The following is a 61,523-nucleotide window of genomic DNA, read 5'->3' as shown; positions in this document are numbered from 1 at the left end:
ACAATATAATGTTTCCGTTCCATTCTACAACATCTGATATTATTTTGAATAAAGATATGTGTTTATGCAGTTCAAAAACATATATAAGTCATAAGTGAACAAAATGAGTATAAGCGATCGCACTTGTCAAAAATGGATTAATTCATTCGTTGATTTAATGGTGTTGGTTTTAGCTCCTGAAAATGTGATGATGTTCTAGTTTTTTTAATCTTATGTAAACATGAACTAAATAATAGAAATAGGAAATCTATTCTGACATTTTGGAAACCAAATGTTATTACTGAACTTCATTAACCAAACATTGACCATATGAGATTGTTATTTTCAGTCCTAAAACAAATTGTGGTGTTCAATATATCTTTAAATGATTTAGGGACACTTTTGCATTGTAACTTGCACCACAACTACTATGACACTGCGGAAATTTCAGTTTCAGACAGTTCTTAGTGTCAGCTAAATTTTCTGCCTGTGCTCAGTGAACAAACACTACAGCCACCACTTTGTTGTTTTACGTGTAATACCCAAGTTTCACCACGAGGTGATGCCGATGCCTAAGGAAAGTTGACACCTTTGGCTGGTGAGGAAACCTGTGTTTTGGTTTGAACGTCGCTCACAGAGACCACAACAAGCATTTGAAAAGTTTATTTCTACCATACACAAACTGTACAACACAGCGCATATCTGTTTATTATGAAATAGTAAAAGTAATAGGAAGTTTCAATTTACAATCTACGTCAACTGAGAAAAAAAAGAGAGAGAGCATTACATTTTAATGTAAAAGAAAGGAAATACAATACAATTTCATATCATACTAATATCGTTCCACAAAAAAGCATTTCACATTACAAAACATCAAATACTAACAGGGAAAAAATAAATATTATTCACAAAACTTCCTGAGCAAACAATGTATGGTAGAGGAATTAACTTTTAGAAATTATAAATAAAGGATTGTTAGGGGTTTTTTTTATTAAAAGATTGAAATTCTTTCAAACATCGAGTATTTGGATCAAATAGGGCTTTGCTTATTTTTTTTCCTCAGATTTGGCTCTTTTGCTGTTACATTTTTTCTCTTTCCAAATGTCACAGGCTACATGTCTTTGACTTCCCTTTGCAGAAATGGAAAAATGTATTGCTCCAATGCCTTACTTGAATTTTTCCTTGTGTAAAATTAAGACACGTCAACGATACAGTGTCCAGTTTGTCGAAAGTCAAAGTCAGTGTGGCGAACACAAAGGTATGAAATAATCAAAATACAAAAGTGCAATTAATGCAAAACACACAACTGATTAGCTAAGGAATATCATTTGTCTCGGTTTTCATTTCTTTCCCTTCCCTCCCCCCTTTTATTTTTTGCATTTAATGGTTGGAGTTGAAAATGCAAGTTGTGGTTGGTTTTTAAAACTGCTACGATTCAAATCTGTCCCCAAAGCGTTACAAGAATAGTCAAACTGTCAAGAAAAGACTGGCTTGAAATGTTAAGGCTTTTAAGCAGTTTCAGATAAAACAGGAGCAGATGATTTGTTTTGTTTTCTTTTGGAAAAGTCACTCTTTCATATCCCCCTCCCTCCCTCCCTCCCTCTCTCTGTGCTAGCAAAAGTGAAAACAAAACACCAGACTTTTCAGTCATGATTCTGAGATTACAGCTACTGAGACAACAGTGTTTAAACAGTCATCAGGAACGTTTCCTTCTATGAAAATAAGTGTACTGTAGAATAAAGTAGACACCATCCACATAATACTGTCCTACCACAAAACATAGTACTCGTATATTTTTATGGATTCATATACATTTAGGCACATACTATATGCACACTCCAGAGTGTGTGCACAGAAGGCAGTTAAATATTTATATTTTCATAAAAGAAAGACATCTTGACAAAGTGGATTTTTGATTCTTCTTTTTTTTTGTTTTTTGATTCACTCTTCTTGTGGCGCACACAATGCAAAGCATAATTTTGACATTCAGGTCACTGAGTGGTGTTGCATGTTTTGCTCAGTGTCACCTCCGAGTTTGCATTCAACTGTTGTTGGTCGAGAAGAAAAAAAAGGTACAGTACAGTTGCATTGCATTTTCTTTTTAAGTTTTTATCGTAGCGTTTGCTATGTCTCACCATACATTCAGTTTCCAATAAAGAAAGCAAAAACAATGCTTAAAAATACTGATGCTTCATAATTTTGGTAGTTTTTTTTTTGTTTTTACTTTGAAGGGAGATCCAACTCATGGTCTAATAATAATAATAATGATAATAATAATAAATAATAATATACTTTTTTTCAACACTAGATGGCGAAAGTATGCCATAAAATCGGAATGTGCTTCCATGTAATTTACAATGTGCAGAAAGTCAAACAGATATTAAGCAATTTACAATTTCCAGAAAATAAATAAAAAAAAACAAAAAAAAAACAGAGGAAATAAATACACTGATGAACAGATACAACAATAATAATAATAATAACAATAATAATAATTACAATAATAATAATAATAATAATAATAATAATAAATAGTGATAAATATAAGAATGACATGAACACGTACGGATTAAAATCAAGCAAACCATACAAAATAATTAAGTGCCATAGGGGGTAAAAATCTCACCGGGATAAACATATCAAGTGAATGCAGAAACAGTAAAAGCGTTACAAATCCAGCTGGTCATTTTCTCAGTGCAGTGTATCATTCACCAGGAAACAGTGAAAACATTTCCAAAAGCCTTGTCTTATACATGCAGCCAAGCCAGCATTCGTCTGTAAAATAGAGCTATCTAGTGCCATTATTCCAAGTCAAAGAAACCTCTTGGTAGCTCTACAGCTTAAACATGGATGCCCTTAATAGCCTGTTTGATATTATCCAAGAGGGCCTTGCACTCTGGGGAGTATTCATGCTCCGAGTTGTTGTACATATCAGTTAATGTGTTCACATAGGCTTCAAAATTATGCTCACTGATGGGTCCCTGCAACAAAAACATGTTTAACTATTAGTGACAACAGCACAACAGAAAGGGAAAAACAGAAATGACTAAGGTTTCTTCTTTGGTCTGTGGTTGAGGCTTACTGTACCATTTGAGGCAGCTGAATGTCTGTTAGACTGTTAATGAGAGCTTGGCTAAGGCGAGCGAGCTCCTTCAGAAGGCTGTCATTGTGCTGTTCGATCATCTTGTTCTCCTCCTCAATTGTCTTCAGGTTACATTCCATAGACGAGATCTGCTTTCGGGGACAAAAAAAAAACACACATACACATGCACACACACACACACACACACAAACACACACACAAAAACGCACACGTGGAAAAGAAAAAGAAAATAAACTCGTCAAATTGAGCAAGTGGGGAAAAATGCTTGAGCTGCTGTCCCTGAAATGAACTTGTGAGAGTAAAAACTTACCTGGGTTTGGAGTTGCATCATGTCTGCCTCTATCTTCATGTTGGAATCATTCAGTTCTTTTATTTCATGGTCCAAATGTTGAATGTCTTCTTTGTTTTCAACACCTGAATTAAAACAGAGAAGCAACTCCATTATTAACTCCAATACAGAGTAAGGGAAATATCAAATAATAAGACTTTGCATGCACTATTTTTGCTTGCTATCATCAACAGAAAAGAGTCATCATAAATAAGGCTGGCCATCACAACAACACAAATCCATTGATTTGTTTCACTGCTAAATGATGTGTAAAGCCATGAAGAAGTCACTTCCACACATGTTACAAGAGTTATTTTTAAGAGAGGAGAGATATAAGTCAATGTTTCCCTACATGTACACCAGTGTGTTTCATTTCTTTAATATAAGACAAGCATGTTAAAGCGCTTAGCTTCTGTCTCTATTCTGTGTGACTGAATACAGCGCTAATACTACTACAAAATAAACGATTGATATTTTTTTTTCGGTGCCAATGCTCGTGTAGATGTCGCTCAAGTATATTCAAGTCTGAGTGTCTTACCACTGCTGGCTTTCAGTTTGATAGTCATCATTTCTTCTTCCAAATGTTTTTTCTTGATGTTCTGTGCGTTCAGTGGGCAACCTGACAGGCTATTGCAGCAGGACATAAATTAAAAGAAATTGAGGTGCAAAAAAAAAAAAATCACCAAAAACTTCATTATCAGTAGGAAATGGGAGTAAAAAAAAACGGCGCCACATGCAGTGACCACCGGTATTATTTACAGATAAAACGGAGGACAAGGCCACCTCACCTTCTGTGAGTGGCAAACACATTATTGGCATGTCCAAGGCCATTGCAGCCAGGCAAGGGACAATGGGGCAGTTCCTGTTTATTGGCCTTCCAGGCAAAGGGCAGCCCGTTGATGGACGACTCCTTCTGTCTTTTGGCAGCAAGTGGACAACTGCCTGCACTGCGGTGGGATGTGTATTTTCCCGATATATGGCCCTGTCCGTCACATCCAATCACTGGACACCTACCAAAGAAATCAACAGTTGTATGTGAGGTAGAAAGAAGGAAAGGAAGAAAGAAAGAAAGAAAGAAAGAAAGCCAGCAAAACCAGAGATTATTAAAAATCTCTCTTTCAATAACTAGACCGGAAGATTTGTTCCCCATTACGCTGATTAATCCAGCCAAATGCTGATTAAAAATGAAGTCGCCAAAACTAGACATGGACTCAAATAATCGCATTAGCCGCAAGTTACTAATCCACTACAACTTGAGGTAGAGCGAACAGCGCTGACTGATGTTGTCTGTGCGTTCAAAACAAAACAAAACAAGACGGCGCATAAGCAAAAAAACTAACGCTGAATATCATTGAGTTTGTCAGTTGTGTTTTCACGCCTGTTTTGTGCAGGTCAGTAATGGAGTGACATGAATTACAGATAATTGTCATGTATCCCCTCATGCGAAAGAATGTAATTTAGAGGTGGCTAACCCTTTCCCTTATTGATAAAAGTGAAAGGTCACCTGAGATGATACAAATGGTACACATGCTGTAGAGTGCTGCCGGGGAAAAAAAAAAAAAAGAGCCTGTTTCAGCATTTTGTTACTCGACAGCACAGCAGCACTTAGAGGACAAAACAACACCAGTCCCATTACTTACATCTACCACAGGTAGGTAGCTTGATGCATGGCACCAGGACAATAGAGGCATGCCATATGGCCCACTATTTACAATAATCTAGGGTCTACCCTCCCCCTGTCTCTCCCTTTCACTCTTAATGTGTATGAGATCTGTTCTAGTCTAATTCCTAAGCTCATGCCCTTTGCATTAGTAATTAAAAAGAAAAAAAAATCAGTGTCCAGATGTATAAGTACACAAGGGCTCATATATCTGACTTTGGATTTAAACTGCAAATCAATTACATTATATTTTTTCCAATCACACTTTCACAGGGAACAATGATTAAGCATGAAAAGAGTGCAATGCCACGGGAGCAGGCAATTCAACATTTTCTTCATCAGCTATAATTATAAAGAAAGCACTCAGTGAGGAGTGAAAAGCCAGATATTCCATTCAGAAAATGGGAGGGGGGGGGGGAATAATACAGCATCCTGGAAAAAAACACTGCTAATCCTTAGAAAATAATTCACTAATGTTATGACAGGAGAAGTATTATTTTCTTTGTTTAACGCGATGGCCTCCAGGTAAAATGCCCCAGGCACAAAAGCATGACACATGTTCACAGTGTTTTCATGTGTTTTTAATTTTGAAACAAAAACATGACAGCGTTGGATGAGGGCATAAAAAATCTCTTACTTAAGCTCTGGCTCATCTTTGTCATCCTTGTTTGGTGCGAGCTTCAAACCTCCCTTTCTGGCACGTGGACACCCTGACAAGCTAGAATTGGTTGGGAAAAAAAAATTTGGGGTTAACATCAAGGAAATCAAAGACAAAAGCTATCAATAATACAGGCAGCTACGAGGATTATAGGGGTTTTAATTGCACACGTTTAAGCAAATCTATATGCGCTGTATGAATCTAAGTTGAGCTATAAAAATGCATGAACTGGCAGCCGACTGAATCTGTAAGAACAAGAGCTCAAAAAGTGCAGCATGTTTGCGGCATAAAGTGAGAATTTCACCATCTGTTTGGATGTCATACATCTGACAAATTTTATTTCATGCTCAGTTGCATTGGGGTTTTTCTCCGCTACCTTCTGTGTGAAGCATAGTTGCCAGTCACATGTCCAGATCCATCACAACCAGGTGTTGGGCACCTGCAGGTTGAGAGACACAGAGACCAGGTGCTTTTTACAGCAAAAAGACTGTGAGCAGAGCAAAGGAGTCAGGTTAATGTGCTGGGAGGGGAAAATAGTAAACAACTTGATGTGGAGAGGAGAGGAGAGGGAAGGAGAGGAGAGGGGAGGAAAGGAAAGGGAAGTCGTTACATTTGTATAACACATTTATATGTAGTGGGGCAATTCAAAGTGCTTGAGAGTAAACAAGGAAAACCGTTTTAAAAACTGATTAAATTGGAATTAAATCTATTTTAAGTCTCTCAGTTTCAAAGTAGAAAAGACAAAGCAGGATAAACATCAAAATCACAAATACGGAAACGAATGGAATACATTGGAAAGGTAAGGAAAGGAAAAGAAAGGAAAGGAAAGGGTAAACAAGTTGCCTACTTAATGGTGAAAAATCCTTAAGCAACAAAAGCAGTTTTCAAAACACATACTTAAGTTCCTGAGAGTTGGCTGCCATCAGTGATTTGAGTGTTTTGTCAGCCAAGGGACATCCAGACACACTAGAGAGGATAAAGAGCTAACAGTCATTTTAATGCACTCTTTGATCACTGCAGGTTTATATAATCTTAATACAATGTCTCAATGCATATTTATAACAAAATTATTTGAAAACACAATTCCACTTTTTTTCCCTGTTCCTGTCACTAGTGTGTGAGAAAAAAAAAAAAAAGAGGATCTACAAGCTGCGTGACAAAATTTCAACTGTATTTGTCTTCAACTAATTAAGCACTGTTTTCCTTATCTGCTACATCTGTTAGCTGGTGCTAACGAAGAGCGTAATTAATTTCAGTACCTCCGATGTGATGCATAATTCCCCGTCACATGACCGCTGCCGTCACAGCCTGGGGTCGGACAGCTGCACAAGAGCACAAAGCATTTAATACACAGATTACTCCATTTCCCACAGACGTCTGCAAAGCTTGCACTGAATCTTTTGCACTGAGAACCTTTTCATGGTCATTAAAGGGGGGAAAAAATGAGTTAGTACAGCGGGAAGTTTAGTAGAAAATTATTATTTTATATGGCAGGGTGTGCTGTGCTGTGGAAACTATAGAGCGGCCTACTTTTCCTGTGGTGTGATTCTCAAGAAGAGACCCAGCAGAGCATGCACTCTAACTACAAGAGTCAAGAGTTGTAAGCTTGTACAGGACGTGTACAGGGTAGAAAACTCACTTTTCTTTTTTAATTAGATACATTTCTTCTCCACATGAACCTGTAGACATACCAGTTACAGTCATATGTAACACGGAGGGTTTCATTTGTGTGCTTTGACTCACTCATAACAAGCTGCACTACTCAAACAAAAGCTACGGTTTGGAGTTACACATGTTTAATCTTTGATTCCGACCATCTGTCAACTACATGGGAAGCTCACATTACGCACAGCTGACTGAATAAATGTGTCTGGAGAAGTTTCAGCCGTTCACACGACATACCTCAGAAGCTCTTTCTTTGAATCCCGTAATAGCAGCTTCGTTTTGGGGCTCATCATGCCGCCGTCGCCTTGATAGTGCTGGTCTTCCAAGGAAACTTGGTCATAATCCTCCTGCAGAAGAGAATGACATGAAAACACAACGTAGGCTGTCCAAAATATCAAACCTGAAAACAATCTGCAATGACCTAAAAGTGAATAATTAATGAAAAGCCCTGTGTAATGCTCTTAAAACACAAGCCGCGAGGGTTAGGGAGCAAGGCAAAGAGATTATGCTTAAGGATACTAGTAGTAAATCATACATCCATTTAAAGTCACACTTAATCCACATAATATTTATGATGCATGGCATGACGTATGGATTTCCTCTTCTTTTTTCTCTCCCACAAACGAGACAGTGTGCAGTCACCAGATGTTGTGTATGATTTAAAAGCAGGTCAAAATGTGCTAACTCCTTATGACAACTTCAAACGAATAGCACTTGTGATGTAAAGAAAAGAAAAAACCTTTGCAGCACAGATTAAGCCTCACTCAGGCCTCGGGGCAAAAGTGTTACATGGAGACTGAAATAGCGCCGTACAGACCTCACTGTTGATGTTTGTATTATATACGTGTTGTATGCATTCACAGATCTGACTGGAGCTTAGAAAATGTCACGATGAATGTTCTTAGCAAACAAATGACAAAACCTTTGGTATTTCGATACAATACAACAGTTAAACTATGTGCACACTAAGTTTGATTGTAATTTATGTTTTAAAGTAAATAAATAAAATAGCAAAAGACTGTTTTGGTCATCAAATTTTATTTGTTGGTGGTCTGTTGTTATTGTAAGTCGAACCAATCTTCAGAGTACTGATGCAAAGTGAAGGCTACACAAGTTCTCCAACACACTTGGAAGGGAAGGCTGAGGTGAGAGATATTGAGCTCCAACAGGAAATTTTACAAATTAATGTTGATAAATTGTACACACTGTACTCTCCATTCTAAATCTAAGCATTTCTAAACTTCTGAAGCAGGCAACCTATGAAGTCTTTGAGACTCTATTGCGCTCAATTCAAATAATATGGGTTTTGTTTAACATTAATTGTGTTATTTTCCCTCTTTTTTTTTTACCTCATTCTCCTGTAAAATGTGCACTTTGCTGAAGTTGACAGGGATGGCGCTCTCCCAGCTGTCTCTCTCGCACAGTGGCTGGTAGAAGGCGGGGCTAATGAGCATGCTCCCGCCTTTGGCCACAGTGGACTCAGGAGGACACAGCAGTTCGTCCGAGGGTGCTTTCACCTGGGCTGTCATGTTTTCCTTACATTTCTTCATGCTCAAGTCCAAGGTGCCGTTTTCATCCACTTCTATTAACATGTCCTGAAGGCAAAAAAAAAAAAAGAAAAACAAAGTTTACTCGTTTACACAATTACCACATGTCACAACATGATTCAGGAGAAAACAATAAATTAAAATAGGCCTTTGATAGCATTAGACTGAGCACTGGAGAATTACCTTTCATTAATATGATGGTGGTAATGAATTTGAACCCAGCAACGTTGTCTTTTCATTTTCCTAACAATGCATTTAAATAATACATACAGTGGTTATCTCACACTAGACAAAGTACCACACTGAGCCAGTGTTAATTCTTCTGAAAACACACACACACACACACACAAAATAATAATAATGACTGGTGTGTAGTTTTTCAGTGACAGCTGTGTCATCTGTTTTCTAGGACACACAACCAAGATGGCAGCTGGGAGGAGGAGGGGGGAGGCTGAGGTGGGGCTGCTGGTTTTAGGTCATCATTATTAAAGCAAAAATTAAAAAAGCTTAATGTGGCGTAAGTTTCCCTCGCTGACAGATGTATTTGTCGTTTTTTTTTGTGCTGAAACGGAATAGTATAATGACTTATGGCTGCTTTATGATATTAAAAGTTTCACCTCGTTAAATGGAGAAATCCTTTTCTCCAATTATTAAATGCATATGTTTCATTAAACCTGATATAATGTATTTTTTTCTTTTCATTTTCTCCCTTGGAACAAAGGGGAACCTTTCAGATGAATTCAAAGGGATAATTTACACGGACACTGGATGTGGCTTTAATTATCCAGCCATTGTGTGTACATAATAATAAAAAATAACCAGTGTAATATAATAGGATGGTTTGGTGCTTTATTTTGATTTTAATCTTGTTTTTAGCCCTGACATAGATTTTTTTTTTTAAACTAAAATCTAAAACTACATTTTTGATTTGTTTAATTCAATAAATTCTATAATTTTAAAACCACCTTAATTTCCATAATATACATAATTATGCCGATAAGTTAAAGTATGCAATGCCATATAACACTCTAAATATGGACCCCTTTTTCAGACTTGAAAGCTGTTCTTTAAACGTCTCTCCAAGACAACTAAGCTGTAAATGAGAACAGATGATTAACTTGCTAACACTGTTTTATTCATTCAGTGGGCTGGTACCTGGTACAGGGCCACATTCTCAGCTCAACAAGCTGGGAGACAGGGATCTGTGCTGTGTAGGTGTGGAAACCTTGAATCATCTACAGTACAGTGTGCACGTATGTAACCCACAGAATGCGATCAGTATTAATCATGAAGTGAGTTTGAACACAATGCCGGCTCAGAGATAAAGGCAGCTGAGGAGATTTTGGATCGGCATTCATTTCCAAGATGAGTTTGGATTCTGTGCGAATTAAACTTTTCAGATGTTAACTCCTTTTGCTGATTGGCTTAATCCCATAAATGCTTTTAAAGACTCTCTGGTGTAGTCACACAGCCTATTCTGGATCATATAACTAAGCAAAATATCCTCTGCCATCTGCAGTGGGCAAGATGCATATCCAGACAACAGTTCAGGGTTTTACATGCCAGCTGATGTCAAAACTTAATACAATACCACATGTTGTATATAAAAAAGGAGAAAAAAAAACAAGTATTTGTAATTAGGAAGGAAGGCTGATTGTATTTCTTCTTTTGATGTGATTACACAAATGTTCACTTGTGTACATTAATGCTGCGTAGAGAGAAACCCTCCTTGTTTTGCTGCCACAGAACACCAAGCTCGTCGCCAAATGCCGTCTTTTGATGTCTTCCCTTTTTATACACAAATCAGAGTTCCTTTAAAATGACCACATTAAATACCTTTCCAAGTGGTCTAATTTGATTACCTTTGTGGAGGTTGCCAAGGGCCGGCCAGCGACAGCCTCCATGTCCTTCCTGTAGCGAGTGGAGAGGTTAAGGATGGCAGCAGTCGCTGCTTCGGCTTGGAGACTCTCTTCTTTTTTGAATTGACTCGGCGGGCTGTGCTGACCAGAGGTGGTCAGGCGGCCACCTGGAGCCCCGAGGAAGCCAGGATACTGCTGAGGTGCTAAACAACAAATAATTAGCGAATAATTTAGTTGCTGAGACCCAGGTGTTTTAGGCAAACTTAATAATAAAGTTGTAAGCTGATATTTGATGGTTTTGGCAGCGAAATATTGAGGGGAAAAAAAAAATGAAGGCAACCCTGGAACAAAAACAAACTGACAAGCGTGATACACGGAAACAGATTATTGTTATTTTGGCAGCTGAAAACACAACACTGTCTTTATGATACATACATAGACACATAAAAACACATACATAAAAAAATATAGAGCTTACAATCAGGGAAGTGTGACATTTCCTGGTCCTGGCTGGTCCCCATCAGAGGCTGTTTGCCGAAGACCTGTGCATCAAAGCTGGCGTAATCAAAGCGGATTCTGCTGTACTTGTCCATGTCCTTTGTGAGGCTAGTTTGCAAGGCTGCTACTGGATGAGAGAGCCTGTAGTTCAAATGGTTCATCTCAAACTTTTTAATCAGGCCGATGGCTCTACAAAAACAAAGACAATGACACACACACACACACACACACAAAAAGATTTGATTTTATTGAGGGGAATTTGTAGGATATGATGCCTCATATTAGGCAGTTAAGTACAGACATGGTTTGAAAGCATTGAGGCATGCCAGTACTTTTTTACACATAGAGTCTGGGATCTGATGTGTGTTGTAGATCCAAAGCCAGGTTGCCAGACTAATTAATATAGTAGGAGTGGGCATTCTGCCCATGATATATCCACAGGGAACAAAGAGTTCTGCTCTTTTATCATCTCTAATAGAGAGGAACTCACAGGACCAGCAACCATTGCTTATGTCTGCTTGGAAAGATTAAAATAGACTGTGTGTTCTGCAGGGATCAGTAAAATAAAAATATCCCACACTCTCCACAACAATAATGGTTTTTATCACTTTTCTGCATTGCCTCATTTAGGGCTTTTACAACTTCTCTCCATCTACAGAATTGAATACAATTTGTGGATGCATGCTGTCATTGTTTTTCTGCACACACACGACCACAGTGAGAGCGAGCGGCGAACATCCCCGGCGTTATCGGGGCATTATACCTCGGTGAGCGGTCAGGTGTTTGTCTGCATTTCAGGCTGTCATCCTGAGGTTTGGAAACTTTCACTGCAGCAGCGATGGGGCAGCCTGAGAGACTGGACAGGGGAGGAAATCAAACACATTAGCCTCGCAGTGTAACTCATCTATGAACAGGGTACAGAATTTCTAATGGCTCTCTCCTGTGGATGTACCTCCGGTGGGTGCTACGGTTGCTGTTGACATGGCCTCTTCCTGTGCACCCGGGTGTGGGGCACTTGAGGACGTTCTCATGCATGGCCAGGACTGAAAGTGAGAGAGAAGAGATGGACAATGGTTAAACAATATTCAACATGTGAGACAAGATGAAGCTGGAAAAGTGTAATAAGGTAAAGGCAAAAAAATATGGATATACGCATATTTGTTGCGCAATTTGGATGTAAAAAAATGTTCATGTATTAAAGGATGATTTATGTAATTGGCTGGTACATTAGAGCCTATAGAGCAAAAGATCCCACAGCGACAGAAAGAGGAAAAAAAGCAAAAGGCTTTCTCACTATGAGGAATGCTGTAATGTGGCTGAAATGTAAATAGCTTAGTGCAAAGAGGAGCGTAACAAGACTGCTGATTATATTCTTCAAAACAAACGCGTCGTTAAAGGTCCGCTCTGTATCCTTAGAAACTTCTTTTCTGTACATATTCTCCAATTAGTTTGTTGGAGTTGTCTATTTATTTTTGAATACTGCGTTAGCTAGCCCTTTGATTTGCAAATACTGCCTCCAGACTAAGAGCATGCGCTTTTTTGAAAAAGTTAATTACTTTTTCTGTTCCTTTTGTAACATTACTGTTTAATGTTGGATGTTTGTTGAGTTATATTGAAATGACTTAACAATCGCCAATGTGGGGGGAAAAAAACGAATTCAATATTCACACATTACAACACATTACGAGAAAGAGAAAGAGAGAGAGGGGGAGAGAAAGCCTTTACGTTTGTTTAAAAAGTTACATGCACATCTTTGAATTGAACTAAGCAGGTTCTTCTTGTCTTTCGGCTTGTGCTAAGAGGATTTTCAGTAATGTGTGGCTGATTGTAAATCCTAAAACAGGCTTTTTAGTCATCAGCATTAATCAGTCACTGTACTGTGTGTGCACAGAACTTACTTTCAGGCGGAACTCGGACTTTATGAGGACACCCAGACAAACTCCTGTGATGTGGGTAAAGGCCAGTCACATGACCGGTGCCATCGCAGCCAGGAGTTGGACACTTAATGTCCTTTTTATCTGTCCGTGGAGAATCTGTAGACACATTAAAACAAGATTTCATAATAAACCAACATATACAATCCATGTACAGATTTGTTTTAAATATGTAATCTATCTAATAAGGAAAAAAAATGAAATATTTAGTGCATATAATTGTGTCAATATTGTACATAGATAAGGAGATTGAAACATCATGCAAAGCCAGACTTTTTTCCCCACAAAATGCATCTATTAATCTGTCATTTTAGTTAAGGCTCCAGTTCAGCACAGTGCATGCATACTTCTTAATTCCCATCCATCGAAAGATTACATCTAGGATTACACATTTAGCTGCAGTCATTTGAAGAATCAGAGGGAAACATGAGAGGTACTTTAGGAGGATTTAAGACTTATGGTCATGGTTAACTATCCGGTCGTCTCCTTTCAAAATCCAATACTCTGAGTCACAGCAATTCCATCAGAAAATTTTGTTTTTCCCTATTTTAGGCATACATTTTTTTTGTTACTTCTCTCATTTCATTTATTTTTTTCATTGCTCCAATCATCCAAATCACAAGTGGTCGATCTGATGAAATGAAGGTACAGTTGAAAAAAATTACAGATACTGTTTTTTCCATTACCTTTTCCTCCATGGTAGTTGAGTCTGCTCTCCATGTCCATCATCCTGTGGTGCCTCCTCTCATTGGTCATCTGCTCCATGAGGAACCGATCCATTTCCCTGTAGGCATGATGTAAAACCTGTCTCTGCTCAGTCTGCAAAGCTATGGCCTGCTCCAACAGACTGAAGTTCACCCTCCCTCTGCCCATTTCAAGGCCTCGCTCATGGAGGCCCAGCACCCAGTTGTCCAGTCGAGGTGGCCTCTCTACCTCTGTCTCCCCTTCGCTGTCCTCCTCCGCAGGGGGCGGCCTGTATCTTAAAGCCTCGGCCTGAAAAATGCTCGCTCTACCCATCAGCCCCCCTGGATTTAAATGAGGCTCTTCTTTAAAATGGCCGTTCCTGCCTGAAAGGTCTTCGGAGGCTCTTGAGGGACTGCAGCCTGAGCCATTCACCTTAGCAGACAGAGACAAAGGCTCCCATTCAGCTTCCCTCATGTCTCCTACTGGACTCTGTGGAGATGATCTATCGCTCCTCCTGTCTTGCCTTTGGTCTTCTTCTTCGTTATTAAGGAGCTCCTCCTCATCTTCATCCATCGCAGGTTCAGCTGTGTCCGGCTCACACTGTGCAGAGCTTTCAGACGTAACTTCTGACCAGCCCAGCGGATCACTGGACTTCGCTGCTGCTGCTGCCTCATGGAAACCATTTCTGTTGACCATCCCATTGATTGCAATTAGGTTCCCATCTAGAAACAACAAGGGAACAGTTATTACTGTGTGTGTTTTAAAAACAAATATGTTCTTTTTGACCCCTTCAGCCACACACACGATAAGATGTCAATGTCTTCAGTAATCTTCTTTAAATCCTTTAAGGTTTTAGATTTTATATTACTTTTCAGCGGAAACCATCTTCAGGAAAAACATGTTTTTGCGAACATGTAGAGGATTTATAAGAACACATGTTGTAATCATAAGGTTGTGAGATTTCCAAGCAAGTCGAGTATTTTAGAAAAAATATGACCCATCTATCTGCTAGTTTTCCTCTTCCTCTGTCTTCAATTGGAGCGACAACGAAGCATAGATTTAGAATAAGATTACGGGAGGGATTTGTGGCGCACTGGACAGTGGACATCGGTATTTAATTAGTAATGTGTATTTTCAAAACAACAACATGTTTATCGTCTGCACCAAAATATTTTAAATACACCAAAATTGTTGTTTCTTGTGATGAGAACTCGGGGAGTGAAGGGGATTCTTAAAAACACAGATGTAGGAAACTGCAAATACTAAGATAAATGAGAGGCATGTCTGTGAGCTGCTGGTGTCTGTGTGGCAGAGAACGGTTTCACAGAAGCCAATAATACACCGGCCGCCTGACGACTAAACTGACAATAAATTTGTTGGATGAAAGTGGCAAAAGCAAATCATCCAGCAATCATGTGAATAATATTATAACACAGCAGAATATCGACAAAAATTAAGTTACATTTTCTTTGTTAAATAAATATATTCAAGGTATTAATTAGTTTGACTGAAATATCAGAGAATTAAACTAATCATTCACATTATTTATGCTTATCTAAAATATTTCCTGGACAGAATATTGTATTAGACCCGACAGTGGAACATTTAAATGTTTTGGAAAATGATAAGAGCTTTTCCTACAATATATTTTTATTATTTCACATAAATCACAACGGTTTTAGCTTTTAGAGCTTTTAAAAATCCCTGTAGTGTGATAAGATACCATATTATTGCATGTTATTAAAAATATGTTTACTGTACATTTGTTCTTAAATGTTACACTCATTTTGTATAATCTCTTTCCTCCAGCTGCTTTTACTGAGTGCTCTCAACAATTTAATTAGCATTGACCTTTGGCCCTCTATCCTGTTTTTTTTAATTCAGAAATCCACGGTCACATGCGTCGACAGCCAAAAGATTGTGTGAAGCCACAGACGTAGTGAAATTCTGATCAGACGAGCAGACAAAGAGGGTTCTTTTTTTTATCCCTTTAAAATGCATCTGAATCAACACTTTAATAAGACAACTGGTGACGTTAAGTCGTGGTCAGTGATTAACAATGGAGTGCCATCATCTGGATTGACTCCACAAAATCTCCCTTGATCCTCCAAAACCGGGCAAACTTATGCTCGATTAAGGCTCTTTGGACTGGGAGGGTTTTTACTTTCAGCAGGCTAGACTGAATATCCTCTTAAGTGGCCAGACATTAGAGACCAAAGCAAAAGTAGGATTCGAGAGGTTGAGACGATAGCTAGAGTCGGATTGTGACAATCAGATCACACTGCGGTAAGGGCGATATGATCTGACAGCAACTGCAGAAATCAACAACAAAAAAAAAAGGTAACATTTATATTCATTAGTAATTGTTTGCAATGGATTTTAACATCTGGTTTCATGTGGATTTTGACTGCCCTATTTGGGAGGGGTGGGAAAAGGTGTTTAAAGACAAACCCTAAAATGAAAGCCAGTTACACATATTTACATTCACGAGGAAAGCAACAAGGGTTCTGTATTTTCATCCAGATGGACTCTGCCAGGCCTGACACAGCCCCACACGGTCACAAAAGCGCACACACACACACACACACGCACACATAAGTGTGTCGGGAAAAAAAAAAAAAAGAAGAAGAGAGATTGAGGAAAAAAACTTGGATCCCTCCAGTGGTTTGTGTGTTGGAACAGGTGAACAGTTTGTACTCCAGAATAGCCATTACCAGCACTCTGCAGCAGAGCTGCAGTTGGCTGGAGTTGAACACAGAGTGGCTCGACCAAACGAGAGGCTTATTTTTCTCCCTTTTTTGTTAAAATGCAGATATGACCAGCTTACCACTGCAAAAACATTCTTACTGCCTGCAGCTCAATTTTTTTTTTAATTTTCCCACAGAAAATAGGCCCCAAATCTGATAACAACCAAATATGGTCTTAATATATTTATCAATATCCATGTTTGTTTGACATCCATTACGTTTTTTCCGTATGTTTTGTTTTAAAGCTCTGTTTTTTACTAAATTTCAGAGTCAAAAAAAATAATAAAAGAAAGAATACAGCTGTCAGTCGGTGCACAGTGGTCAAAGGAAAACCTATCTAGAATACATAACAACAAAAGGAAACACTGATAATGCACAGTGTAGTTCTTAGATAATTATATTGTAGCGTGAACTCAGGGAAACAAATAAATTCCATTTCCAATGAATCCACACAATTCAGTGAGCTACTCTCCTGGTCCATTTAACTACACACATGTGTACTATAATGAGCTGTAGACATTATGCCTAATTATGTATTAGACTGTGTTAGAGGGCCTAACAAAAGCTTTTGAAAGGGACAATTATGTTTGTTGCTTAGTTACATCGTTAAAAATATACCAAATCAGTGCAGATTATAGTGGGTGAGAATGCACATGTACACCGCAAGCTTTGTTGCCAAATGCACAAAATTCAATTCATTAGGAGGAAAGAAAAATATTTTTACTCCTGAAAAGGACAGTGGCATAAGTGAAAATAAACAGTTTGAACTGCTGTTGATGAAATTCTGTGGTGGAGTGAAAAAAAAAACAAAAAAAACAGAGCATCAGCCAAGCAGTGTTTACAACTCATTTGTTTTCCACAATAGGCAACTTCGACAATCATTCTATATAAAGGGATGGAGGAAGTATCATTTAAATCAAAGTGGACTGGTGCACTCCCCTATTCAGTTTTTCATTCTATGGATTCAATGGGATTGGACTGGCTATTGAATAAAGACAAATGAGGGGTCTGAAATCTGGCCTCATCAAAAGAGGGTAAGGCCACGCCAAAAATATCACGGCAGATCAGCTGTCAAAACTTCAATTTGTGGACGTGAGACACAACTAATGTGGACCCAGCAGTGTAGTCTTTCACTTCCACTGCACAATGACTGCGGCTGCTGGCTGATGGCAGAGGGAGGGAAATATGAATGCAACAGATGGGATTTTAAAATTCAGCGTCAATTGTTCATCAAAACAGACAAAACAACAGGACATCTGTTTACCTGCTGGAGTGTCAATGTTCCTCAGCTCTTCTTTGTCCTGTGGCGGTGCCAGGTCCTCGCTCTCCTCTTCACATGCCTCGCTGGGGCTGTAGTGGCGGGGCTTCATCAGCAGGGACTTTCTCTTGTTGACGGGGGCGCCCTGCACCCCTTCCTGAGCACTTCTCTTCCTCGCCATGGACCCATATGGGCTGAAGGGAAGAGGGGAGCGGACAAAAAAAGCACAGCAGGGTCAACGGAGGATTCAGCTGGTTCATTTGTTTTGAATGTGTAACTATTAAAACTTGAGATTTAAAATATGTGAGAAAACCCAACGTGTTAGTGTCATAACATTGTACCTGTTTGTCTCAGTAATGCAGCCAGTCAACCCTGTGGAATAAAGCACAAGAAATAACAGATAAAAAGTCGTGTTTACATTTCCACTGTAATAGCACAGCATCTGTCCATATATTCTTCATCAAAGGTTCAAGGTGACTCACTACTTTTGGGTTATTGCTAATGAAATTTTACAACGCTCTGTAAATATTTGTTCTGCAGATAATGTTTTAGGGGTGATACCAGCAGGTCTAATACTGCTTCATCCAGCCTTTTACCATAGATTTTATTCTCTTTTACAATGCCATCGGGTACAATCAGCATAAGGACAGAGAAGTGGTCTCCTCATTGATCTGAAAAGCTTTTCATTCAGGGCTGCTCATTCTCTGGGAGACTGACGCTAGCTCATCTTTTGACAGCGTTGACAGCATGATCTAAAAGGGTAAATCAATTTCCCCAGAGGCTTGCATCAATCTCACTCCGAAGTTGGGCCCATACTCCTATGAAGCACAACCAATAATAACACTTTTCATGAATTTCCCCAAATGTAGTAATAGCTCTAACGTGAGCAGGCAGAGCCTCAGAGAACCTGAACACGTGCATAATGACATATCCAGTCTAGGGTTTTCAATCACACAATATATACACACTCCTTAACTAATTTCAGTCAGTGTTTCAATTTAATGAAGTTATTCCCCTCTGAATAATGAAATGGCAGTGCAGTGCTCTTAACACCAGCAAGATAATACATAAAATTGACAGTTATAAAGTTGAATTGTTGAACTGATACCCCTAACCCATGGTGGTAAGTGGCGTGTGTATATGTGTGTGTGTGCGTGTGTGTGTAAAAACTAAAAGCTGCACTCACCTGTGCTACACGTTTTCAGAGTTTGCTCCTCACTATCAGAATCCATCTGTAAAAATGAAGACAAACGTGATCCATTAATAGACAAGATTTTCATCTATACGTGTTTATTTAATTACATTTATTTTACATCAAATGTAAAAACAAAGAAAAAAAAGAAAAAATAGAAAGAAGTTAAACCTTCTAAAGATAATTGTGTATTTTTGTTGGTCACCAAAAGCCAGTAAGCCTTCAAATGTGTGTGTGCACGACAGCGTCACAAAAAGCTCCTAAAACACCAATAATATGCAAACACATAAAGTATAATGTTCGGGGGGAGGAAAGTTTCAGAGGTGAGTAAAAATGTAATGACAGTAAATAATGACATTAAAGCACCGGCTGCAGCTCGCTGTGTGTGTTTAGATAAAAATAGTTGCTAAAACCTATCCACTCTCACTGGCTGTTGCTTGTGGGTCCCAAATAAAACCTATTAAACATAATTATTCCAGGCTGATGGTGGCGGATAGTGGTCACAGGCCAGTGAAATCTGTGAGTCATAGGATATGCTGTTACTTTTCCCTGGTAATGGGAAACATGACTCCTCTCTCTCGTTTGCTGTTGTGATTGAAGGCACTGACCTGTCATACATTTATAATAGGGGAGCAGGTGTGGCAGTGATGGACCTTAATTTCCTTTAATAAACCTTTTATGTGCCACACTCTTAATGCCACGCCGGGCCCTCAGAGGTCCTGCTCATAATAGGTTCATTACTTTTGATTACTACAGCCTATTGAGACAAACAACTCCCAAACACTATAGATTACACTCTGTAGAAACGAATGTACCTCATTAGTTCGTAACACTTTTCCACACAGGCATGTTTCAGTGTGCCTCAGTATAAATGCGTGGTTTTCCTGTGCAAAATGTTATATATCTTATACATTTTGATCTGAAACAGCAACGTGGACATGTATCAAAGTTCAAATCACGTTATCAGTTTAACTAAATATCACCAACACACGTTTATTACCAAGGGGTTTTTTTTTCCGCTTCCTGACATTTTAGATCTGCTCACATGTAAAATAATTTTAATCACTTACGCTAATATACTTTTTATTTTATATTATTCAAAGGTTCTCGGGTTAATCTTGAATGCTATTACTGTGATAAAAATAATAGACTGCTAATTTGATTTAAGGCGGGGGGCTACACGAATCAGCTAAAAGTGTGCTGAAGGTCCCTAATTTGAAACATTTAGTACACATTCATTTTAGGCTGTAACATTTCTGTTTCTGACACTGTGCCGTGTACAGTATTACGTTTCACACATTGCTTAAGTTTTTCCCTTTTTTCTTAAAGGGTGACACATAACAAACATTAACAGTGATTATAACAATGCTGAGTTTCATAACTAATTCACATAACAAAGAGTGACACAGGACAGGCTCTGGTTACTAACGGGTAGTCCAGGCTTGGCAACAGCATGGACACACGTGACACTGAGCACAACAAACACACAGAGGGACAAACCAGAGATTTTATTCAATTCACCTTTTCATTGCTATTGTGTAAAATAAAGATAAGATAGGCACAGTACACAAGACTTAAATGTTTGTGTATCCACTATTACTGCTACAACATGATAGTTTAGAGTTAATAATATGAAGATTATTATGAGGTGTACAGTCATTTTTAAGTAAATAGCCTAATAGATCATGTTGTTTTTTTAAAAACTTGTTTTCCTACAAAGCGTATTCACTTTATATTTATATTTTCTAAATATTTAGGTTTCTTTTTGGTGTGAAATTCAACCGAGAAAGAACCTAATGGTAAGTAAACCATCACAGCTCACAGCAAACTTTCCTAAAAATGACGTATGTACAGCATAAACCTCTCTTCAAACGATCTGTTAAGTTTTAAATAAAGTTTTATCAGGAATAAATTCAGCAGAAACGTACTGACACGTAAGGAAACCTTCACTTGAGAAAAGGCAAACTCAGTGACACTTGTTTTTGAGGATATTGTCTGCGAGCCTTCCACATCTTTCCATGGTGTCAAATCTCAGTTTGTGACTACTGTGGTCAAAGTAACAGCGACACTTCACCACTGAGCATGTCATGTATCCTCAGTCAGATTTGTTGCTACCCAACAAAAACTGTACTTTTAGATTGTATTGAGAATCTGAATCTCTGAGTCCTGTGTGTGTGTGTGTGTGTGTGTGTGTGTGTGTTTCATTCTTTACCTTTGACTGTTTTCCAAGCGCTTTGAAGGATAAGATGCCAGATCCACACTGTCCACTCTGGTCGATGCTTTCACACTTTTTATCTCTCAGGAGGCGATCGTGTAATTCATTATCTGTAACAAAACATACAGAAAACACAAATAAAATGTAAACTTTAGCTGTTTTTTTTAGTATTATATGTTTCCATTACTGGGACAATATGCTGTGAGGAAAAAGGTGGAAAGATCACATTAATACTTTGCTTGTAATAAGGGGCACGATGTAAATTGATTGCTCGACAGAGATCAAATTGCTTGCTTCTAATTAATACAAAATATCCAAGAGGGAAAACAAGGATGCAACACAATGAGTGTGTTAAGCCTCTTCACTTCATAGATCTTATTATGAAATTATTTATTTCTGTTCGCTTTGAAAAAAAAAAACAACAACAACATCTTGTTAATTATATCTCACAGAGCATTTTCCCCGGGAAAACAAAAACGGGGAAAGAAGAGAGAGTTAGGGAGGGAGGGAGTCAGGGTTATTCAGTCAGTTACATTAGCATATGAAAAAAAAAGAGTCACTATTTGAGCTGGTTCGTCATCTGCTGAATCATATATTTATGTACTCAACCCTCCACATAAACACACAAATAATGCCTCTCTCCGTGGACTGTTTCCCCTTCGTCTGGGGCAGATTTCTCAGGGGGAAAGAAGGCAGTCTGATGCTGAGGGTCTATGAGATTTTCTATGTGTTAATCTGGCTGCTAGGTGTCCTTGAGCCCAGCCCGTTCCCCCCTAACCCCATCTGCTAGCATTCCCACCACAGAGGAGAGAATGGGCTGCAACTGGGAGTAGCAAAAGAGGGAGACCTTCCCAGTCCAGCAATCATGAATAACCATTGCCTCGCACCATTATTGGGAAGCCTGCATCCAAGCAGAGTTGGAGGGGAAATATCTGTAAAACACCCCAATGCTCGTACTCTAAACCACACCCTCCCATTTTGTTGTGGATGATGCTGTTATTATTATTTTCATATAATGCCTTATTAATACAGTGCAGCTGCTGTGGATATTCATCACTGACCTTGAGTCTTTGTGTCCCCTTGTTCCCAGCTTATCCATGCACTTGGGACGCTCTCATGTAATTAACACAGACATTATTGTGATGGAGTAACAAAAAAAGAAAAAAAAAAACTCTGATACCTCATCTTGAAACCAATAAACTGGACCCGAGTCGCAAAGTAAGATTCTGGAGACCATAAAATTAATTACATTATTTACATTTCCTTTAGATAGAGGGTACAGGCGAGATGATAGAGGCAAATGAGATTACACAAAATAAGATTTCAAAATGTCAGTGCTGCACACTCAACCAACCAACTGTTATGATTAGATTACTCTTTTAATATAATTACTGTCCAAGGCTGTGTGGAAACAATGCATACATAAAATAAAATTTAAAAAAACTGGAGCTGCATGCGTCTTAACTGATTCCCATCCTTTTCTCTATGAGCCTTTTTCTCTTAACCTTTCTTCAACAGTATCATTTTGAATTATAGGGAACGGATGGGTGCTCTGTGCAAGGTCACTGTCTGGTGTGTAGCCCCCCTCCTCCTCCTTGTTTTTGTTTCCTCTTCCAGAAGCACACTGAGTGAAGGGTTAAAACTGGAATGGATTTAATTATGGAATGAATGGAATTATAATGCGCCTGCAGCAAGTTTTCCTCCTTATTTATTAAAGCAGCTGATGGGCCAGGTTTGATGAGCCACTTCTGGCATAATTGAGTCATCACACAAAGAGGGTTCCTCGCATTCAGAGTGGTTTTATCAGCAGCAAACAGACCTGATTACTGGCAATTACACTCTGATCTAGGGGAAGGAGAGAAAAAAAGGGTAAATGTGCGGGGTAACTTCTGTGTTTATAGTTTACCCCGGGAATAATTTTCACATTAATTTTACATGCTAAGTGTTTTCTGTTTATGTATAATAAAGAGCAAACGGCAGGAGATTGCACCTTTTACTTTCATATTTCCTTGTAATGAATGTGTGAGGATACAGCAAACTGATCACATTTTATACTTTACTCCATAGGAGGAATCAGCCACGTATGGCCTGGATGTGGGGCTGCAAAGGAAAAGGTGAGCAAGCAGCAAAAATATATACCTGCTTTGAAAGTGATCACACCTGCTCTGTGGCAAGCAGGAGAAATTGTATACAGAGTGCAGGTGATTGATTTAGCAATTTTTCATTGAAATGCAAATGTCTTTGTGGTGAGAACATTAAGCTCTGCTCAGAGATTAAAATCAACTTCTGTAGAGAGATAATTTAGATTAAGAACTTTTCCTTTTTTCTTTTTTTTTTTTGACAGGGAGAGGTCAGACGTCCTGTCCCTAAACACCAGCTGGACATCAGAATAATGGCTCAGGCGTATATGAGCGGGGGAAGGGGACATAAAAAGAGGTCTAGGGTGTTAAATTTATAGAAAAAGCACAGCTTGGCCTAAATTGTCAATTCTTGTTAAATGTGACAGTTAAATAACAGGACTGGATATTTTGCTGAGTTATGAAAACAAAAAAAAATAACTGTCTTAATAATAATATCATAAATAATAAATCAATGATATTGTGTTTATTTAGAACTGGGAAAAAACGCGGCCTTTTCAGATTAAAGAAAATATATATTGTATGTGAAAACGATTCTGCCAGCATTTTATGAGCATTCCTCTGTCTGATGGAGATTTCTGGATTCATGCAGACACCCTCAGAAATCTTGAAGTCAACTGCGATTGCAGATATAACAGCCTCACAGCTACCCTGACGGCCAAGCAAAGTGTTTGTGTCTTTTGCCAAAGAGTACTTTTATAGAGAAGCGTATTGGCATCTTATCACTTCTCCAAGACAGAAATGCTTCAATAAAAGAACACAGCTAACAGAATTCTTAACAGACAATTAGAAGCCTGGCTAGCTACTATCGCTTCAATGATTTGTTATGATGGCATACCTACAGGGGAAACTTGTTATTGGACGTAGTTAGCAAGAGGCCCATAAAAGAGTCAGATGGTGACACCTTTGCCGAGGTGATTTATGAATCTTGTAATCGCTTTCCAAAGTCATCCCAAAGCCTTCCCTCTAAATTGAGTTCATCTGGAGCTGGACCACACAAAGGCACCAAGACCAGACTGTTTCTTCTGACATCAAAGAGCCAATTTTGGGTTTTTGACCAAATTTCTGGTGCTCTTGGTTCTCTCGTCATATGAAAGGGGCCATGATGATTTGCTATTTTATTCATGAATTTCAATCCAATTATGGACACTTAAATATTGAGACAAATAAAAATCTTATTGCAATCCACCCTGCATCAAAAACAGAGACAATGGAGCTGCAGACAAGTCTCCAATCCACTGGCAAGTCTCCAATCTGCTAAACCACTCTCGTGTTAGTTTCAATCTTTGAATTTTGTATGAAAATGGTTTTTCAAACCTGTCTAATTTGGGGACAGGTGTTTGGGGGGAAAAGAAGTTCCAGACCGGGTGTAACAAAGAGCAGAGTAATCCTGCTCATTGTTCCTGCCCAAGGAGGGCCTTTCATGTAGGAGGTCGTATGAATGCAACCAGGTGGTCTGCAATTTGGAGAAAAACGTAGTAACCGTTCCAGCTAATCCCCCGTCACAAAAGGCAGGTCTCCAGTGCTCTGGGGCTCTCAGGGGCAAAGGGAAAAGTTTACCTCGAACACACAGTGTCTGAAAGGAGTCAGGGACTCGAGCAGTGATTCCTAATCAGATTGCGCTGAAGTGAACAGCTCGCATGGCAGCTGTAGTTTTCCCAGGGTTAATTACCTTTCACTGCTCTCTCTAAATGAGTCAGCTGTTCCTGTCATTAAACAACTCCACTCTATCTCTGCTCCTCTGTCCTCCACACACATGTGCACGTGTACACACACATGCAGACCTCTGTATACCGCCCAGCATTCTAAATATTTTTTGAAAGGGGTTCCAACAATAGTTTCCTGAAACGTTAATTATTTCGATATTAGAGCGACTCAGATCAATTTACTTCTAAGTCAGTGGCGACTGAAATTGAGGTCTTCTTATTTACACCACTGAAGGCAGTATTCCCAATGCACTTCCCCTACAATGTTAAAGGAAAATAATACCAATCTGTCAAGGTCATATTCTAAACAGCCCCTTTGGTACTAATTGAGAATATATATAGGAAGCAAACATGTTCACATATGCACACAAACGCAGGCAAAAGCCTGAACACACAGACACGCGCATCACGTACACACACACATACAAACACAGAGTCCAGCTCTGATATAGTCGTGCTGTCATCAATTCTGAACAATCTGTCTGCTTACTGAGCTCAGTGGCTCGGGATTGTTGGGGGAGTTTTAAGTGATTTTTGCCACTGTATGGTAAAATCCCTTGGCCACCTGGATTACAAACTCTAGTCCTTTAACTCATGCCAGTATAAATCCGTGTTAACTCGGATTTACCTCTGGCATATGAATTCTCAATCTGCGTAAGCTTTGTTTGGAATGAGCCGAACATAAGTATTTCATGCACTAAGGATGCCCAGTGGTGAATTCCTAATTCTGTGAAACACTCAGTGGGAGACACTTCAGGACTAAATCACTTATTAGGATAACTAGAAAAGCCTTAAGCAGTGTTTTAGTACACTGAAGAGGTGAGATGCACATTTGCCGATCACAATCAGGCGGAAGTGTGCAACGCTGCGCTGCAAAATCCATGTAACCATGGCAACGGATGTAAACTCAGAGCTGTGCACTGTGGTCAAGAGTTTAATCAGATTCCTTATACTAAGATTTTTGCTTTGCTTATTGTCAGACAAACATGATTTGCTCAGTTGTTCAAACATGAGCCCTGGTCTGCCTCCAAAGCGATCATGATAAAATATAATATGGTGTGAGCAGCCTGGAGGATCTAAATTAAGTATTATCCAATATCCATACGATCTCTTACACTCAACACACAGAGAGAGAGAGAGAGAGAGAGAGAGAATTCTGGGCTAGCAGAGTTAAGCCAGACTATTTTGTACTTAAAAGGTTAGCAGGGCTGTTTTGTGAGTTTGATCCATGCTTGCCAAATCAGCAGATGGTCCATGAATATGATTATATGCATCAATAAAAGAAGTAATCTTTAACAAAATGTAAATGTATATTAAGTCCAGGGTTTAATATACGCAATGGAGTTTAACCCAGTTTAAAGTCTGACAGTAGAGCATGATAAGCTAATGCACTTACATTTTTTTTTGAGAGAGAGAGAGAGAGATAGAGAGATTCAAGCACTGTGTAAAAAAAATATCCATTCACTTTTAAGTTAGTATCTGAACAGTAGCCATCTATACAAACTGAATAAAAGTGCCCTTCTCTTGTGCTTTCATTCTCTTCTCTGCTATGAATTTTAGTACTTCTTCATTTAATTTCTTATACGATTCAAGCTCGACTCAAGGATCGACAACAGACTGAGTAGCCACACTTTTAACAGATACAGGCACTGACCGAAAAAACAACATCAACAACAACAAACCGTAACCCTTTAATGAAAGAAAAGCAGTTTGGCTCCATTACAAACTGATATTAACTTCAAGTCCAAGTACGAGGCAGGAAAGTGGCTCGAGGATAGGAATGGAGCGACAACTTTTGGCAGCTATTTTAAAGTTAAGAATTGGTCAAGTAAACTGCGATGATCTTCATCTGAGTCACGCGTGGAAAAAAGCATCGGTGTTATTGACCCTTCTCTGAATCTATTTATGTGGGTCTGAGCGTTACACAGCACAGCACATCTTCACCACACTGACAAACACAATCACTTGTCTCCTCCATCTAAATGCACTGCTAACATGTCTGACAGGGCAGAATGGCGAGCTCGACTTACCATGCCCCCCTTTAGCCTTTGTTTTTCATCTCATAGTGACATCGGGGAGGAGACGGAGCAGAAGAATATCGAGGTGGGGTACAGGGTAGTCCAGAGTCTCGCTGCTGAGAGAGTGTGTTTGGTTGGTATGTTGTGTGTGTGTGTGTGTGTGTGTGTGCGTGTGTGTGTGCAGGGACACTGTGATATTCACCCCAAACGCTAAGCTTTTTTTCCTTTTTTTGTAGCCTTTGTGTCATTCACTTAACAACCAATCTCATTAGCTGCTGGGCTACAATGGGCTGAATTATTTTCTGTGTAAATACACCACATGGTGATCTTCAAGGTAAGATCTCACAGGGTCTTTTTTTAGTCACAAAGAAGATAGATAGATGCACCCAGAAAATAAATTAGAGTTGACTATTGGAGAGAACCACATGATATCTTATTTATTAGTTAATAATTGAATTATAGATATACATATGTTGAGGTAAATTATATGACAAGAAGTCATTTATGCAATTGAAACTTCACGTTCAAAATTGTGCTCGAATTTGTTTTTATTTTATTTTTAATTTTAATTATCTTCTCCTGCTGTGCTTACTGGTGCAGAACCATGAAAGCATGTAAAATGTAACTATTGTAAGCACTTGAAGTCATGACAGCTGTCTATAAGCATCAGGGACATGTCTATTGGCCAACTTGACCCTTGTTAGAAAACAAAACAAATACAAAAAGAGAATACTGCAGCCTGGGACTGACGAGCCGGGTCACTGGAGATTTTCCAGACAAACGCCACACAGGGGAAGGGAGGGGAGGGGAGGAAGAATAAAAAGGACAGGCTCAGAATCTCATTTTAACAGACCGCACACAATCTGGGCTCCCACAGAACTATCTCTGCCTGACCGCTTTCTATTTATCCCTTATCAGTGTTTACCAACCGCTAGTTTTCTTTCATTCACACTGTGAGGCAGTTCTCTTACTATCAGTCAACAGCTGACACTGTGGAACAGCCTCAAAGGCAAGAGGAAGGGATCAAAACTAAACCAAAGCTGTTTAAACAATACAACAGAGGAAATAAATTCATAAATCCTAATTCTTCCCAACCCACAAGGGTATAAGCAGATCCTTTATAGTTAGGCCAACAAACAAAACCACAGCCAATGAGGTACATTACAATCAAGGTAAATTCTGAAATATATTTAGAAAAAAAAGAAAGGCGGAAAAAAATCCCATGTAATATTAATTGGGAACATTTCACAGTCTCGCCCTGTCAAACGAATATAAGAATTAACTAAAAGGTTTTGTTGTTGTTTTTTTTCCTGTTATGAATCCCACCTTATTCACATTTTACATATTGTTTTCTTTTAAGTAATACCAGGAAAATATGAGTAACATAACACAATCCTAATTTTTAATTTTCTCATAATCATCACCAATTATCATCAGTCATCATCATAATTACTATTAGGATCAGTCCACTAACAAAGAAAGATTCTATTCAAATGAAAAGTATCAGGCTATATATACTGTAATTATTTTTAAAGAATTATGTTAACTAGAATTTCACATACTGAGTCCTCTATTACAATATTTAATTTATAATAGGACCAATTTCAATTAGTAGTTCCTGACATTATATTGATATACAAGTTAAATTCCAAAAGCTACTTCATGTAACTGGAAGAAAAATATAATAATTAAATGTGAAAGCTATTGTTCGCAATGTTGCTTTACATTTTTGGATTCATAAACAGCACAGCTTTTCTGGAATACTGTTCAAAAGTTAAGTAATTAATTACATTTATCCTTTCACCAGCTGGTCGGCAGCAGATGGATCATTTCTGAGACCTTGTTGAATTAAATCCACATAATTCATTTTCCTGGATTAACTAACCGAAGTTTGGAAAAACAGGTAACATGGTGCTGACGTGTACGCAGAGACTTTTCTATTTATTTATTTTTGTGTGTGTGTGTGTGTTATTTTGTTGTTTACATTGTGTGCACCCGACGGCAATTTGCTTCAAATTAAATCAAGCAATTTCATTATTTTTTTTAACAATAAGATCTCTGAGCTTGAATAACTTTATTTTTTTAATGTATGTTTTGTAAATAAATAGAAGTAAATAGAAATCAAATTTTCCATCGCAGACATTTACGGTGCATTGCAACAACGCAAACAAGTTTGTGAATCCGGTTTTGTAGGGCAGCAGGTACCATGGACAGTTCCTGGAGGTGAACAGCAGTGACATTCATGTGTTGTGTAGCAACTAACATCCGTGTCCTTTGAAGAGGAGGGTGTGGAGCAGGGAGGAATAAAGCCTTTTACTTATCACTACTTTACCACACATCCCTGTCTGCACCGCTATTGTGAGGAGCACAAAGTGCAGAAGAGTAACTTTGTGACCTCATGTCTCCTATACCTTCATGCGTAAACGTATCTAAATAGCTTATAAACTTTTCAAAGGATTATCATCGTGTGACACCGTTACACAGTGCTGCGTTATCTAATGTCCTTTGTTGCTCTTTTCATGTTTATTAAGAGATGGGAGCTGACTGAAATAAGCTGATGGGGTTGTGATTAAATGGAGGCTAACGGGCAGAGTGACAACTGGCATTTCAGTTTATTTCCACACACGTTTTTGTTTTTTTACGGAAATTCTTCGACCCATAAGATTTACCAGCTCAATCACAGAGTATAATGTCTGTGAAAGACATGGCGAAAGATATATCACAATGGCATATGCTGTTAGTTTACATTAATATTAAACGACATAAACTACGACATCTGCAGCATCCTCTAACATAAAAAATCTTACCTTTGTTTCAGAATGATTAACTTAAAGTTGGGTCATACACACAGAGAGATTCTGAGCCATTAGTGAGCTGCAAGTTACTGGTAAATGATGAACTTTTCTGACTAGCATCCATCCTCCTAAATCAATAGTTGCCCTGGAGACTGTCGAGTGCTTTGGCCCCATAGAATTTGTTCAAAGCTGAGACTGGCTCACATATAACACAAAAGTTCACGCTTGACTGTATTACTGTCACACACCACATTCAGCGTTAGCTGACTTAGCTTCAGTAACTTGAATCACTTTACCACACTTATGATGTAAAGAATTATAGAAAAGAAAAAAAAGAAAAAAGGCATGTACCGCTTAGTAGTTCAGATGTAATTAATTTGTACAAATATAAGATTTAGTCAAGGGTTAAAACACAAAAGATGATTTGATTTTTTTTTTTTGCTGTCATACTACATTCAAATATAGCATGTAGTTTTTCAAACTTTAACAGTGTTACAATGCAAATTACAGACAGCCACAACAGACAGGATGCAATAAAATACTTGACTTACTGTTCAAATATATTATTGGAGCACAGAGTCAATGTTTAAGTGCATTAGGCTCAGTGGTCTTGTATGTACAGCTGTTACTGTCAAAGCCACAGGCAACCTGACAATGCTTTGTCTCTGCATACAATACAAACATGTGTTCTTCTAAGACGGGCTTGTACCACACACAGTACTGTGGATTTAATTTAGGTAGACGGTATCACATGCTGTCGAAAATAGGTCATATATCTAGAGAAAAGATGTTATTTAATCCTCTCAAACTGTCTAAAACCTGGACAGAAGCTAGACGCACTTCCCAGCAAAGGTTTTAAGAACACTTTATCAGTCAAACCATGATCATCCCTGGGACACAATTTTTTAAATGCCCCCCTTGACATAGTTTAAAACAAATAGCAGCAAAAATCAGAACAGAATCATGAACACAAAGTTTAACAGCTGAGCAGAATCTAAGTAAAAAAAAACTAACACACATTTCAGCTCCTGTTTCCAGTTGAATATGACAGCATCTAACAGGACAAGCTCAAAGGCTTATCGTTCACAACTGCGATGCAGAGTATCAGTGATGATAAATGCTGACCAAACTGACAGTATATTAAATATAAAGAACTTTGACACCAACCTAATGCTGTGATCCAAAAAGTTTGATTTTCTCCCAGTGTCTTGATAGCTGAGCCGGTGCTGTGCCTTTGAAAGGTAGTCCCCAGGAATATGACATACTGTGCCTTTGACAGCCTCGAGATAAGCACCTGCGTTCGGCTCCCTTTTTACGTCACACCTCCCCATTCACAGCCCTTCAACATGATGCACATTTGCACATCAACAGCCACCAACCCCCCTCCTCGCTCTACTCCCACATCCGCAAAACACACAAACAGGCACACAAGAAGGCAGATGCGCACTAGCCTCCACTCATGAGCATGTACACTCGTACAGACACATGCACCACAGATTTGTGTGCTCTTAGTGGGAGACACAACATGCACACACGCACAGACACATACACTCACAGGTGATTTATTTCTTTTTTCTACTCCTTAATCCATCCCTTTTCACATATTGATCCGTTTTCCGTGCATTTATAAAGAAAACTTTCACTTGCTTTGTCATAGGACCAGGGCATATACCCTCCCAAGCTCCTCATACATCACTCATCATGCAAATGAGAGGGAATGTCACTCCTCAGCAGCAGATGGCCAGGGATGATAACAATGGCTCAACAGACCAGTTTCAATGTCTGCGACTTTATCGCTACGGCAACAACAAAAATAGATGATATGAAATCCTTGGCTGTTAATTTGATTTCCCCCCTTTTTTTTACTGTTTGTACCTGTCAGCCTGTTTCATTTCTCATGGACAATTTGAATGTAAAAGCTTTTGTCCGAGGCTTCCTGTCACTACAATTCTGGCTATCAGTAAAACGCAGAGACCTGGAAATGATTTTTGGTGACTACGGAAGCCTGCTGCCTAACAGTTATTCAAGTAATTAGGTGTAATTCCTCCCTGTAGGCCATGTTAGCCTCCTGGGTTAGCTCATGCGTTCGACAGGCCTGGATAGAGACAGGGAAGAATAAAAGAAGAAAGGGGCCCCAAGAAATCACAAATGCAGATTTTCAAAGACCATCACCCCCCCAGCCCCCAGCCAAAGTGATGTCACCCTGCGTCCTGATGACTCCTGTTCATACAAGCCCCCATAGCAGAGAGTAAACAGTGGAAGCGTTTAGCAAACAGGGCCAGATTACAATGACAAAGGCAACCACACTTCTGGGTGGAGCCTGGGGCGAGAGGGGCAAAAGAGGGGAGGGTGAGATGGTGTGGCTCAGGATTTAAAATAAGTGATACCCATGAGGGGGGCCCCCCTCAATATCTAAGCATAGCCCTTTCCCAGCTGATGGTAGGGGCCACCCAAACACGCTTATCTCTTGGTGATGTCCCCCCAGGTCCCCGGAGACTGACGTGTGAACACAATATGTAATAATAATGTATTTTCAGTTCTTTTTTAGTGTGATTTGTGCATTTGATTATGCAAGGCTAGGGACTTGAGGATGGAGAATATCATTACTTAAGGTTTGGCAGTTGACCATCACCTTGTTTAATGCCTCATTTGAAAGTCTAATTTCTAACTGTCTTCAAGAGCCAATTCATGGCACACAGTGAAAGAGACATACAAAGAGAGTAGACCTGCTCTCCTTCCCCTCTTTTCAGCATTTGTGCCTGATAATCACACACACACACCCTTACACAGAGACACACACACACATATGAAAGTAAAGACTCCTCTATCTAAGCGTCTTATCAAATAACATGTTCTTTGTTTGCTGAAGCAGACAATCTTGCTGGGAGGACACAGCAGCTTGTTATATGGATGATTATTTCATGTCCTGAACTAGACATCAGCGGCAAAAAAAAACGCGCACACACAAAAAGAATCAACTCATGTTAACGCAGTCTTGACAAATTGTGGGGAAAAAAGCAGCATATTGAATACTACACAACGCCACTCTTCTAAAATGTGACATTTTTTTGGCTCTAACATCTGCTGAAATCCATAAAAAATAAACAGAGAGACCTCATTCAGAGTCGGCATAGGACATAAACTAGTTTTTTTTGTCAAGCTATTTCATCAAATGAAAATGTGGGCATAACTGGAGAGAGCTGATGGAGAAATGAAAGAGGAGTGGGTTGGACAAAATTACATGTCAAACAAAGGTTCACATTTAAAAAGTCCTGCTCATATTTGTAGAAAGTGTTTGATTGCATTTAGAAAGGTATTACAATGGGTCACATCTGTGTCTAAAAGCTTTTTGCATCCTGCCACAAATTATGTAAGCAAAGTGAAGTGTCACAGCACCCTGTTGTTTTTGAGCACTATACCTTCCTCGTGTAAAACCTACATAAATATGTTGAACTGAATTCTTCTAATGCACTGCAAGATCAAAATGTCAGCAGTATAACTTCAACAAACCCTATCACTCAACACCCCGCCCCACGATTTCAACAAAGCAACGTGACTAATTCCACATGGCAGCCTGTAAAGCCACAACAACAATGCATATTCATACTGTGCCACCGAATGTGATAGATGTGTAAAAATCTATATTAAACTGTGGTTAATTTCAGCGATGAAGCTTTAAGCTCGGTCTAAAATGGCACAAATGTGTCTTTTGGTGGTAGTGAAGCCGTATTGTGCAACCACTTGATGCCGCTTGTTCATCACAGAAAGTCACATAAAAGGAATGAATAAAAAGAAATAAAATAAATTATTTGCATATGCAAATAGCAGGCAGAAAACATATAAGTACATGTTGCTGATATGGCCCCAGGATGTATAAGTAGCTTTATGTTAATGTCAGCAGACAGGAACTATTCTTTTGAAAATACAGTGCATTTTTCATGGGGATCATTATCTACACTGCATGTCACTGCGTCTCAGTTAAAAGGAATGATTAGATTACTTCACAGCAATCCCATTTGGGGCGATTCGTGTGTCACTGTGGGCAACCTTACAACATGTTTATTCACTGTCCTTTGAAGAGACTTCAATAACATTTCGAAATGTTTTATGGACAAATATAGGTTATTTATTTTATATCTTTTCTTACAACAGATATCCTTGGAAATAGGAACCCTGGACACACTTATTTGATTTTCTTATGCAAAACTAGTACCTTCAGGTATACCGTAGTCCTTGTGAACTAAGAGGCCAAATGTGCAAGTTTACCACATGTGACAAAGAACCAAACACGGCCATCTGTGGTGTAAATATCACCCTTAAACGCACAGCGTGTAAAAACAATTATTTTCATTTGGCAAAAATAAATATGACAAAATTATTGTGTACAACCACCTGATTGTATGAATGTGTTGCTTTTCATTCCATTATGGACCAATATGGACAAATTAAACATCTTTTGATGCTAACTGGAGGCCAGTGCATGAGGTGGAACAAAATAAGTGCCAGTACTCCCCTTAGCATTAAGTGTGTATGTCAGTGTGTGTATTATTAAATCATTAGACACTAAATTATGAAAATCACTGGTAAATAAAACATACCAGAAGATGTTAGTGATGTTCACAACATATATTTATTTAAATATTTAATCCATACTTTAAAAAAAACAACAGCTAAAAACTGGTCTTCTGTTACACATTTTGCCAACTTCAGATTATCCTTTCTTTAATTTTAATTTATAATAGATATTCTTGTTCTTCTTTCGGCTTCTCCCTGTAGGGGTCGCCACAGCGGATCATCTGTCTGCCTTGTTCTTGTTTAACAATAGAAAATGAAAATTCTAGACACTAGAAACAAACACTAGACTCTAAACCAGAACGTCACGTCGTGTACTGTGAGAAATCTGGGCCATAATGAATTGGACAGATAGTAGTAAAGTACCGGCATCTCATAATAATAAAATTAAGAAGTGCCGGTACTGCGTAGCAGACAGTACCGGCCTACTTCAAACACTGCTTAAGGCATGACTGCAACATGTAACTTCAACAACAAATGTTGCTAAAGTTCAATAATAAATTGTGTATATGTAAACAATAGTTAAGGTAATCCCGAAAAACACATGGATGAATTAAAATGTTGATTAAAATGACTGAATTTGATAATTACTGAAGGTCTAGATCAATACTGTTCACTTTTATACACCCAGGAAATCAACGTTTGACTGGTCAGTCAATGTCTAAGCATGTATCTGCCTGCAGGTTTAAATGATCCACTTCAACAGTAAAATGAAAAACACATCATTCATTTGTGGTCAATGCTTGTTCTCCGCTGCCCTCAAATGAGAGAATCTGATTGCTTACATCTAAGAAATCAATGCTTGACTGCTCAGTCGATGTCTGACTTTTGTAGTTCATGGGCCGTGGACTCATTGTGTTGTGTCATTGAGAGGTTAGGTCCAGATCTGGGTGTCACTGGGGGTTCCCTGCCCATCTTTTCTCCTCAGGCAGGCAGTGAACAATGAAGCAGACACGCCTATAAATGGCAAGATAGGAGCTTGGATGTTAAGCCAAAAATGGGCATCTAAACAATGGTAACAGGTGTGTATAATGCATGCTTTGATAATGACCTTGGTGGCCATAATAGTATGTCTAGACACAACTAACAGGAGGCATTTCAGTCTGGTCTCAGAAGTCCCGTGGGTGCTCAACAGAAAGATTCTGGTATTGGTTGTAGTTTTGTCATTAAAACTAATAGAAAAATGTCTGACCTGATGTAACCTGATGTTCAACTGAGACATTGGAATGAATGAGCAGTATTTTAAAAAAGTCCCAATTGTAATTATCGTTCTGTTTTTACGATACGTATGGGGTTGTATAGTTAACATAATACACCAAAATCATCTTAAGAATTCAGAGACATGCACTTGAAGAAACAGAAGGGGGGAAAAAAAACTTAATTAATAAGTAGATAGCTGGCAAATTTTGATTGTGCCAGATACAGGAAGCTTGCTGACATGAACTAAAATGCAAATGCCCTTTGAGCAAAACAAAGAAATTGATTATGAAGTAAGTTTCTCCAGCACAAGTAGCTGGCTTTGAGTGATTAATGGGGTGGGTCATTGATTTCCTTTTGTTTAGATCTTGGTTAACTTTGTGGAGACACAATTATAATTTGTTTCCAAACAATAAATTCAATCTAACTTGAGTAAATTACATTTCCCTATGGCCTCTTCTGCGTCACTTTACATCAGAAATGGGTTGTTATGAAAAGGCTTTGCGTGTGAGTGTCTGCTTTTCTGTTTATTTTTATTTATATTTCTGATTAGATATTGTGTTTTTCTGTATTCGGGAAGGTGAGCACCTCCTAAGATCAGCGAGAGCTGCTGTGACTTGTCAACTACAGTGCAGAGAATTAATCTTGCAGTTCTCACATCAAGGCTGCACATACAAATATTTCTTGTTGTGACCCATCTATCAAAGGTACGAGATTAATACTGTCAAAGTTTGTCTGAGACATGACAAAATGCTGTTGAATAAGCACATGTTGTCAGTCTTAAAGGCAGGTCAATTGTAACGCTATCAGAGCAAAATGTACTTTATATTTCTCTATATTTGCAAGTCAAATTGCAGTTTTGCAGACTACTTCATTGAAAGGCTGTTGCCTTACTCTTCAGCTTTACAACTTTGAAAACTTCAACAGATCCAGACATTTATACTTGACGATTTCTCGCATCATCTCTCCAAGATAGTGATAATACGATTTCTGTGTTTTTCGCTGTTGAGAAACAAACTGGATTATGAACAGATCACTACATAAACAGCTTTCTAAAAGGAGGCAGCTATTTTAAAAAGGGCTGAAGAAATGCAAAGAGGGATTTAAATTTTAATTTGAATTTATTCCAGCAAGTGAAAGGTTCTTTTGAGAGGGGATTTCAGCAAAGATGATGGTATTTAAAAGTGATAAACAAGCATCTAAACCTCCAGTGGAAAACAGTCATTTTGCTTCTTTTTAGTGTGGGAGAGGAAATGGGCTTGCTATGGTCACATCCAAAAAATAAGAATAAGTAATAGTAGTAATTAAAATGTAAATAAGCAAGATCCACGGAGATATTTCAACTGATTTCTGTCGTAAATTGTGTAATTAACATTTTGTCTTGACATACCTTGTGATTCTGGATGTATAACTATATGTCCTCAGGTGCAAATTCATGTTCTCGGTGTACTTGGCATCGCATACTTTACACTGTATATGGATGCTTAAAAAATCTTTCACACTTATCACATGCGATTTACATCCTGTGCCTCGACACCAAAAATTAGGACTTATGTTGATTAAGGATTGTGGTTGTGCAGTTTGAGTTTGTCCCTCAAAAAATGAGTGAATACGTGGCTGAGTGACTCACTGTGGGCAGTCATGTGTCACATTTGTGTGACAAAGGCTGTGATTAACCAAGGATGTCATCTATGTTATTTGTAACATATGGATTGTGAGGATGTGAACAGATTCATAATGTTTCCATTCTGCCATGGATGACCAGTAAACTTAAGCAGAGAAACCTATGCCACACAAGAAAGACAAAGAGTTACATCATTTTGTTGAAGAGTTAATCCGATCATGGACAGTGTTTGAGCATTAGCTATCTTCGGGAAATGCCAGCAAAGGCGCTAAGTAAACCTATTTTACAAGACTCCCTCACAAGGATACAGTGCCAGTATTGGGATAAAATTTCACACAGCAGCATGGCACAGTCACATAACCTAAGCAGGCTTAGGAAAATACAACACCACAAACTATTGCACTTTCTTTCTGTATGTTTGTTGTCATACACACAATGTTCAGATGAGTGAGGTGAGTTTGGACATAAAAGCCAAAGTGAACTAATGGCTGAAAAGCACACACTCGATACTGCTGTAAATGCTCTGACTTGTTTAAAATGGTAGATTATGGCAGTGTGCACCTGGCATTCTGCAGGCTAGCCTGGCAACACTCCTCCCTTATAATTATAATGAACACACAGTAATTCAGGGTTGAGGCTGAAATACGAACGATGTCCTCTGAGACAGCTTGTTTTAATGGTTATGCAGAAGAGTTCCTAGAAGTGCAGATGGCAGATGCTGTGCCTTTGAAGCTATGTACAACTGTACACTACAAGGTATGGAAAGACCATAGTGTGAGGCCGCGTTGCTCTTGTGTGCTGCTGAATTAGACATTAAGCTTGTTCATCATCAACACTAATGAAAGATATATACATTTACTCCAATAATGATAGCCCATTATACAAAGCAGTTAGATAGGAGGACTGCATGGACTTCAAACACTGGACTTCCTTCAAAACCCCCACTGTTCTTAGTTTGTCCACATAGGGGTGCATTTGCTCACAACTTGGGTCCCTTATGTGTAGTCTTTATTAGTCTGACATGCCTCATTTTAGTTTTTTCGAGGGTTTAAAAAAATTTCCACCGTAAGATACAAAAGAGTAGTCAAGGTTTTATGCAACAGGAAGCATAAAAAATATAAGAGCCAAACGCTACATGACATAAAACGATCATAAAACGTATGTGTTGGAGCATTTTGCTTTGTTACATCACTCATACTGTATGTATGTGTGTCCACCTAAACACAGCACCACTTTAAATGTATCATACTTGGTCTGGTTTATGAACATAAAAGGTATATATTTGTAGCTGGTCACAATGAATAGAGACAGCACAGTCAATACATAGTACCATACGTCAAGGCTAAGTATATAAAAGAGTGTCGAGCCTTTTGAATTGCAACAACAACAAAAAAATGTTAACTCTGAGAAAAAGTTTTGCCGCATTAAAGTCACATAGGAGCCACATTAGCATGTGAAAAGAATAAACAGGAGCATTCTCAGTTACACACTCCACCTGGCTGCTCACCAACGTCCTTGTCAGAAGTCCACCCACCGCACTGGCTAACACTGAAAGACCTCCTGGGGACCACAGTGACCATTCACTCGGTTCTCTCTTTTTCCCATGCACCTGTGACTGTTTTTGTGTTTGCTATTTTTTGCTTTGTCTTTTTCTGGCAACACTGTATCATTGGAGACACACTTTCCCTCAAAAGGAATTCTCCTGCCCAACAATGTGGTTTGTTTGTTCACTGGATATGGCAGGCCAGAGAGTCAAATGGAAAAAAAAACAAGTCACCACTGTAATAATTAAAATTGCCACAAGAAAAAAAAAGCTGGGAGACTGAGTGGTATGAATGTTCTCGATATAAGAAAATAAGGTACTGTTACCAAGTGGTTTTTTGGCGTGCTGGGGGGCTTCACAGGTGCAGTTGGAAAGGCTCTCCTCCTTACTCTTCTCGGATGGCTCATCCGGCTTCTCCATGGTTCTGGACCTTAGAGAGCTGCTTTTCCATTTTCCAAAGGACTTTGCCACAATCGCTTTGTCCGCTCCTTTCATTGTTTTCTGTAAAACACATTTACAGCATGACTTCCCAGGTTTATCCCTCTTGTGAGCCATCTGCCCCCTTTTTTGGCTCTCAATAAACCTGGGCTCATCTTCCCCAAACCCAAAGTAAGAGAGAATTAGGGCATTGTGTGCATATGCATTCTCTTAAGCATTCCAGAAAATTTCCTGATTGCCCTGGCATCTTTTTTAGAGAGCACTTGGACATTGTTTTTTTCTCCTGACATTTTGCAGCTCTGTGTGGAGAGAGTGGCGCTGATTGAAACACTGTAAAACAATACTTTGCAAAGTACCCACATAGTAATGAGAAAAAGGAAACTGATAAAAAAAAAAACAAATAAACATGTTTTCATATTTAATCCAACTTAAAGGAAATAAAAATAGCACATTATGCCCTAATTGAGTGCTGTACAGTCCACAAATACTATTACAAGGCCGATCAGGATTAGCAGTGAACATACCTAGTTATCTATTTCTGAGTGCCAAGACAGCTAGCAGTGGGCAACTAAATTTCAAAAGCTGGCAAATCCAGTTGTCTCCTAAATACAGAAAGTACTTAAATCCAGAGCTAACAGAAGAAAAAGACGGATAAAGGGTGCTCTGCATATCACCGAAAAGCTTGTGCACTTTTCAGAATCACTGGCTAGGTTAAACAAATATGCTAAGTAGAGATCAAAACAATCCTTTGATCTGCAGCCTAGTTTCCAGAGGAATGGTTTGGCTGTTGTTGTAAATAACTTGTATAAATCTATACACCATTTGCCTTCAGGTAATATCAAAAGTGCCAGGGATTCACAGGCAAATACCTTGTGGTTAGGAAATAGATCAGATAAGCACACATAAATAATTCAACAACCCTGCACTCTGACATAGTGTGTGTTAAAGCTGAGTTTTTAACCCCATATGGCCATTTTACTAGTTTAGTAAATCACACAAACATCAATAAGGGACATAATAATAGACGTAGAAGTTTTTGGATAAAAGAATTCCTACCTCCAGCATGCCATTCAGGTCAAACACAGAGTAAAACATTGTGCTAAACTTCATACACAAGAGGCTCGAAGAATCAGAATGCAGAAGCTATGCAACTTGCTGACTAACTTTGCCCTCTGTTTTGATCAAGCACACAAAGAAAAACGCTGTCTATTCAAAACAGACAGCATAACTCTTTTCAGAGAGGGGGGGACTGTGAACAAACAAGGCCATGTCCTGAGCTGCAGTCAGTTTCCCGTCAGGCGTCCACAGTGCACGGTGAGGGCCACAGGGACTGGGACAGGCTGACACCACACTCACAGGCAACAGAACAACTTTTGTGCACACTAACATCCTCTGGAGCGTTTTTATTTTCTTTCTACTCAAATTTGAATAAGTGTGCCGCTTCACCTCAACCCCTTAGGTTGTACTTCAAAAATGAGTGAGCAAAATTAGTAAAGATAACACTTTAAACAACAGTAAGTGCTTTACATTCCCCTCTGAGTAGTTAACATCACATTATCATGCAGACAAATAATCAGCAGCAGCAAACAAAATGATGGAACAATAATTAACACTGATACTCACAACACAAAACTGTTTTGAAATATAACCTCTAACTTGTTATTCTACCTCAAGACACATGTATTAAAACTACATCAACATGTTAAGTATTGAGCTTTAGCAATAATGAGTCATTTAACTAAAGCTTGTTAAACACAACTTACAACAAGACATGATGCTACACTCAGGCTTTACCCTCTATCTATACTAAGAACTACATTATTTTAAACTCAATTTGTCAACTTAGGAGTTGTTGTAGCCAAACCAACCACATTTGTCAAGTAAAGCCTAAAACAAACAGGCCGAGTCAGGGTGCTATGCTTGTTAGCACCAGCTAAACTAGTTATCAGCAAGTCATGTTTCAAAAAGATGAAGAAAAGATTTTTGAAGAAGTTTGAACTGACCTATTTCTCATTCAAGCACAGGTAGAACTTTGTGTGGCCTGTTGAAATTAGAGACCTTTGGTAATAGCTTTTTTGAAAATGACATTATTCATACTCACTTCATTTGTGAAGAGGCTACACTAGCTAACGTAGCGGCTAGTCCTGCTCAAATCAGTAACAGACCAAACACTGGTCTAGGTCCATGTGGTCTATCTTGGCTGTTTACAAACTTTTTCATTGTATGTAGAAGAAAAACAACAGAATTAGATTTTCTTGCTTCTGTAACTAGAACTTGACTGTAATTAAATTATGTTTCACAAAGTAAGTTCCAGTTAAAATATAACATTTCTTTCACACAACTCATGACCTTTCTGTCTGTTTTATTTAAATTAGTTACTAATATATATATATATATGTATATATATATATATATATATATATATATATATATATATACATATATATATAATTATTATTATTATTTATTTTTTTTTACTTGAACTTATTATTACCAACATTATTTAGTTTTGTCTGACTTGAGGAAGTTTTCTGGGGATGTAGGATATGGCCCAAGGAAGAAATTATTAAATGTTGGTGGTGATGCGAACATGAATGTGGATAAAAAATGTTTAACAAAAATTGGAAACCTTATGTGATGAGGAATGGGAAGATTATGAAAATGAGTGATGGGGAACTTATTGACCTTGGCTTGTGCCCTCTGAGCTCCTTCTGTAGTCTGAAAACGTAAACATAACTAGTTTTGATTGTTGATTGAGTTGAACCTTCATGACAAATGAAGAGAATGAGAAAATGGCTGTTAATAAATGATGACAGAGTCAAAGTAGGGACCATGGGAAGTAGATAGGTATGAATCTAAAAGAAGGATGCATACATTCATTTATACAAGCGATTTAAATCCTACATGCTCATCTTAGGTGTTAAGAATATCACAGGAGCTTTATCTACCTTCTCGTGAGTCCCGGAAAAGCAGGTTTGAGACAGAACAGACTGTGCCATATTCTTGACCTGTCTGCTTCAGATGCTCGCTGTATATGGAACTGAATACTGGATGTGAATTGTATCATTCCCTGTGTCAACTTGTTAGATGGCAGTTGCTGTAGTGGAGTGGTGAGAGCGGCACATATGCATTATAGGAGAAAATTGTGAAATGACAGATTCCGGGTGTGATACTGAGGGAATGACTAACTAATAGGAGGGGTGCTCCAGGCTGTTAGCTTTGAAAAGCAGTTTGCACATTACTTTATCTTGTCAATCAGATTCCTGGAATGGAAGAGGTGACTGATAACTTGAATTAATTATTTTCTTATTGCATGCATGTGTTAATTCATGTTAATTTATGTCCCTTACAGGCCCAAGCCAGAATATCCAGAGTAAAGCGCCACCTCTGGCACCCAGATCACCACACTACTCTCTTTGCATATATTTATATCAAATGAAGAGGTTTTTTTTTCTTTTTTCTAATCCTGTTGGAACAAGGACAGACTGCCAAATTAGATTTTTAAATGTACTTTTAATCTGTTCTTGGTTTACGTTTTCATTTTTTTCCCCCCCTAACAACTGAACAACATGGAGCAGTGTTTACGGCTATGATGGGATTTTAAAGTTACAGATTATTTTTTATAAGCAAATCACACCCTTTTAAACCATACCCACTTTGATTTAACGGGATGCTAAATAATATAAAGTCAACAGTTAACATGCAGACCCCCTTCGATCATTAATTCTTCATGTAGTAAATCTAAATTAATTAAATAGCCCATCATCCAAAGCGGGGCTTATGTTCATAAATGGGGCTTCTTCTTTCTTCCTTTTTTTTCTTTTTCTTTTTTTTTTGAAGTGAATTTGAGCCGCTGAAATTGTGTGGCACGCACAGAGCACACTTTAAACAATTGCATTTCACTAAACGTCTTTAAACATTTTGACAAATTTAACTTCCCCTGAACACACAGGATAAGAGGAAAACATTTCTCTGATGAGAACAGAAACAGCAAGAAGTTCTAACAAGGAAAAGCCTGCCAGGTGGCGAACTGGCTGCACCAACAGAACGCACAATCTGTCTGCTTCTCCTTCCAAACCATTGACAGCTGCCATCACCAGCCTTGCACACTCGCACTCAGTGGCTCCTCAGCTCCCTGCCCATCCCTCTTTAGTGTTTCCTGCTAACCTCCGAGACAGGGTCACCTGGCCCCCTAGTTGCCCGTCTGTGGGGCCCTGCTGGCCCCCTGGAGACCTGCCTGCATGGGGGTGCATGGCTAACAGAGGTCTAGTAAAGTCTCTTTAATATGCAAACCAAGGGGCTATTCCTTTGACCTGGGACCATAGCTTTTCTAACAGTGAAATCCAAAAATATTCTAGTGATGTACAACCATTAGATGTGATTAACAGTTTCTGATCTGCTGGTTATTTGATATCTCATATGATAACTGACAACAGTTTATTTGGGTATTTTCTTCAAGCGGGTAAGTCATTTTCAGTCGCGTTTGCGTGATTGAATGAGATTATACTCTCTTTATTTGAAAAACAATTAATAGATTGTGCACTTTTAACATTTCTGCTAAAGTGTTTCTCTTCCGTGTGAAACCCCAGCACACTGATGCACAGAGGCTAAACTGACGAGAGCTCCACAAAGCTAGCATTGCAACTGGGCTAAAAATAAAAACCTGGCAAAGTTATTCTGATCCCTTATTGGTCCCATAGTTTGATTTCACATTTAGCATTTGCATTCCCCTCCGCATAAACATTTCATTCTTCCTCTCCTGCAGTACAATGAGACTTGAGTGACTTTGGCAGCAGATTTTGGATCGGTGCTCCTGAATCCACCAGTGTATGTTATCAGCAGGTAAACAAGCTTTCGAACAAAGCCATAATGGAACTGCAAGCAGCATAAAGAGGCTCATCTCAAAAGCTATACAACCCATCAAAGCTGGTGTCATTTCCCCAACACTGCACTGCAGCTGGAAAATGCATGGCTGTTAGTTACAGTTTAAATCGCCTGTCTATTTTCAGACACTTCAGAACTATTTGTATTGATTATTTACTTGTCAGTGAGCAGCCAGATTACCAAAATAAGACAACAGATTTTAACGTTTGCTTGATTCCTCTGTTTTGTTTTGTCGTAGGGAAATCAAAAAAAAAAAACTGTGTCATGCACTAAATTAATGGGATTTGCACTATAGGGTATTTGAATAATTATTTTCTGCGGAGAATGAAATACTTCAGTCTATATTTGGAAGGATTACTGATGGCATTGAACTTAATGTGAAAATAATTTGCCCTCTGTAGCTATAGCCTACACTTTCCTCTCACAGATGCAATCTTGTTAACCACACGCATGAATGTCTGTCACCAAAGTTTCCACATATTTGCCTTTTGGGCCTCGATCATGCACAAGTAAACCTACGCACTCTCCTCCCAGTGAGTGGAGAAGCCTCAAAGCTTTCCTTTCATATGCTGCATTATTTCTATGGCAGTAATTATCCATAAAACTGTGCCATCAGATGTTGATGATTCCCAATATGAACCCAATAAATGTATTTAAAATGTGAAATTATCATTTTTATGTGGATATGTGTTACTAATAGTGATTATGTTTGTCATGTGGGTAGAAAATCAAGCATCCTTGTATCGCGCGCATCCTCACATATTTCGCAGACATTTCATCACACGTTTAATCTGCCCCTGTCGAAGATTTCCCTCTGAACCTGTCGTCAAGGCAGAGAAGGGGACAATGAGGGATGAGATTATGAAGCATGTCTGTTAAAGCATGTCTGTTTGATCATCATTCTGTTTAGGTGAAGTTCTCTTCTTGGTCTCTTCAGTCCTTGACAGCAGATATATAACCTAATCTCTTTCCCTAACCCTTTTCTTCGGCATGAATAGGGTGGAAATGTGATGGCATTAAGTCGATTTACACCTTGGTTTGCAGTTTCAGCCTTAATGCCTCTTGGCTCTTCTTCAACACACTCGTCCCATTTAGAATTTGAAGATATAAATGTTATGTTGCGGCTTTTCCCATTTATTTTCATTTATCCATCATTTGAAGTTCATCCATATATTTACTCCACAATAAAGGCTTGTTTATTTGCAGCTCCATCTATCGAGTGCAGAGTCAGAGATGCTGGGAAATAAAATACAACTTGTGCATTATCTTGAAACGCAGGCGATATCAGTGACAAAGGGCAAGATCTGAGACTGTATGACATTCTTTGTGAGTCGTCTCTGACACCGTTTTGATATTTCCCATTTACTCATCTAAACCTTAATTTAGTGCCTCCAGCACATGTTGACATGCGAAGAAAAGCTATTATAATGCGCCTTTGAATTTCAGCTGATGGCATTTGAAAGCTGCATTAATAAACCTGTCCTCGTACAATTACTGCAGTACACAATGTAATGTCAACAAAAAAAAAAGTTCAAGTTGGTTTTAGACCTGACACCAAATAAAAAAATCTGAATCTGAATGTGCTTCCCATATTGTCAATAAAGACTGTAATATAAAATTAAAATTCAAAGACTTATTTTGCATGAAAATGTTTATTCCAAAAAGGTGCGGCGATATCAATTCATTAAGAACTGATACATTTTCCAAAATAAACATCAAATCATGAATTTATTTACATTGTCAGCAATACATCTGCGAATGTGTGTGTGTGTGTGTGTGTGTGTGTGTGTGTGTGTGTGTGGCCCAGGCTCTTAGGGTAAAATTGTGCTGTTCCTGTAAAGTGATCATCATTTTATTTGAGTAAAATCTGTGAATTTCTGTGGATACACAATGTGCACTGTATGTTTATATGAGTAGATATTAACTGTTCTTGTATTTCTTCATACTAATAAAAAATGTCAAATCCTTCACTCATGAAATCTTGACTTATAACGTAGCTTTATCTAATAACACAACGGTTCCTTTTGAATATATACAAGTCTGTTAAATTAAATACATTAAAAAAAAACACAAAAACGCAGACCATGCTTTGCTTAACAATAGAAATGATTATTTATGAAACGTATACAGCTAAAGAGAATTCCTTGCGTGTTTTAAATCTAAAGTTTGACAGCAAGTCAATGGCTGTTTTAATGATGGAAATAGCAAGAGACTACACATGGCACTGGTAAATCCCATTCAGCCTGATGAGAGCGACTCCCAGCAGCACTGAGCTCAGTGGGGGGTGGTAAACATTTACACTAAGAGTCTGTCCAGTGCACATGGTTGGTGCTTGCCAGCCACCTCGGTATTGAATGTTGTGTTGCATATTTTGTCATTCAGGCCTGTCCCGAAATTGTAGGAATCACACCATCAATTTATGAAGGAGCCATCCAAATGTGACAACAGGCTTATGCTAAACGGAGAAAATAGAGCTAAACATTGTTAAAACACCCCTAGACCCACATGGTAGAGAGCGCTCGGCAGCGAGCTGCTATGCTCCCCGCTGTGAACTGGGAAAGTGATGTTGGTGGGCTTCCTTCTCCATAGGGCCGCATCGTTCTTGGGCCCCGATTTGAAGCCTTTTTGAAGTCTGTTTCCTGCAGTAGCGTGCCAACATTAATGTTTCCACGAAAGCAAAAGTGCGAAATCAAGTGAATACACTACACTGTGCTATTCCACACTGACTCCTGAATCCCCCGGAATTAAAAAGCCATTTACCAGAGATACCCCCAGCTAACTAATGTGTATTTTATACTCTTTGTTTTAGATCAATAAGCTGTAATAAAAAGCAGTTTTCATTAGTTTGTAAAATAGTAATTTTTTTTAAATATATTTATTAAAGACAGAAACGTTTCAAGGCTGAATCCACTTTTTTTTTAGCATGAAAAATAATTCTTGAATTAAAAAAAGAACAATAACTGTCAGAAACGGGGCCAAATATGTTTGGGATCAATCCTTTATTGTTTCAAAACTTTATCTTTTACAATACAGTCATTTATTGTTACATGTGTGATTCAATGGGTAATGTACAATGTCTTCTGATAATGAAACACAGTCACAAAGTATTCCTTTCTACATATCAATATTTTACGATAGTGAGAAGTGCTTGGGCTGATATATTTACTTGGTTCTAACAGCTCAATGACTTCCCTTTTTCAGTTCAACAAAAGCATGGTTTTTGAAAGTGCATTTCAAGGATTGCAAAGGCGACCGTATTATCAGTCGGCCATAATTTACATCTCAGTATTGACGGAGGGCCATACTCCTTCGTGAGTAACAAACAGCGTTAACTATATTTCCAACTACGACATTTATCTGGATAAGTAAATCAAAGAAAATATATCAATATGCATGCCATGAACATTCCTCCATAAACATTTATAATAAATGGATTTTTTTTTATCTTAATTGTGTTGATAATGACAGTATTTTCCACAAAAGGACAAATGCTGAAAATGAGAACTAATATTTAACATCCAAATCTTGTTCAATTTTACACACAGGTCAGATGGCACAGAGCCACAGTGTTGATAGGGCGATGCCCTAATAAGGTTGATAGCATTTGGTCCACAATAATAAATCTGGGTTTCGAAGAAAAGCAAAACTAAGAAAAGAAAAGTGGTAGCAGGTGGGATTCTGAACTGAAAACCAAAGCCGTATGATGACAATCTTGATTCGCTCCATATTTCAATTCAAGTTATGAATTATATGATGACATGTTTCTGATCAGAAAAATTATGCAATATAAATATACATTTTAGCTCATTACTTAGCTACTATACTTTTCTGTTCCACGGAACAGCTTTCACTCTGTAGAACTTGGTTCCTAAAGGAACCTTGAACCTGTTCTGGGCCTGGGGACGGAAAAGAGACAAAGAGAAGACCTTTGTGAAGACAAACTTCACGTATTATTATTATTTGCTTTACATTTCTACGTTTTCCTTGACAACACCGCCACATCTCAAGTTCCAAAACTGACTCTTAAATGTGAATTCAAACATTTAATCAATAAATGAATTAAGTACCTTTTTTGCCTGGCAATATTCCTTCTCCATCACTTTCCCAAGTACCCACGGCCGTCTTGAAGCCCCTGATGCTTAAAAAAAAACAAAAAAACAAAAAACAAATTGACAACAAACACTCGGTGAACCACACAAACACAAAGCTAACAAATCAAAGCCGCATTCATTATTTGAACAAACTCGTACACATTTATATTTGACATGTGCAACTCAATTAACAACTTCAACGCTAAAACAGTGGAATCACGAGACACCATTCCTCATGAAAAGGTGTGGATAAAGCTGACCTGGTTTGAGGTCCAGGGCGGTGAGAGACTCTGAGTGGAGGAAGTAGAGAGTGGGACCGACCGTGAACAGCACATAGTTATCGTGCCTTTCATCCAGGATGATCAGAACCAAATCGCCTACCTGGAAGCTTAAAAACATTGAGGAGGACAAAAAACATAAAAATGCTTACATAAAAGAACAGCACATTGTTATTCATGTAAAGCTTGTGTTTAATTTTACTGTATATAACGATGTTCAAAGTTTTAGTATATTCTAAAACAACCACAACCATATGTTTCATTTTTTTCCCCACTTACTCTCTGATGGCTATTTTGTCTGAATGCCGTGACGACACAGACGACATGCTTTGAGACATCTACAAAGAAAAGGATTAGAGCAACATTACACATGTTATAGAAAAGCGGTAACAATGCTGACAACAAATTGCTTCCAAGAGGACTTAGTTGTTGGACATGTGTCCATCAAGAGATTTGCTAGAAATAGGCTTAGTATTTAGTATTTGTACTTATACCCTACTGACAGAATCACAGTACAACTAATGTGTTCTTTTTGAATAAGGCAGTAACCGGGCTACTAAATAAACAAAAGTGTGAATTTTCTTACAGATAGTTAAAGTTAAGATTAGTCTTAAATTCCTCCCTGTACATATTCTAACATGTCAGTCTTCTAAAATGTGTATCTGTCTTCGCTGAGCTCTGTGGTCCTCTGTGTCAGGATTTTTACTCTTTGATGCTACTGCCACCTAGTGGAGCAGGTGTTACACAGCCCGTGGTATTTGGTGATCAACATACCAGTCTCTGACTGAGGCGTTTGTTTTCTTCTTCCTTCATATGTAAAGTCTGCAATGGAAATTAAACTCAGAACAGACTCCAACAGACGTGTGCACAAACACTTTTTGCTTCAAAAGGCAAAGATTGAGGTGTACACTCACCCTCTCAAGCAGCAGAATCCGCTGCTTCTCCTCTGACATTAGGATGTTGTCGCTATGAGAGAGAAAAACATCAGTTTGCTGAGAATCATCGTCTGAAAGGATTCTTTTGATTCTGGCAGTTTACACATAGTAACACTTCCATTTTGATTCTGTCTCATGTAAGAGCAAAGTGCACAAGACTGTATAAATGATGCGGAAAACAGTGAATGGGTTTCCTCAACAATATTAACTAGTGCTGGGAAGATATGCTTCTGTCACAGTTTGACTGTGTCATGTAATTGTCATTTTCTTCATCTCCTTGAGCCAAAATGTAATGATACATTTCTTCACACGATAACCGACAAGTCATTTTTTCCGAAAATCAATGCAGATGGCATGTCAGTCTGACATTTATGTAAATTGAATGGGACATTGGTACACAACATGTACACTGCTACATTTAGCTGCCCTGGCTAATCATAAAATAATACAATGAATGATAAAACCTGAATGACAAAAATAAAATAAATATAAAATATCATGTTACACAGATTTTTCTATTTCCCCCCCCATTCACAATAATAACCGAATGAAAAATGCTTACTGGACAGTCACCATGCTGGCCTCCACTGCTGAATCAACATGTTCGTCATCTTGAATGGTTGCTACAGAAGCCAGTCTGTCGCTGTCACCCGTGGACTCAGAGGAACAAGCCCCAGCAACAGGCAGAGCTCTGGCTGTGGCTCCTCCAGCCTCTGTGATCTCCAGAGCTGACAGGTGGGGAGAGAAGAAGGCAGAGGAGACCAGCGCTGTGCTGCGCAGACGATTAAGCTCTTCTTCCAAGTATTTCTTCTCCTGCATGACACTCGCCCGGTCCTCAGACAGACTCTCTATCAGAGCTGCAATAAGTGAAGATACATAAAGAACACGGATAAGCACAAAATGCCAACCTCCAAATTAAAACTCCATAAAATTGTAGGTGTATTTATTAAGTATGGCACAATTTAAATTTAAAAAAGGATTTGGCACAAAGACAAAAAACCAAATAGTACCCCCCCAAAGCACCTACCTTTGTCCTTTTCCTGCTGTTGAGTAACTTTCTGCAACTTTTCAGTAATATCATTGATGATCTGCTCCTTCTTCAGCTTCTCTCGGGTTAGAACGGTGTTAAAGTTAGTCTAGAAAAAACAAAACAAAAGACATAACCATTTCTGCCTGTTATGTCTTATTTAAGTGTTAAGTCTTTCGTTATTTTTGCTATTTTATTGTGTGCCTTAAGCCGGGAGTCACTGCAAAATGTCATTATGTCCTCATAGTGACAATAAAAAAAATTCTTCTTTTAAGGACAAAAAGATTTTTGTAGAATATCAATGTGTACTGTAGAGAGGCCTTTTACTTGCTAAAGTCTAAGGATTCTGACTTTGGTGATCTCTCCTTTACAAACCTGTTGCGTGTCTGTGATGTTCTGTTTTATCATATTAAGAAAAATGAATTTGAATTCTGACACGATATAAAAAGGTAACAACAGAATGGGGCCCTATTTTGTACAAAAGCACTGCTGTGAAACTCTCTATAACAGAAATATTTTTATGAGACAGTACTTTCTCAGTTTCACAGTTGCACATTGCAACACACACTGTTAACAATGCTCATAGCAGCCACATAGCAGCACACCCATACGTTTCAGTTTCATGTGCTTGAAAAATCCCCAGCCAGGTGTAAATGAAGCATAGCATAAGTGATGCAAAACTAAAATACAGCCAATGAGTTTAATATCTCAGGGCATCTCAGAGTGAATAGAATTAACTGTCTGTGATTATTCAGAACAAAATACATTCGGTTAAATGAGGAGAAATTGGATTCAGAGAGGTGAAGTTGCCATTTCATTACACAAAAGAAGACACAGCACAGTTACAGCCCTAATACAAACCTGCTGCTCGGCAATCAGCGATGTCTTGAGGTTCTGCATTTCCTCATTCTTCTTCTTCTCCAGGAGCTCCATCTGGGACTGCAGGGAGGCCCTCTCCTGCTGTAGCCGCTCCTCCAGCGCTGAGTCCAGAGACAGAGGTGCCGCGCTATCTGTATGTCCCTCGTCGTGCAGGGGCAGGCCTTCGTCACTGAAAGGCACAGGAGAAACTTAGTTCCTGATAGGATTCAACAATTTGCTTTTCTTAATGTCATGTAAACAAGTTAGTCCAACTAAAGTCGGCCTAACATAACTGTGAGTCTGATTACCCCTGCATGTATACGCTTAGTCGGACTTCGCATGTAAACATACTGACTGTAATCAATGCTTTAATAATGTAAAAAACACACAAATAAAAGCCCATTTGAAGCATATGTGTAATTTAATTGTATATTCATATATGTATGTGTCTTGTCATGGTAAAACATTTACCTTTTGGAGGACTGGAGCTCATGAAGCTCAGTCTCAAGTTGTTGAATTTTCTCTAACAGTCGCTTTTCCATCTCCTCTTTCTGCTGCTCCAACTCTTTAAAGGCATCTGGTGGCGGAACCTTGGCTGACTGTTTTTCTTCATCTTTCTCTCTTGCTTCTCTGTCCTGTTCTACTTTTTTCGAGAGCAGGTCATTTTCTGCCTGTACTTTGTTGATGACAGTCCTCAGCTCTTGCTCCAGTTCTTGGAAACTCCTCAACTCCTTGTCTTTTTCTTCTTTTAGAGCAAGCTGCAGGTCTACAGCCTGTTTAAGTTGCTCTTGCAGCTCAGCATGGTTCCTCTCTGTGTCCTGGGCTTGCTGCTGCATAGAGAAGATCTCATTGCGCAACAAAACTGTTTCTTCCTCGTGTCTGTCCACCAGTTCTGAGATGCAGTGGTCCTTCTCAATCCTCATGAGAGTCCTCAGTTCTGCTAGGTCAACTTCATACTCCTCATTTTTAGCCTGAAGCTGTTGTTTTACATTTTCTAACTCGAGGCTAAGGGCTTTGGTCTCAGCTTCTACCTGAGACTTCACAGCCTCAGACTGCTGAATCTTGGCCTCCTCAAATAAGAGCCTCACTGCTTCCGTCTCCGACTCTCTGAAGGCAAGCTCCACTTCCACTTTGCAGCGGAGTTCTGCAAGCTCTGTAACGCGTGCTTCCAAGTCCTTGATTTGGTTGTCCTTCTCTCCGAGAACAGTGGCATGGTGATCTGCAGCCTCACTTAACTTTGCACTATTTTCAGCAGCCAGATGTTCCAAAGCCTCCTGATTGTTCCCGGTAAGAGTCTCCAGTTCTTCCTTGTGTTCCTGCTCCATTTTGACTTCCAGCTCCTTTAAGTTAGATTGCATAACTTCTTCCATCTCCTGTCGAATCCTCTGCTGGCTACGTTCAATCTCAAAGTGCAGATTCTCAATCTGACTGGTCAGGGAGTCTCTAGCAGCTGAGACCACTTTGATCTCTTCAGCTTGATCACTGATCACCTGCTCCAGATTTGTGATCCGATCTGTGAGGTTGCTCTCCATTTCAAGCCATCGCTCTTTCTCATTCTCAAGCTGAGTGAGTTCTTTTTCTTTGCGCTCCATGAGCCCCTCTAAATCAAGCATTGCACGCTGGACATCTCTAACAATATTCTGATTCACTTGGTTTTCCTTCGTTAGTGTTTCAATCTGCTTCTCCAGGTCTTGCCGAACAGAGAGAAGCTCACTTTGATGCTGCTCCTTAAACTTAAGTTCATGAGTGTGGCAGAAGTTGTCCACAATTTTGCACACCTGTGTGGTCGTATACTTCAGGACGAAGCAAAAGTCATGCTGCTCTTTTAACGCAAGACCTCGTAAGTGATGGAGGTCATCCTTCACACTCTTCAAGTTGGATTGTGACTCCTCTACAGCGGACTGGTACTTATCAATGACTTGTTTAAGGACAGTGATCCTTAAATTCTCCCTCTCTAGTGTTGTGGTGTCCTGCATGCGCTTATGGTCGATAGCATTGATCACTGAAGAGTACAGTGACTCTACCATCATATCAGGGCTAGTGGGGTCACTGATAGGGTTCGGGGAGGTCAGGTTCTCTTCAATCACAAACTCATTGACAGCTGACATGAAGTCAGATTCAGGGCTCTCTGCTAGAGAATCCAGGTCAAGGGAGCCCTGTTGCAGGACTGGATCCATGTTTGGATGACCAATGGTTTCAAAATCAAATGTTTGTGCATCGATGCTGTCTGGGGACAAGTCCTCTAGAGGAGCTGGGACTGGGACATGAAGAGGTTGGCAGCTGGGTCCATGAAGGCTAAGGGAGGCAGGAGTTTTGGAGGACACCAGGCTCCCTGGTATACTTTCAGACTGTGGGGTGCTCTGACAACAGGATGCCTTGAAAACAAAAACAAGTGAAGGGAGAACTTATTATAGGGACAAAAAAGATACAACTGAAACATCAAAAATCTAATATATTCTGTTTGTCATACGGAGTATTTTTTAAACTATCTTTTTATTAACCCCCACATCAGTTTTATAAAAAAACAGAGCCGAGTTAAAAATATGTATTTTCTGATTCATACTGATCTTCATCCCCCACGACCCTCATCGAGGATAAAGCGGTAGAAAATGGATGGATGGTTGGATATTGAACGTCATTTCAAATATGAATTCATAAAATCTTTTGATCAATCTTTTAATATATGCTATTTCTTGTATCCTCTGCACAAGTCTGACTGCAAGCTGTTAGCTCTAAGCTAACAACTGCAGTCTACAAATGTGTTTTCCATGTAGAACAACAAATAACCGGACATGTCACTTTTGAGATTTATGCATTTTTGTCCAAACTGCACTCACAGCGCTCGCCACCGGACAACTTGGTAATTACTTCAAAATGTCTTATGCTTTTCTGTGCTTTTTAACTTAAGCAGGGGTCAGTTTTAAATGATGCCCCAGGTTAGACAGATTCCAGTTTGTACGTTTTGCAACATAAATTCTGTGAAAATCTCTTTCATAACTGAGTAAAATTGGTTTGGAAACTAAAATAACCGTAAAAGAATCAATATTGAACCGAATCAAATCAGAACCTTGGGGAATCAAATCAATTCAGGAGCCCTATAACAAACTAAAATACTTAATTATCGATAACACAAATAAATGTTGTTGAAGAAGCAATCATTACCCTTTGTTCACTTAACAAGTTGGTTATAGTTTGGGACATCTCATCCACACTCTGTGCTGCTTGGACCAGCTGGTGAAGGGAGTTTACGTGACGATTTAAGGGTTCAAAGTCACACATTGTAGGAATCCTGAAAAACAAAGGATGAGTAATGAATTCAAGGAAAGATTAATAAATACTTTCTGTTCATGCTATAATTAATTCCAGGACAATTTCCAAATTATATTAAAAGATGAAGCTGCAAAATCATCAATACATTTTAAAATATATTCCTTTGAAGATGAGCCTGTCTGAAAATTTTCAAAGACGAAGTGTAGGATAAGAAGTTATTGTCTGTTCTATACTTTGACACCCTAAACACCTTAGATACCTTAGATATTTCCACAGAAATAACATTACTTTACACACCTTACACGATTTGAATGACGACACGATTTGAATGAATGATTTAAATGACTGAAGTGACTTACATGAGGAAAGGCTGGACCTCTAAAGGACAACAAGATTTCAAGTACTGCAGATCCTCAAGGGAGATGTCTGGAAGTTCATCATCAAACCCTCTGGGCCTTTGTGTCTACAAATAATAAACAGCAAAGGAAGATGGCCCTTAAATCAACTGAAAAATTATAAATGAAAATACTAAATTGATCAAAAGACAACTTACGCAGAATGACGATGAAGGCCACGATTCAAGTCCTCGAAATAAACTATTTTTGAGGAAAGATTTCCCTGAAAAGAAATACAAATAAAAAGATCAAGGGTGAAGTTGGTTAATTTAAATGCACATCATGACTATTGTAATCGACTGATTTTTTTGCAAAGACACTTACTAAAGAGTTTCCCAAAAGATTTCCTTTTCAGTTTTTCTGCCTCGTATAGCTGTTCCCCATCCTTCACAAGCGCATAAGCCCACTGAAAAGATTAATAGTAAAAACTTTACTACAACAAAATAATTGTTGCAAATTGTTAGCTGATATAAGACTGATATAATACATGAAAAGTCACACAACAAGAGGATTGTTTCATTCCAAATCAATGTCTTATCATGTCCATAATTCAAAGCTAAGAAGCCAATCTTATGAGAAGAAACTTCTTAAAACACAGTTTGAGTGGGGAAATGGGGTTCCTGTTGCATCCACCACTGTCAACAAACCAAATCATCTCAGTTAAAGACAGATAAGCAAATCCAGGTACATTGGTAGTTTCCAACTATTTCCCACGCTGACAGTGCTTTCACACATAGCAAGACAAAGAGGAAAGATGAAAATTAATATATATATATATATATATACACACACTGCTGCCCTGTCCTAAGATTCAATGTGAAGAGACCAAACATTGCTGAAGGCCAATACAAGTCCTTCATGTGTCTACTAAAGAGGATGAGCCACATTAAATGGCACAAAGACACAGAGCTCTGTTCCTTTGTTTGGTGTTCACACAGGACCAACATGTCCTGGGCTCATATTGCCAGCTCAGTTCATGTTTTATCACTTTTTGTTAAATATTTCATTTTGTAATTGCTGGGGGGGGTAAAACATATAATGCCAAGCATTCACTCCAACACATAAAAACCCACAATAAAAAAAAAACTGTTCAATTAGAGTATGGTTTTTTTTAAGCAATAAGAGCTACACATTTCAAAAAGCTACATATTCAGGGTGGCAAAATTAGCTTCCCTATTTATATCACTTACTATGTCTGAATGCACAATTAACTTTTAAATAATGCTGTGCAGCACTGACCTCTTTGTAGTGGTGCATAAACATTTTCCTCCTGACGACTTCCACCACCGCCAAGCAGTACATCTGGGGCGCAGTACTGAGGGCCTCGACGACTTTAACTCTTTCCTTCAGCTCCATCAGAAGTTTGAGTAGAGCCAGAAGTTTCTCACTGTCCTGGTCTGCGTGAAGCATCACGTAGCAGCACCATCTGTTTCAAAAACATTACCACTATTTAGCTTCTAAAAAAGAAAAATATCTATGGTTGTGTAATGATGCAACTAGATCAGATAAGAGGTGATTTTCAGCTTTACTTGAGTCTGACTTGAAGGTTGTTTGCAAGTTCTTGTTTGGCAGTAGTGCACTTCTTTTTGATTTCTAGCAGCTTCCTGTGGTTGTTCAACATGATCATCAGCTGGTTGGTGTGACTCAGACACAAGTCAGGCAGAACAGATGTATCCTTCAGGTTTTCAGCCCGCTTCTGATTGGCCAAAAATCCCTGCAAGAGACAAAAATGTGAGCACAACTCATGAAAAATAGATTGTGGACGTATCTAAAAATTGCTCATCTCTAACTTTACATACCTGAGCAAGCTCTTTTTGTTCATTCACCAACTTGTTACAGATTTCAATCATTTGGTCTAGAGCGTATAACCTGTCCTCAAGCCCCTTGATGGACTTCATGTTTTGATTATCCAGCTTGGCAATTGTTTCGCTGCAATCTGCCAGGAAGGGTTGAATGATCCGTGGGTCAAGCTGAAAGAAACACAATATATTTCGATGAAGACTTCGACCCATCCCGTTTAAGATTTTACTACAAACACAACTTTCACATTTCAGCTCGTCTGTCTTGGACTCACCCGACTGATGGAATCTAAGCATTTCCTAACAACCGACTCCACATCGTTGGGTCTGTCTTGAACATTGATCCAGTCTAGTAGTGTGACATTGAAGGAGGATGGGTTAGCAAAATCTGGAGAGTCATCATCCAGTAGGGCAGCTCTCAGCTCACCACTGCCAGTCATTTCGTCTGTTTCCTGGTCACCACGTTCACACGTGGCCGCCCCTGAAGCAGAGCAGGACGTAGATGACTTTGTCTTTGCCTCAGTGGTGCGAAGCACGGAATCAGTGGACTTTTCTTCTGCCGTCTCATTTGAATCCTTTTCTGTGGTTGAACTGGACTTCTCTATGCTCGCTCTATAACTTTGTCTTGTCAAACTTTCCAGCAAAGGTATCCTTGCCATTACAGAAACTGCTGTCCCTAACCTGTAAACAAAACAAGGTGTGGATTAAGAACAAATTCATTCATTCATAATAAGCAAGTTTTTTTTACTGTTACTTCAGTCACTTAATTAAGCCAACAGTTTTTCCAATTAACAGGATAGGTCATTCAAAGTATACAATAGCATGTTCTCCTCTGCAACACTTACTTTGTAAGTTTCAGCTTAATTTCTTCCAAGTCATGTTGATAATTTGTGTATGAAGTGTCAAATTTCCTAAGCAACTTCCGATAAGACAGAGAGCAGTCGTCCAGATTAGCCATAATGGCAGCCCAGCCTTGGTGTTGAAGGTGTTCATCATGAACCAAACGTTCACAGAAAGAGCAAAGTTTTTTGGCAACTTCAAACATTTCCTAGAGAGGCAACATCAGGACAAGTTATGAGTATTGCATAGTTAATGGGTGAGTTAGAATAAATAAATAAAGCAATAATAACATGCATATTTAGAAAAGACGCAAACAAACAAAATGTAGGCACTTACCAGAGCAAGTTGTGTTCGTGAGGCAACGGTGTGAAAAACAGCTGGCATCATTAGAGACTCCTCCACCTTGACCTGAATCTCACTCTCAATCGAGAGGGTGGTTTTGGGGATCGTTGGATCCCGGTCACACAAGATCATCTCTTTGTTAAACAGGAATATGGGGTTGGTTTCCTAGAGATGAACAGCAAGTTATCAGTACAGACATCACATGCATATTAATTATGCCTAAAGACAAATAACAATTAAAAGAACACAAAATGTATAAACTTACAGTGCCTGCACTGTAGCTGCAGACTCGTCTCTCTGCAAACATACATTCCCCACCACTGACAACAAGGACTTGATGTTGTACTGCAATCTTATATTTGGTTTGGATGGCATGTTTCAGCTCTAGTACACTGAAATAAAGATTGTATTTAGGACACAAGTGCCAAAATATACTGAAAAAATATAAAAATATACCAAAAAAAACAAACTGCTTTCTTACGTTTGGACAGCAAGATCTGTATTAAACGTCAATGTGCTGCCATTGTTGACCTGGAACACATACAACTTCATGTTGGATCAGCCAGACTTCTTCTCATTTGCCTCTCTTGCTCATTAGGTCACTCAAGGCCACCCTGGGGAAAAAAAACACAAACATGAACATGAGATAGTCTCTAATCTCAATTTAAACAATGAATGAGTGTTGACATCGAGCAGAAGCACAAAGCAACATTCAGGACTCATGCATGGTGTTTTCTGGGCTACAGGAGAGACTACACATTTTGTCCTAAATAATTATATAAACATTTATATAAACAATTCAAATTGTTAACCTATTACTGCAGGGTATTTACTGCAGGGTTACTTTATACGAAAGCTAAAAACACTGGATTTTTCCTTTTCTATTATTCACTGTTTAATTGTTAAAAGTTGTCTTACCTTGTCTTTCTTTAAAAACATCATAATAAATATCATACTGTACACTTGTTACTGAGGTATATTGCATTTTAAGAAATTTGGCACTGTCTCATACCCTAACCCATAACCCTAACTGATAATATAATAACTTTAAGGACTATTATTTCACCTTCCCCCTAAACTTGTGGGGTTTCTTGAAGTTTGTTGTCTATAGAATAAATGATTTTAGAAGTTTTGATCCCTATGATGTCATCAATTACTCATATATTACAGATCAACTTCTGTAACACCTAAATATAAAAATGCTAAGATAAAGTTACTTGACTTTTCAATAGAAAAGCCATATTATAGCCTTAAGTTATTTTAGATGTCAAGGCTGTCAGATTGACAAGTTTCTATTACAGACACACACGTACCTATACAAAAGCACGCACGAGCAGATAAAAGCAAAATGACAAAAGGACAAACGTAATATTACACAGGATAACAGCTAGAAGAACGACATCATACAAAGGCACGTCTGGGAACACGGGTTTTTAAAAAGGTGACTTTTAAGAATACAATAATACTACGAACAGTGTCACATCAGGTAGGAATTAAGCGAATATAAACTATTACAATTACAGTGATCCACTTGACGTTGTCATTAACCTCGAGGCCGCCATTTAGACGTGGTTACAGTGTCATACAAGGAGCCACCAGCAGCTACACTTAGCAAGCTAGTCAATAATAAAGCGCTGACTGGTGCGCTAACTGGCTATTGGCTAACACAGCTGTCAGGCTAGCGCAAGACTGCTATTTCGAACGTAAATGATTTTCACAAATGTAATACGACTGGCCAACGTAACCAATCCATGTCATGTATTATTGTGGTATTATATGGAAATCCCTCAAACCCAATTAAACACACGATTACGTTAGTCTTACCCCACTTTGATCGCATCTCCCCGTTCTTGGTCTCCACCTCGCAAAGGAGAGCTAGCTAGCAAACAAGCTAGCAACTCAGCTAGCTAGCTAACCTTATTTAGCTTTGCATACATAGAGCTAGCTTCCCAAGCCACTTAGCTAACGTCAACCGGACTAAATAAGACTAGAAAAGCTGACAACAATAATTAGTTGTACACAATGACCATGTTGCTATAGAACATATTTCTGAGTTGGTTTACACCAGCCAAGACGGTGTAACACACAAGCTAGACTACCAGTTGTTTTTCTCAAGTAGCTAACTACGCTAACAAGCTCTGACTGTTTTGTTGTTGTCATCTGCTGATGTGCGATCCGTGAACGAACTGTACACCCTCAGTTTGTTTTTACTGCCTGGGGCCAATAACTGCTATTTTATTATGACAGTGATAATGTTGTCGTATTCAATGTTTTATATTAGTACAGTAGCGCGATTTGTGTATTAAAAAAACAATATAAAAAGGTATATTAATTAAGTATTGTAAAGGTTTGGAGGCACACACACAGTTTTAAAACAATTCCATAAACATAGATTAGACCATGAAAACACAGAATAAAATTACAAAGGAATAATATAAAAAAACAATTTAAAGCCATTCTGAATAAATACGTTTTAAGTTTAGATTTGAAGAGGCCCAGGTCAGTGATAACCTGTTAAAAGATAAAACAAATTACTTTATTTGAATTTACTTAACCCTTGACCATTGAATGAGTCTTTAAAAATATCAAGAGATACTCCTTTAACATTGTTTATACTACAGCCGTTGTGTTCCATGTTTTTATTCAGAATTCATTAAAAATTACATGTTGGTTTGCCTGCTTATCTTCGAATCATCGGTAAACGACATCTACTAAACAATGTATTGGTTCTACCGATTTGGTTCCAAAGGTTCAATTCTGAAAATTGCGTCGAACTTCCCATAAGTTGTTGCGTTCGTCACTGTACTTCTCCAGGTGCACTGTGGGAAATGAAGAGCGAGAGCGCTGTGGAGTGTTTTGCTGCAACACTAGAAGGGGTGTGGTTAACACAAGGAAGGCTGCAGTGACTGAGTGGATCACCCGTTTGCAAAGAGGAGGCAATCGCAGCTATTGCAAGGCATCACAGCCACCAAATAAAAAAATAATAAACAAAATAGGCCAAATAATGGAAGATTGGATATTAGCTGATCATCACAATGCTAACTAGTTTTAACTACCCAGGTTGTGTACTCAGGTGTACTAAGCCTCACTCTTTATCTTTCATGTCTGAGCTATAAAAAAAATCCCACGTTATCACTGAACTGACTTCCTGTTGACAGAGTACAGCGCCAGAAACCACCGAGTAAACAACCCGCTACTGACACCTACTGGTAATATCAAATACTGTCCCTGAGTCCAAGTCAAAGCAGAGAGACGTCATTGTCATTGCACAGTACAACGAAATTGAGCAAATATATAGATAGATATAAAATACAAAATAGAAAAATAAGAGCGATAAGAATAACAGCAAGAAAGAGATAAAATAAGGTCAGTGTGAGCTAAGCAGGGTTGTAGAAGTATTTACAACTAAAATCAAGCTATATTAAACTATACATGAAAACATTATC

General features: G+C 38.7%; 2 protein-coding genes across 3 annotated transcripts; both read right to left on the bottom strand.

Moving 5' to 3' along the window:
• Positions 1–2,475: 2,475 nt before the first annotated feature.
• st18 (ST18 C2H2C-type zinc finger transcription factor) lies at positions 2,476–40,487 on the bottom strand. 2 transcript variants are annotated; one of them, XM_044043639.1, is made up of 23 exons: positions 40,415–40,487; positions 39,247–39,421; positions 21,325–21,437; positions 19,107–19,152; positions 18,262–18,292; positions 17,927–18,114; positions 13,918–14,637; positions 13,196–13,330; positions 12,250–12,340; positions 12,061–12,153; positions 11,278–11,486; positions 10,803–11,002; positions 8,743–8,988; positions 7,631–7,740; positions 6,988–7,050; positions 6,626–6,694; positions 6,105–6,167; positions 5,708–5,788; positions 4,199–4,420; positions 3,949–4,037; positions 3,393–3,496; positions 3,067–3,213; positions 2,476–2,960 (listed from the first exon to the last, which is right to left on the bottom strand). In XM_044043639.1, the coding sequence occupies exons 1-23, from the start codon at positions 40,466–40,468 to the stop codon at positions 2,820–2,822; spliced, it is 3,390 nt and encodes a 1,129-aa protein (XP_043899574.1). In that variant the 5' UTR covers positions 40,469–40,487; the 3' UTR covers positions 2,476–2,819. The 2 variants fall into 2 exon arrangements, with proteins under 2 accessions (XP_043899574.1, XP_043899583.1); XM_044043648.1 differs by lacking the exons at positions 39,247–39,421; positions 40,415–40,487 and adding an exon at positions 31,152–31,292 and having other exon boundaries at positions 6,105–6,215.
• A 6,735-nt stretch (positions 40,488–47,222) lies between these two features.
• rb1cc1 (RB1-inducible coiled-coil 1) lies at positions 47,223–60,257 on the bottom strand. Its single transcript, XM_044031492.1, has 23 exons — positions 59,902–60,257; positions 58,559–58,691; positions 58,343–58,469; positions 58,072–58,242; positions 57,741–57,943; positions 57,171–57,576; positions 56,896–57,066; positions 56,626–56,810; positions 56,336–56,522; positions 55,421–55,502; positions 55,255–55,319; positions 55,061–55,164; positions 54,594–54,720; positions 51,903–53,806; positions 51,435–51,621; positions 50,574–50,682; positions 50,109–50,403; positions 49,526–49,577; positions 49,386–49,433; positions 48,891–48,949; positions 48,594–48,721; positions 48,310–48,380; positions 47,223–48,138 (listed from the first exon to the last, which is right to left on the bottom strand). The coding sequence occupies exons 2-23, from the start codon at positions 58,627–58,629 to the stop codon at positions 48,061–48,063; spliced, it is 4,830 nt and encodes a 1,609-aa protein (XP_043887427.1). The 5' UTR covers positions 58,630–58,691; positions 59,902–60,257; the 3' UTR covers positions 47,223–48,060.
• Between the last annotated feature and the right edge of the window lie 1,266 nt (positions 60,258–61,523).

Source organism: Solea senegalensis, linkage group LG1, assembly GCF_019176455.1.
Source record: "Solea senegalensis isolate Sse05_10M linkage group LG1, IFAPA_SoseM_1, whole genome shotgun sequence".
Taxonomy (NCBI): domain Eukaryota; kingdom Metazoa; phylum Chordata; class Actinopteri; order Pleuronectiformes; family Soleidae; genus Solea; species Solea senegalensis.
This window is presented reverse-complemented; position numbering and strand designations above follow the sequence as displayed.

Bases quoted from the DNA above. Each gene is read 5' to 3' on its own strand.
- st18 (XM_044043639.1), bottom strand. From the start codon at position 40,468: ATGAAGTTTAGCACAATGTTTTACTCTGTGTTTGACCTGAATGGCATG. The intron at 7,741-8,742 runs GTAAAAAAAAAA...TCTCTTCTGCAG, and splicing joins ACATTTTACAGGAGAATGAG to GAGGATTATGACCAAGTTTC. The intron at 6,168-6,625 runs GTATGTGTTTTG...CTCAACCTGCAG, and splicing joins GCCAACTCTCAGGAACTTAA to GTGCCCAACACCTGGTTGTG.
- rb1cc1 (XM_044031492.1), bottom strand. From the start codon at position 58,629: ATGAAGTTGTATGTGTTCCAGGTCAACAATGGCAGCACATTGACGTTT. The intron at 54,721-55,060 runs GTAAGTCACTTC...TTTGTTTTTCAG, and splicing joins GAGGTCCAGCCTTTCCTCAT to GATTCCTACAATGTGTGACT. The intron at 53,807-54,593 runs GTAATGATTGCT...TTTGTTTTCAAG, and splicing joins ACTTGTTAAGTGAACAAAGG to GCATCCTGTTGTCAGAGCAC.